General features: G+C 43.2%; 1 protein-coding gene across 1 annotated transcript; it reads left to right on the top strand.

Annotated features, from left to right (window-relative positions):
* The first annotated feature begins 58,538 nt into the window (after positions 1-58,538).
* On the top strand, positions 58,539-67,439 carry LOC143804986 (red-sensitive opsin). Its single transcript, XM_077283668.1, has 6 exons — positions 58,539-58,785; positions 61,560-61,856; positions 62,317-62,485; positions 62,746-62,911; positions 63,226-63,465; positions 64,209-67,439. Exons 1-6 carry the CDS (start codon positions 58,677-58,679, stop codon positions 64,323-64,325), a joined length of 1,098 nt encoding a protein of 365 aa, XP_077139783.1. The 5' UTR covers positions 58,539-58,676; the 3' UTR covers positions 64,326-67,439.
* The last annotated feature ends 4,650 nt before the right edge of the window (positions 67,440-72,089 follow it).

Genomic DNA, 72,089 nt, shown 5'->3' with positions numbered 1-72,089 from the left:
ATACACACTGCCAAAACATAGAAGAAACATAACAGACTTCGTAAAAAAAGTGTATTTTGCCTATTTTGGGGTTATGCTTGGGGACCAAGACAAGTTTTGGGCACCACACATAGTGTGCAAAGCATGTATCGAATTATTACGAAAATGGAGCAAAGGACAAAGAAAAAGCTTCAAATTTGGTGTTCCAATGGTGTGGAGAGAGCCAAAAAATCATCATGATGACTGTTATTTATGGTAAACACAGGTACAGGCACATCTTCACAATGAGGGACAGGCCTTCTTGCAGATTCCATGTTACTCCCATTTTCGTTTCTTATGCTTATTGAATCCTTGCACTTGCACTGCACAGAAATAACAGTCATCATGATGATTTTTTGGCTCTCTCCACACCATTGGAACACCAAATTTGAAGCTTTTTCTTTGTCCTTTGCTCCATTTTCGTAATAATTCAATACATGCTTTGCACACTATGTGTGGTGCCCAAAACTTGTCTTGGTCCCCAAGCATAACCCCAAAATAGGCAAAATACACTTTTTTTACGAAGTCTGTTATGTTTCTTCTATGTTTTGGCAGTGTGTATTCACCACAAATGTAACAGAATGAGTCTGGATCGTTAAGACAACTTCTTCTTGATGAGTTCATGCTTTTCACTGGAAAACAGACAACAACATAAAGTTAGTGCCAAAATCAAGCTATGAACAAACTTTTAGAACACTAATTAACACAAAACTATATTGAGAACTGCTCAGTTCAAGTACTAATCCAAAGAAATTAATGAGATGATGCGTCGCATTTACCAACAAGTGCTATAAATAAGATACCAAAAATGTCAAAAACTTGAGCCAATCTGGCAAAACTGATAGCATATTCAGAATCAGCACCCCAAAAATACCCCAAATTCATTAAAATATTTTGGACACCAGAAAAAAAAATTTTTTTTGTTGACCTGTGTAATAAGACGTTTCGGTCCTAGGCCAGGACCTTCATCAATAACGTATAGTGGGATATATAATGGTGAAGGACGGTTGTGTAAGCCGGTAATTCTAGCGAAAAATATAAGGGAGAAATTTCCAAAAGAAGTTGGGACATAGCCTGTGTCCCAAGTGCTGCCACGGCGTCCACAGGCTATGTCCCCCCCCCCCCCCGTGCACTTAATCTTTAGTGTCTTCTGCTCCACTGGAGCACTTACCACCAGTGTTCGCCTCTGCAGCGCGAGTGAACGACGTCAGCAGCGTGATCTGATCACGTTGCTCACGTCGCTCTGACCGGTAGTCAGATCCTCAATTGTACTCACTTCTGTAAGATGAGAGTACAATTGATCCCTGGGTAGGAGCGGACACTGACAGCTTGGGGCCCCTGTGCAAGAACTGCCCCCTCCTTTTATGGCAACAAAGCTACATTATATATATTGTAGGGGTTCACTCGCTCAGATGCGTAGGATGAAACAGGAGGCACATTCTCTTCAGTATTCATGTAGGTTTATTCGCTCCATAAACCATTTAAGTCAGCAAAATAAAGGTAAACAGTCTTACAAATAGCCTTTGGCTCAGGCATAGGGAACAAATGTCCGTTCCTTCAGGCTCAGTCCTGAAGCCTTAACACACTGTGGAGGCTTGCCCCTCCACACATACAGACTCCTGTCTGTAGTGTCCGCCCTGGACACATGGAAATCTGTCCACCATGACAGACTCCCACACTCACTCCCATGTGCCAAACACACCTCCCAGAACCCATCACATGATTAGATATGTGGTTGTGACATCACCACAGGTCCTGACACAAACATAGACAGGCATGGTTATGCCCCTTACCCAGGGGTGAGGTATATGGGTAGCCAGACCCTCCCATCTCTCATAGCTACCCATAACCCGGACCCAAATATACTAAACAATTCCTTATTGCTTTATGTGCATTACAGAAAACACTCCGGGTTACATCACAGCGACAAGCCTTCTCTGTGATACATACCTCCCATCGACTATCCAACCTTTAGCCATGCTACATACCTCCCCCTCTGCCTAAAGCCGTGGGGCTTGGCACTTGTCCTAAACCGACTAGAGACCCCTCTCAGTCGTCCCTGACAGTCAAACCGTCTGTCTAAGTCAGGGCCTGTTATTGAACCCTTTTGTCGGTATTCGTCATCCCTTTCCGTCACATCCATTGATAACGATGACCCCTTGTCATCTCGTCCGCTACAGGATCTCCCGCTTAGGTCACTGAGCTCTGAGCTAACTGAGGAGTCACTATTTTTAGCTCTTCCATCTGACCACCTTCGGTTCTCTCTCAGTCGTTGATCTCTCCTATTGTCTTTCTTCGGAGAGCAGCTCTTCTCTTTACGTCTATATCCTCTGTTAACTTCAGCTTGAGGACTTCCAGGCTTTAGAGCACCTCTTCGCCTCTCTGGCAGCTGTTTATTAACTTGTAGTCTCTCAAGTCTCAGCTGTTCTACCTCCCTTAGGTATGCCATGCGATATTCCAGGAGCATGCGGATATTCCTAAGACTCTCTCTGGATCCGACAACCAGGAACGGAACCATCCCATCTTCACCCATGGCCTGGACCTCTTCATCAGCCGGTATCCTCAGTCTCTTCAGACCGGATTTATCCACCATCTCCTGCATCACTCTCCCAAGTTTCCCAATGACTTTCGCCACCAGAACTTTGGGTACTTGGACTGTGTCTTCCAATAAGCCCAGCCGACTAAGAGCTTTCCTTTCACGCTCCAAACGTCGAACGGCTTCATCATTCTTCAAAATGATCCTCTGTTTTGTACGGAGGCAGTGTAGGTGCATATCCCTCAGGATAGCCACCCGCTTCACTGTGACTTCCATAGTCGACAGTATCACCAACTGTTTAGTCTCTGGTGCCCAGTGCACACTACATGCTTCCACTGCTTTTCTGAAGGCCTCATGCACACCTTCACCGGTACAGGCTTCTTGCACCTCTTCGGGTACATCAATCATGGTCTTGAAGAGTGGGGTCTCACTCTCTTCATAAACAGACGGCTCCCTTTTTGCCTCTGACCTTTCCACCAAGACGTCTGTCACAACCGGGTGACTGTCTTGTTCCGCTTTTAGCACAAACTCTTCCTCAGTCTTGTCTTCTGCTTTAGCCTTCGCCAAGATGGGGATTGGCAACTCCTCTGCCCAGCAGAGATGTTCCTCCTCTCTCTGGAGAAGCTCCTGCTGATGCTTTTCTTGAGCCATTCTGAGCACGCCCACATCTTTCAATATGGCCCTATTCACGGTTTGACACGCTGATAGGTGACCTCTGAGCTCAGAGACTTCCTTCTCCAGCTCATCCATTCTGTGCTCAATCGCCAGTCTCAGGACCCTTTCTTGCTTGACTGTCTCTTTAAGCAGCTCTATCTCATGGTCCTGCTCTCTTTTGGCCAGCACATGTCGCACCACCAGTTCTTTAATTAAACTTTCAGACGGCGTCTCTTGCCCACTCACACTCTGCCTCTTCAGAGTTCCACCTGTTTCTGCATCCACCTCTATGGTCTCTCCTGGGCTCTTGGTAACTTCAGAGTTCTCCATCTCTTCAGCATCAGGTACTCTGGAGCCTTCATACTGAGCCACTTCAGCCTTCCCGCCCATTGCAGATATGGGACTACCACAGGTCTGTTTTAATTCCAGCCCTACCTCTGTGCTGGGATTTGTCAGAGATAAAGTGACCTCCTTATCAAGTACAGTAACCTGATTTGTACCTGACCCTGTCTCTTCGTTATCATCTCTCTTCTCAGAGGGTGTAACCTGTCCCGCGTTTTTCCGTCCCCCGCGACGAGATGAAGATCTGTGATTTTTACTCGGCTCCTCCCTACTGCACTCTTTTCCCTTTGCGCTCGAGTCACAGTCTGAATAGGAGTCACCCCCTCTCACCCTGTCATATTGGAACAGCAAGTCTACCACTTAAACAAGTGTCAGACCCACACTTTCTTCCAGTCACCCGTAACTCTGGACTATTGACATTAGGTGGCGCTGCTTTCTCTTTACACATCCCATTAACAGGAATCCCCACAACCTGCTGCTGTAGTGGGGCTTCAATATGACCATTCCGTCTCTCCTCTGAACAACCCCACACTGCGTCAACTTCCCATATGTCTTCAAAGATCACAAAGTCCCGGTCCCTCTCAAATGGGTAGAACAAGTCTGGTGTTATACCGCCATCTTGGCACTTTACATTTTTGGACATATCAATAATCACTCTGTCCACAGTATAGTCAACAGTAACCCCATGAATGCAGCGAACATTGACCTTTTTCTCGGTTAGACAGAGAACGAGAGGAGTTCCCGTCAGAGTCACCTGACTCTTTGAGTCCAGCAGTCCAGATACTCCTTCACAGTGTAACATAACAGTACACACCTGTGGGCTGTCATCAAATGGGAAGTCTATGCTGCACTCGGAATACACAAAACACAAACATTGTTGTTCCCCTTTTGAAAGCTCCACCCCTTTTTAGGTCACCACCCCCTTGTAGGCTACCGCCCTTGTGGACCATTTTCTCCTTTAGGGCCACCACCCCTTTTAGGGACTCCACCCCCTTTTGGGCAACTACCCCCTTTTGAGACGCAGCCCCTTTTTTGCCAACCATAATTATTTGGGCACCGCTCCGTTTTTGGGACTCCACCCACTTTTAGGGGCACCACCCCACTCTGGGGTACACCCTGTGGACTTCCCACAGTACTCTCAGGCCCCAGTTCGCCCAGCACACCAATGTGACTCTGGCCCTTTAAGAGTCTGCACACTAAACCAGCAATGTCTTTTTTTTTTTTTTCTCTCCTTTTCTCTCTTTGCTGCAACCGTGCTGCACAGCTCAACCGCAGACTTCGTGGACCCGCCGATCCACAGCAAGCCGCTTGTCACCTTCGTGGACCCGCCGATCCACAGCAAGCTGCTTGTCACCTTCGTGACCCCACCGGGCCACAGCTAACTTCTTGACCTCACCGAGCCACAGCAAGCTGACTCTCAGGAAAAAAAAAACTCAGTCTCTCACTGACCCCGGTCAGAACACCACAGACTCCGGTCTGTTACGCACCCAGCTTTACACACAGCCCAAACATAGTTTTTCACTGACCCCGGTCAGTACAATACACGGTTTTCAGACCGTCACCCGTTGGCAACATCACGGGTTCCTGGACACCCCTCGGCCTCAGAGGTGCCCAGACATAACAGTTTTCTCACTGACCCCGGTCAGTATTTACACACGGTTTTCAAGACCGTTACCCGTCATTGCCGCACAGGTTCCTGGGACCCTCTTCTCCTCGAAGGTATCCCACCAATAACAATTCTCACTGACCCCGGTCAGTACTGTATTACTCACGGTTTTCAAGACCGTCCACTCTTCTTGGCTCAGCCCAGCCAGCGCTGCAACATGTGCTCCTGGATCTTTGCCCGCATTCCAAACACCAATTGTAGGGGTTCACTCGCTCAGATGCGTAGGATGAAACAGGAGGCAGGGCCGGCCTTTGCCCTGTGCGACCTGTGCGGCTGCACAGGGCGCCAAGCAGTGGCGTAGGAAGGGGGGCGCAATGCGGGGGGTGGGTCGCCGGCGGCGCAGAATTTACCTGTTCGCATGTCGGCTTCAGAAAAATGGCCGCCGCGATCTCCATCTGCGCATGCGCGGCATCCCGCGGCCATTTTCCTGAAGCCCCAGGCAGCAGAGCACTCCACCTCAGGAAGATGGCCGCCCCCACCGATAACCAGACAGAGCAGGATCGCGGTCAGGTAAGCAGAACTTGTTTTGTTTTTTTTTTATTGAGAGCGGCGATCGGGGGGGGGCCCAGGGCAGAAAGCTGGACACAGGGGGGCAGAAAGCTGGACACTGGGGGGCAGAAAGCTGGACACAGGGGGGCAGAAAGCTGGACACAGGGGGGCAGAAAGCTGGACACAGGGGGGCAGAAAGCTGGACACTGGGGGGCAGAAAGCTGGACACAGGGGGGCAGAAAGCTGGACACAGGGGGGCAGAAAGCTGGACACTGGGGCAGAACGCTGGACACAGGGGGGGGCAGAAAGCTGGACACTGGGGGGCAGAAAGCTGGACACAGGGGGGCAGAAAGGACATTGGGGCAGAACGCTGCACACGAGGGCAGAACGCTGGACACGGGGAGCAGAACGCTGGACACTGGGGCAGAACGCTGGACACGGGGGCAGAACGCTGGACACTGGGGCAGAACGCTGGACACTGGGGCAGAACGCTGGACACTGGGGCAGAACGCTGGACACTGGGGGGCAGAACGCTGGACACTGGGGGGCAGAAAGCTGGACACTGGGGGGCAGAAAGCTGGACACTGGGGGGCAGAAAGCTGGACACTGGGGGGCAGAAAGCTGGACACAGGGGGGCAGAAAGCTGGACACAGGGGGGGGCAGAAAGCTGGACACTGGGGGGCAGAAAGCTGGACACTGGGGGGCAGAAAGCTGGACACTGGGGGGCAGAAAGCTGGACACTGGGGCAGAACGCTGGACACAGGGGGGGGCAGAAAGCTGGACACTGGGGGGCAGAAAGCTGGACACTGGGGGGCAGAAAGCTGGACACTGGGGCAGAACGCTGGACACAGGGGGGGGGCAGAAAGCTGGACACGGGGGGGGCAGAAAGCTGGACACAGGGGGCAGAAAGGACATTGGGGCAGAACGCTGCACACGAGGGCAGAACGCTGGACACGGGGGGCAGAATGCTGGACACTGGGGCAGAACGCTGGACACGGGGGCAGAACGCTGGACACTGGGGCAGAACGCTGGACACTGGGGCAGAACGCTGGACACTGGGGCAGAACGCTGGACACTGATGCAGAACGCTGGACACTGGGGCAGAACGCTGGACACGGGGGCAGAACGCTGGACACAGGGGCAGAACGCTGGACACTGGGGCAGAACGCTGGACACTGGGGCAGAACGCTGGACACGGGGGCAGAACGCTGGACACGGGGGCAGAACGCTGGACACTGGGGCAGAAAGCTGGACACTGGGGCAGAAAGCTGGACACTGGGGCAGAAAGCTGGACACTGGGGCAGAAAGCTGGACACTGGGGCAGAAAGCTGGACACAGGGGGCAGAAAGCTGGACACAGGGGGCAGAAAGCTGGACACTGGTGCAGAATGCTGGACACTGGTGCAGAATGCTGGACACGGGCAGAATGCTTGACACAGGGGCAGAATGGAGACACGGGGCAGGATGACAGACATGGCGTCATGACTGGAGACACTGGAGGCAGGATTGGAGACAGATGGGGCAGGATGGATACGATGGAGACAGATGGGGCAGGATGGGAAGATCATATGGGGCAGGATAGATACTCATTAGGGCAGGATGGGAGAATATATGGCTGACGCCAGGAATGAGACACACGGGGGCCAGGATGGCGAATATTATTACCATAGGGGCTAATTAAGGGATATTATTACTGCAGTGATGTATTTATTTTATTTTTTGAGTATACTGTTTTAAATGGAGGGGCGGTCCTATTACTGTGTAGAGTGACACTATGTCGCCTTCTTCATGTGGTGTAATGTAGAAGTTGGGAAAATTAAGTAATGTGTTCTGCAAGTGGAACTCGAGATAACTGTTATTTCCTGCAGAGACGAGTCCTGGCTGGATGAAGTGATGGCGGTCTGTGCGGGATGAAAGATGAAGGACTTCACCTAGAGATGTCACTGGTGAGTCAGTGTGTTACCTATACACTGACACTATACACTGTATACTATATACTGAGGTCCTGTGTATGTCACTGGTGATCACTGTATTACCTATACACAGACGCTGCATACTAAGTACAGATCTCCTGTGTATAATGGCACTTATGGTGATAGTATTGTGGTTTTTTTTATTATTGATCAGTATTGTAGTATTCAGTCACTATGTGGTGGTAATATGTGGTCTGGTCATGATGTTGTGGTATTCGTTCCTTGTATTTGATATTATTCGATCACTGTGGTGGTAATATGTCATCTGGTCATGGTGTGGCGGTGTTTGGCCTTGCAGGCCGCCGCTCTGCACTCTGATTGGCTGTCAGCCCATATGGCTTTGGACCAAGCGTCATTTTTTCCTTTTGGTCCGCTTTAAAGCACTTTATAATTCCCGTTATTGCAATATTAGTGTTTCTTCAAGTGTTTTGCAGGGAAACACAAGTTTTCTAAGTAAACGTGTTGTTGTGAATATTAAAGAGTTATTGTTTTCTTTCAAAGTTTGGAGGGGGGGGGGGGGGCGCCGTCCTGCAGTCTCGCACAGGGCGCCTTTTGGGCTAAGTCCGGCCCTGACAGGAGGCACATTCTCTTCAGTATTCATGTAGGTTTATTCGCTCCATAAACCATTTAAGTCAGCAAAATAAAGGTAAACAGTCTTACAAATAGCCTTTGGCTCAGGCATAGGGAAACAAATTTCCGTTCCTTCAGGCTCAGTCCTGAAGCCTTAACACACTGTGGAGGCTTGCCCCTCCACACACACAGACTCCTGTCTGTAGTGTCCGCCCTGGACACATGGAAATCTGTCCACCATGACAGACTCCCACACTCACTCCCATGTGCCAAACACACCTCCATTAAGTAGCCTGAAACAGAGGTGTATCTAGGGTTTCTGGCACCCGGGGCAAGAATTCAGTTTGCCCCCCCTTCCCCCAGAACATATGCGATTTGCACACTTAGTCATGTACCAATGAGCTCCTCTCCCTCTCCCATGTACCAATGAGCTCCCAATGTTCAGTGAAAAACTGAGAGAAGCAGAAGAGAAGCTTGTTGTTACAGGACCAGGGAGTATGAAAGTCGCATATGAGTGAAGTGTCCATGTGACGACTACTGGAACCTGCAGAGCTGAATCCTGACATTGCAGCTTCTGAATTCTCACAACGCATGCACTGCACACTTTTAGGATTCTCCCTTGCCGGTGGACAGTCATGTCAGCACAAGCATGTGATTTATATACTTCTGACCACATTCCGACTAGACGTGCCTGGCCTCGCTCAGTTCATTATCATTGAGTGAGGCCACACATGTCTAGTCAGCACGTGACCGCATGTATGTAAATCGCCAGCACGAGAGAATCCTGACAGCGTGCAGTGCGCACTGTGAGAACTCAGAAGTCTGCAGTCACAAAGAATGACTGCAGACTCATCACAAACCTGGACATCCCCTTTAATGCTCCTAACATAAATAAAAACATGAGAGTTAGTCAGTATCACAAATAACATTTACATCCAGGTACCTTATAGATGACATCGTCTCTGGAGCTGTTCTCCTTCATTTCTTCATCTTGTCCAGATCCCCATGGTGAGTTTTCTCATCCACAGCCGTCTCTGCTGACTTCCATCTTCTTCGCTCTTTTGTAGAAAATCTCCACATGACGCCCTTAAAGATACAAGTGTCATTATAATGCTCCTGAATAAAAAAATTGCCCCTCACTATATTGTCTGCATAAAATATGACCCCCACACTGTCCCTCTTATGGTACACGCTCTTTACACGGACCTCCCCTTTCCATACTGGCCCCCTCTTCATACTGTCCTCTCACACTGTGTCCCTATAGGGCCCAGTATTTATACTGTACCCTCTCATCACACTCCCCCTCCTTTGTATACTATCCCCTCCTGTCTGTGCCCTTACACTGTCCCCCATGCTATGCATGCACACATCCCAACACCCTCCCTCCCCGTACTCTGTCCACATACGTTTTTCACATCGCTACTCATACTGTGTTCGCATACATTCCCCCGTTTGACCCCAAACTGTCTGCACCCATCCCCCATACTGTTTCCTCATATATGCCCCCCATCTCCCCCTTTGCTCTTCATTTTGTGTCCTTAGATCTCCCCCACACATTAAATCCCCCCATCCCCATGACAAATCTCCCCCCACACACATTCAATCCCCCATCTCCACTCACATTAAATCCCTTCCCCACAATAAATCCCCCCATCCCCACTCATATTAAATCTCCCCCCCCACAATAAATCCCCCCTCCCTACTCACATTAAATCCCCCCCCACAATAAATTCCCCCATCTCCACTCATATTAAATATCCCCCATCCAATAATATATCCCACCATCCCCACTCACATTAAATCCCCCCACAATATATCCCCCATCCCCACTCACATTAAATCCCCCCACAATATATCCCCCCATCCCCACTCACATTAAATCCCCCCCACAATATATGCCCCCCATTCCCACTCACAGTAAATCCCCCCCACAATATATGCCCCCATCCCCACTCACATTAAATCCCCCCACAATCCCCCCATTCCCACTCACAGTAAATCCCCCCACAATATATGCCCCCATCCCCACTCACAGTAAATCCCCCCACAATATATGCCCCCCATCCCCACTCACAGTAAATCCCCCCCACAATATATGCCCCCCATTCCCACTCACAGTAAATCCCCCCACAATATATCCCCCCCCCACTCACAGTAAATCCCCCCACAATATATGCCCCCATCCCCACTCACATTAAATCCCCCCCACAATCCCCCCATTCCCACTCACAGTAAATCCCCCCCACAATATATGCCCCCATCCCCACTCACAGTAAATCCCCCCACAATATATGCCCCCCATCCCCACTCACAGTAAATCCCCCCCACAATATATGCCCCCATCCCCACTAACAGTAAATCCCCCCCACCATATATGCCCCCCATCCCCACTCACAGTAAATCCCCTCCACAATATATGTCCCCATCCCCACTCACAGTAAATCCCCCCCACAATATATGCCCCCATCCCCACTCACAGTAAATCCCCCCCACAATATATGCCCCCATCCCCACTCACAGTAAATCCCCCCCACAATATATGCCCCCCATTCCCACTCACAGTAAATCCCCCCACGATATATGCCCCCATCCCCACTCACAGTAAATCCCCCCACAATATATGCCCCCCATTCCCACTCACAGTAAATCCCCCCCACAATATTATATGCCCCCCATCCCCACTCACAGTAAATCCCCCCACAATATATGCCCCCATCCCCACTCACAGTAAATCCCCCCCACAATATATGCCCCCCATCCCCACTCACAGTAAATCCCCCCCACAATATTATATGCCCCCCATCCCCACTCACAGTAAATCCCCCCCACAATATATGCCCCCATCCCCACTCACAGTAAATCCCCCCACAATATTATATGCCCCCCATCCCCACTCACAGTAAATCCCCCCCACAATATATGCCCCCATCCCCACTCACAGTAAATCCCCCCCTGCACCTTCGGTGTCTTCAGCTCCACTGGAGCACTTACCACCGCTCTGTGTCTCCTGGTCGATCTGCAGCTCCTGCTCTGCCGCGCAGGTGAGTGACGTCAGCAGGGTGATCACATGACCTGATCACGCTGCTGGCGTCGCTCTGACCCGGCGGTCAGAGCTTCAATTGTACTCGCATCACAGATACGAGTACAATTGAACACTGGGAGCCGGCGCGCCGCAGCTTCTCTGTGCCGGCTGTCAGCTTGACAGTCGGCACAGAGAACAGCTGACTCCCAGTGCGGGGGGCGGCAGAATGCAGCCGCCAGGGGAGACACTGCGGACCGCCGCTTTAGGCGGCCCGACTGCGCCCCCCTGCCGTCTGCGCCCGGGGCAAATGCCCCGGCTGCCCCCCCTAGATACGCCACTGGCCTGAAACCACACCCAGAACCCATCACATGATTAGATATGTGGTTGTGACATCACCACAGGTCCTGACACAAACATAGACAGGCATGGTTATGCCCCTTACCCAGGGGTGAGGTATATGGGTAGCCAGACCCTCCCATCTCTCATAGCTACCCGTAACCCGGACCCAAATAGACTAAACAATTCCTTATTGCTTTATGTGCATTACAGAAAACACTCCGGGTTACATCACAGCGACAAGCCTTCTCTGTGATACATACCTCCCATCGACTATCCAACCTTTAGCCATGCTACAATACATATATATATATATATATATATATATATATATATATATATATATATATATATACAGCCACACACATACATGTGTATATATTACATACCGTATATACTTGAGTATAAGCCGACACAAGTATAAGCCGAGGCACCTAATTTTGCCACGGAAACTGGGTAAGCTTATTGACTTGAGTATAAGCCGGGTATGTATTGCCCCCTCATTCCTATCCCGGTATGTGTGGTTCCCCCCGTCCTGTCCTGCTCTGTGTGGCTCCCCCTGTTGTATGCATGGCTCCCCTGTCCCATCTTGTATGCATGGCTCCCCCCTCCCATCCTGTATGCATGGCTCTGCTCCCCCTTCTCCCATCCTCATATGCATGGCTCTCCTCCCCCTCCTCCCATCCTCGGGCGGGCTTTTGACCCCAGCCTAAAAAACAAACAAACCTGTCTCAGGTGCCGCCCCCCGCATCCTGGCACCCTAGGCACGTGCCCTCACGTGCCTAGTAACATAGTAGCATAGTTATTAAGTTTGAAGGAAGACTTTAAGTCCATCTAGTTCAACCCATAGCCTAACCTAACATGCCCTAACATGTTGATCCAGGGGAAGGCAAAAAAAAAACCCATGTGGCAAAGAGTAAGCTCCACATTGGGGAAAAAAAATCCTTCCCGACTCCACATACAGCAATCATACTAGTTCCCTGGATCAACGCCCTATAAAACTGTCCCACTAGTTAACCCCTTCAGTAAACACTGTAAAAAAAAAAAAAATAGGCAAAAAACAATGCTTTATCATCATACTGCCGAACAAAAAGTGGAATAACACGCGATCAAAAAGATGAATATAAATAAACATGGTACCGCCGAAAACGTCATCTTGTCCCGCAAAAAACGAGCCACCATACATTGTCATCAGCAAAAAAATTAAAAAGTTATAGCCCTCAGAATAAAGCAATGCAAAATAAATATTTTTTCTACAAAATAGTTTTTATTGTATAAAAGCACCAAAACATAAAAAAATTATATAAATGAGGTATCTCTGTAATCGTACTGACCCGAAGAGTAAAACTGCTTTATCAATTTTACCAAAGGCGGAACGGTATAAATGCCCCAACCAAAATAAATTCACGAATTGCTGGTTTTTGTTCATTCTGCCTAACAAAAATTGGCATAAAAAGCGATAAAAAAATGTCATGTGCCTGAAAATGATACCAATAAAAACGTCAACTCGTCCCGCAAAAAGACCTCACATGACTCTGTGGACCAAAATATAGAAAAATTATAGCTCTCAGAATGTGGTAACGCAAAAAATTTTTTTTGCAATAAAAAGCGGACCGCCCCTGGGTGAGTATAATATAACCTGTTTTTCTTACCTTTCAGGTTACATCGGGAGCTTATCTACAGCATTACAGAATTACTAGTGGCCTTAGCTCATATACGATTTTTGGGGTGACAGATTCCCTTTAAATTCTTGTGACGCACCTGAAGCATGAGCAGTTTTTTAGGATGGTGTCACTTTTTGGTATCTTCTATCATATAAACCCATCAAAGTGACTTCAAATGTAATGTGGTCCATTAAAAAAATGGTTTTGTAAATTTTGTTGGAAAAAAGGAAAAATGCTCGTCAACTTTTAACCCTTAAATTCCTAACAAAAAAAATGTTGGTTCCAAAATTGTGCTGATGTAAAGTAGACATGTGGAAAATGCTATTTAATAATGATTTTTTGTGACATATCTCTGTGGTTTAAGGGCATGAAAATTAAAAGTTCTGTTTTTTTTTTTTTCACAAATAAGCGTAAGTCATACTGAACAAATTTTACAACTGTCAAAAAATACAATAAGTCACGGAAAAAACACAATCAGAATCACCGGGATCCGTTCAAGCGTTCTAGAGTTATTACCTCATAAATTGACAATGATCAGAATTGTAAAAAATTGGCCCAGTCATTAATGTGCAAACCACGTTTGGGTGTAAAGGGGTTAATAACATGTAAAGGCCAAAAAGACAGCTGTGAGCTGTTATTAATAGGATGGGAAGGTCCATAGGTATTGGCCCCTTCCCAGAATAAGAACAGCAACTCATAGCTGACTGCTTTCCCTTGGCTGATTATTAAAAATAAGGGGGACCCAACACCATTTTTTTTTTTCATTTATTTATTTTTTAGCTAAATACAAGTACAGAAAATTACACACGTAAGATTCTGATTATACAGTTGGGTGAAAAGGTGTTAGCCCCTTCCTGATTTCCTATTCTTTTGTGTGTTTGTCACACTTAAATATTTAAGATCACCAAACAAAGACACGAATGGCACAGAACCAGGCAGCGGTGATCGGGCTCCGGGAATCAGACAGCGGTCACCAGTCTCCGAACATCAGACACCATCTCCAGGCATCGGTCGTCAGGTTCCTAACTATGGCCGTCAGGCTCCGGGCATTGAACCTAGGAAGGAACACAACGGGATGGTGCAAGCAGGGCCGGACGGAGTTAGCACTTCATCAGGGGCGTAACAACATTCCTGCGGGCCCCGGTGCGAACTTTTGAATGGGCCCCCCCCCCCCCCAAAAAAAAAAAATGATATACAGACACACGCATACAATGTTAAACTAAGAAGTAAATAAAAGTAAATAGAAGTAAATAGTGCCAGCTTCACACATAGGCTCAGTAGATAAGTGTCATGCATAATGCTGGCTTCATACACAGGGTTCAGTAGATAAGTGCCATACACAATGCTGGCTTTATACACAGGGCTCAATAGATAAGTGCTATGCACACCACTGACTTCATACAAATGGCTCAGTAGATAAGCTTCATACACAGGTTTAATAAATAAGTGCACAATATACACAAGCTCAGTAGATAAGTGTCATGCATAATGTTGGCTTTATACACAGTGCTCAATGGATAAGTGCTATTCATAGTGCTGGCTTCATACACAATGCTCAATAGATAAGTGCTATTCATAGTGCTGGCTTCATACACATGGCTCAGTGGATAAGTGCCATACATAATGCTGACTTCATACACATAGCTCAATAGATTTTTTTTTTACTAGTTAACTATCTAGTGCAAAACCACAGCCAGAATGGGAAGGACTGAGGACAAGTGGCTCAGTGAGCATGACTGCCGAGCAGATTCCAGCTGTGACTGGGGCAGTGACCTGTATGGCTGCGCACCTGAGCCCTGCACAGATCTGCACACAAATGAGGCTCAGCTCCCTCCAGAAGCAATGTGCAGCCTCCATACTGTGCCCACATCCCACCCAGGGTGCCCACCTTCCCCTGTGCCAGCTCTTCCTACACTGCCCGGGGTCGCTCTCATTGCTCCTCACCCTCCTTGCTGTAGATGTGGTTGCCCCTTTTGATGTCCTCACTGGGTAAGATCAATGCTTATCTGCCCCCAGCATTGCAGCCCCCCACAATGCCGACCCTGCAGGTGGTAAAACTTACGTGCCAGATGATGAAGATGAGAGAAGCGCAGAGGACGAGGGTGAGCATGTAACAGAACGCAGCGAAGGTGAACGGCGTTCACACGTACCTTCACGTGTGCAGCACGTACCTTCACCGCTCGCTCGAAGTCCCCCAGGCAGCGCGCGAAAAGGAGGAGGAGGAGCCGAGGAACGTGACGCCGCACGGCCTGCCCCCACAGTGACCGGCCGCTCAGCCTGCAATTCATCCTGGCGGCGGCCCGGTAAGCTGCGCCCACGGCGGACTACCGAGGTCGCAGAGGTCGCGGCGGCACCGGGCCCTCTTTTGGGCCCGGGCCCTGGTGCAGCCGCGACCTCTGCGACCCCGGTAGTTCCGCCCCTGCACTTCATAGCAGGCTGAGCCCAGAATAGTAAATGCTCAGCAAAAACACCGGACTCCATCTTTAAAAGATGAACCCAGGTAGTTCACAGTCACTGGGCACAGTGTTCCAGACACAGAGGGACTTCAGGAACATAACACAGATGACACAGTTCAGACAGGGTCAGGTACAGGAACGGAAACAGGATCAAGGGTTCAGACCTGAGAATACAGCCCTCAGGGAGGCGGGAAACAAAATACAACAGAAACGGGCCTGGAGTTGCAGCCTCCAGAAAAGGCGGATCTGGGTACTCAGCCCCCAGAGTAGGCAGAAGAACAAGACACAAACAGAAACGGATCTGGCCCCCAGAGCAGGCGGGTTTCAGCTCTCCCAGAACTGAACGCAGGCAGAACAGGAGCTGAACACTCCACACACATGGCAAGACAGAAACTTAATCATGATGCTCTGGCAATGCCCAACAGGAATGAGGGAGTTTATATAGGAGCTGCCCCTCAGCAATAGGCTGGGGAAAGCAACTCAGGTGCACACACCAACCCTAATAAAAGCAGGGAAGGTGTGGCCGTGAGCACCCTAAGCACAAACAGAAACCATTACAGCACAGTCAGCACAGGAACTGAGGCTCAGGGCACCTGGCAGCGGCTGCAAGCCTGGACACACGTGGAGAGTCATGCACCAGCTGCAGAGGACCTTGTAACCCGTGAATAGCTTCCACAGTGGCAGCCAGGGACCGCACATGCGGATGTTCATGCAGTGGAGCAAAGACATCACAACATATATACAGAACTGAGCAGCATCTGTAGCGCCCCCACTGCCGCAGGGCCGAGGGGTACCCAGTACCGGGCCTCTGGGTCTCTGCTCTGGGGTTGTCACGGTGGCTAGACCCGGTCCGTGACCCTGCTGAGGGGCGCCCAATGAAAGGTGTGGATGGTGGTGGTAGTGCGGTGCTGTGCCGGTCGCAGTAAATAACGAGGACACCAGGTTGCAGTCTCTTTACCTCTTTACTGAAGGCTTCTGGATCCTCAGTCCGGAATACGGTTAGCCAGGCTGCGCAAGTCCGGCCGGTCCGATGGCATCTCCAGAGTTCCCTTTACAGGTGGAAATCTGTGCCTACCTTCTAGCGCTTGTGTGTTGCGGTCCTCCCCTGCTGTGCTTACGGGATAGTCCCAACTGTTGTGTCTGTTTCTCGTGTTCCCTCACAACTGGATTCTGATGTTCTTCTTCGTCCCCCGGATGATATGGCTAGGACGTACCCGTATGACGGGTAGGCTCGGAGCTCTTCCTGGACCCTAGTGTCGCCCTTCTCCTAGTGTGCCCCCCATGTCTTCATAGGTGATTGGTGTGAGACAGCCCGCCTATAGCTGACTGTCCTGCCGTAGGTTTGAAGTATTGCTTGGAGCCTGATACTTCCACGGCGTTCCGGCCACCGGCTACGCGCCTCAGTAGGATGTTGCCTCGATCTTACAGCACGACTCCCACTGGTATTACTCCTTGTTGCGTTGATCTCGTTTCTCACTCAGCACAATATACCTCGCTTCTTGTCCTTTCTTAGGGTACTGCCGCTATATCGTGCAGGCGCGGTCCCGTAACGTTCTCTCTGTTCGCTAGGCCTCTGTCAGGATCCCACCCCTGACAGGGACCCCTCTGAATCTTCCCCTACAACACCCTCTGCCACAAGGTGTTGCCTGGTTCCAACCCAGTCAGCTTTCTGATCTAACTTCCTATCCAACCCCCAGTTTTACCAGACTGTGAGGAGTGGCCTAATGCATAGTGTTGTTAGCTCCCCCTGGAGGCCAGACTGTGAAATGTATTGGTGTCTGTGATACCTGGTCAGATGAACTCCTTCAGTGCCATCAGACCACAGCCCCCCTTAGTGGCGGAGCAACAGTACTGCAACGACCAGGACTCTGGGGCGCTGCACATCCATACAGGTAACAGACAACAGTATCCCTGCTAGTTAGGGGGAGAGGAGCAAAGGGTTAAAGCAGAGACATGCAGAGTAACACCGGAGAAACAAGGTACAAACCCACCGGTGTTACACCTGATTCTTAATTTCTCCAATGTCTGTTGTAAGGCGAAAGTTTGGCACTCCCCTATACTTTAGATGGTCGGCTGTTGGAGATTAGTAATTATAGTAAATGTTTTCATTGTAACCTGGAAGTGCTGGTAAACATCAAGATGTTTTCATACTTTCACTTTTTGGCCCTTGTGAGGTTTAACATGGTTGTTAAATCGGTCAGAGGTTGTCAGCTCATAATTCCAACCTTGGACCTAGTTGGTGTTAGCAACTTCGTCAGGTTGATTCCAGAAGAGGCCTGACTTTCACCCTTTGACCCATATAGGGAGATCAGGAGTTACTATGGGGCTCCCTGGGTTGTGTCCACAGAGTGAGTGTTGGCCAGAGGCGTGAGTCTAAGGCAAGGAAGGTCAAATGAGATCGGGTCTGAATCAGTAGGAAATAAACTGACAAACACAAAACCATACTCAGTGGAACATCCAAGGTCAGAGAGCACAAAGTCAAACAAAAACAAGGTCAGACAGGCTGGGTTCAAAATCAGGAAGGATAACAGATAAGAAAAGGTTAAGATAAAGCCGCGTCACTTACAGTATATCACTAGAAATAGCACCAGAGATGTCTGAGGTTAACCTAGTGCAATATCTGCCAACTGCCATAAAAATGCTGGAAGTTTAAAGAGGGTGTGGTGCTGCTTCATTGTCTACAGCAGGGAGCTGAATACTACTGCTGAGTTGCAGGACAGTACACACCCATTCAGCATGGTTGCACAGAACCACAGTTTCCAGCTACATAGGTATATCTAGCAGGACAACATCTCCAGTTCATAAAGATGCTGGCTGTAATGTCTCCATCATTAGTGCTGCCCGAAGACTGAAAATGGCAGTGCTTTTCGACAGAAGCAGATATTGCTTGAGCAGGTCTCTGTGGTGATGTGACAATCACATAATTCAAATCACCAGAACAACAACTTGAAAGGAGGTTTCAGAAAACCCCGTCCCCATTTCTGCAATTTCCGGCATGTGCCACTCAGAGCTGCTGAACTAAGTGATTGACTGCAGCACTGACGACGTGACTTCAGTGCCTCAGACAATAACAGACATTGGGAGCAGCCGGGGTTACGCCTGTCCTGGGCATCCTGGGCTTCGCTTACTTCTGGGTCCGCTCCCCTTTTTCGTGCTCCACGTCAGGTTTCACAGGTTGCCCATTAACACACACATATCTGTGTCTTGGGATTGAGTTTCTAGACCTCAATGTTTTGTGTGTTCCACCTTGTGTGCATACTGTGCTGAGCTTGCTTCCATCCTTGTTGGGTTCCTCTTCATCCGTCCTGCAACTCTTCAGATTTCCGAGTGTGCCAAGTTCTCAGTCACTGCCAACGTGCATTTCAGCTTGCTGCATCAACACTCAGGATCCTTGTGCCCACCTGGACCTGGGGCTTAGAGGATCTACTTCACCTGATGAGCCTAACAGCAGGGAAGTGCTGGACCAGGGGAGGATGAGTAAACTGCAACGGGGAAATGGGGTTTCTGAAACCGTAAAGCCCCTTAAACCTCATGCTGAAAAATATTACACCTAAAGTTTATAAATAAATAATAAGTTTTAATTAAAAGTGCAGAAGTTTTCTTTGAAATATAGATATCTTGTATTCTATAAATAGTACTTAAATTACTTTATAACGTGTTGGAATTTCCTCCATAACTAATGATTTCTGCAATCTCAACTTTTGGGAAAACGTGCTTTCCAAAATTACTTTCCATAAATCGGTTCCTCTGCCAGTGCTTTTGCTGTCTTCAATAATTTCCCTCACTCTTGAGAACTTGGCACAACCATTTATTTATTGTTCAATCTCTTGATTTCAATTGCTGCTATGCAATACTACATTTTACCAAGAGTATTGTTTCCAGGCTCCAGCAGGCAACCTCTGGTGATGATACAAATGCTTGGATATGGCATTTGCTTCTCTTATAAATAAACCCCAAATATACATTTATATAACTGTGTAAAACCAGGCCAAAATAACATCTGTATTCTTTAGAAAAGTCATAAACCTCTCTTGGCCCTCATCCAGACTCCTCCATACAAATAGTGTCTACATTATTACGGTGCAGATTACAGCATCATGATATGGATTATTTATTTAGCAACGTTGCATTTTCAAGTGCGTTACATTAACAATCCGTACTTACTTAAATGTAGAATTTCTGACTGAGCAACTGGTTTGTTGCAGAATATTTTTTTTTCGTTTGGACAGCAGGCTGCTGCTTTTTTTATGTTAGCCTATACTACCACCTAGTGTAACTGTGAGTAATACTTCTGCAGAGGAAATGGTGGCCAGTGTTGGTTCAGCTTTTGCTAATCTTCCAAAATATATTGTGGTGCTCACTAAAATACCAATTCTGCATTATTTTGTCACCTTGTTATTTATTAGCCTCTTCGCCTTGCAGCCATTATCACTTATTTGCTTTTTTTTCCCCATCTACACCTTTTAAGAGCCACAACTCTTCTTATGTTAACATTTGTTTGGCAATATGAATTATATTTTTGTGAAGGCTAATTTATTATAGAATGTAATGAAGAATGGAAATGTAGGATGAAATAGAAAAAAGACAACATTTTCGCCGTTGCTTTATTTAACGTTCATTTCATTCAATAGGATGGCAGGATTTTATATAGATAGGCCATCAATATAAAAATCCTGAACAACCCCTTAATTCTGTCAACTTATTGAAAAAAATTTATATTGTCATGGTGGACTGTGTAGGATGAAGATGCAAAGAGAAGAGATGGAATCCAGACAAAGGGGTCACCTGTGAGTCAGGCCTTATAAATGTTTATTATACGTGTATAAAGCTTAACATTATTGCGCAACCTTAAAAAGAAAGTCAGATTTTTTCCAAAAATTGCATCTTCCAAAAGCCCTATTCACTTCAATAGTGCATCCATACATTTATTTGGCTTTTGCAGTGGGAAAGCTTCCAAGAAACGTGTCCATAAGCCTTCATCCATTGGAGTGCAAAATAGTGTCCTTTTAAATGCTGTTGGGTGGTATATATCTTTATAGCTATTTTTTTATGTACATAATAGCATAAGCCAGTAAAAAAAAGTATACTGTGCAATGTTCTTTTTTATTTACCATGAGAATCTATGGGCAATATGTACCACTATTTGACTATGAAATATCATACTCCAGAGGTAGTCTTCTCTACTTACGGTATATCGCTGTCATACACTGTGAATGCAAAAACACAGACACATACAGTAAGTAGGAAAGGAGCCATGTTTTTCTACTCCTGTAGAGCCCCTTTAATCCCTTCACCCCGAAGCCTGTTTTCCTGACCATGCCACATTTTTACAATTCTGGTCAGTGTCACTTTATATGGTAATAACTCTGGAACGCTTCAACAGATCTCACCGATTTTGAGAACGTTTTCTCGTGACATATTGTACTTTCTGATAGTGGTAAAAAAAATTTCAATGTGACTTGCTTTTTTGTGAAAATATCGGAGATTTGGCAAAAATTTGGAAAATGTTTGCAATTTTAAAATTTTAATTTTTATGGTCTTAAATCAGAGAGTTATGTCACATAAAATAGTTAATAAATAACATTTCCCACATGGCTACTTTACATCAGCAACATTTTTAAGGAACATTCTTTTGTTTGTTAAGAAGTTATAAGAGTAAAAGTTAACCAGCAATTTCTCATTTTTCCAACAAAATGTACAAAACCACTTTTTTAGGGACTTCATCACATCTGAAGTGAGTTTGAGGGGCCTATATGAAGAAAATACCAAAAAGTAACACCATTCTTAAAACCACATTCAATAAGTTTATTAACCCTTGAGGTGTTTCACAAGAATTAATGGAATGTTGAAGGGGAAAAATGAACATTTAACTTTTTTTCACACAAATTTTACTTTAGACCTAAACTTTTTTATTTTCTCAAAGGTAACAGGACAAAGTGACCCCCAAAATTTATTCTGCAATTTCTCCCGATTACGCTGATACCCCATTATTAAGGGAAAACTACGGTTTTGGCACATGGCAGAGCTCGGAAGGTAAGGAGCTCCATTTGACTTTTTCAATGTAAAATTTGCTGGAATAATTAGCGGACACGATGACGCATTTGGAGAGCCCCTATGTGCCTAAATAGTAGAAACTGCTCACAAGTGACAACATTTTGGAAACTAGACCGCTCAGGGAACTTATCTACATTTGTTGTGAGCACCATGAACCCCCAGGTGTTTTACCAAAGTTTATAACGTTAAGTAGTGAAAATAAAAAAAATACATTTTTCACACAATGTTTTTAACCCCCAATTTTGAATTTTCACAAGGGTAACAGGAGAAATTGCACCATACAATTTGTTGTTCAATTTCTCCTGAGTACTCCGATACCCCATATGTAGGGGAAACTACCGGCAGGGCTCGGAAGGGAACGAGCGCCATTTGACTTTTTGATTGCAAAATTTGCTGGAATCATTAGCAGATGCCATGTAGAGATTGGAGACCCCCTGATGTTCCTAAAGAGTGGAAACCACCCACAGGTGACCTTATTTTAGAAACTAGACCCTTCAAGGAACTTATCTAGATGTGTGGTGAGTACTTTGAACCCCAGGTGCCTCATAGAAGTTTATAATGTTGAGCGGTGAAAATAAAAAAAAAAATCACATTCTCCCCACAAAAATGTTTTTTATTCCCAATTTTTTATTTTCTCAAGAGTAACAGGAGAAAATGGACCCAAAAATGTGTTGTGCAATTTCTCTTAAGTATGCAGATATGCCGTACGTGAGGGAAAACTACTGCTTGAATGCACAACAGGGCTCAGAATGTATGGAGTGACATTTTGGAACGCAGATTTTGATGGAATGTTCATCATGGGTGTCATGTCACGTTTGGATAGCCCCTGATGTGCAGTGGAACCCCCCCCCCTCAAGTGAACTCATTTTGGAAACTAGACCCGTCAAGGAATTTATCTAGAAGTGTGGTGAGCACCTTGAACCCACATGCGCTTCACAGAAGTTTATAACAGAATCACATTTTTTTCCCCAAAAAATGTTCTTTTAGCCCCAAGTGTTTTATATTTCTCAGGGCTACAGGGAAAAATAGACCCCAAAATGTTGTGTACAATTTCTCCTGAGTGCACCAATACCCCATATGTGGTTAAAAACTACTTTTGAGACACAGCGCAATGCTCAGAAGGAAAGAAGCGCCATATTTGAGATTACATTTTGCTGGACTGGTTTGAGAGTGCCATGTCACATTGGTAGAGCCCTTGAGGTGCCAGAACAGCAGAACCCCCATAAGAGACCCCATTTTACAAACTACACCTCTCAATGAATTCATTTATGGGTGCAGTGATCATATTGACACCACAGGTGTGCCACAGAATTTTATACCATTGGGCAGTGAAGAAAAAAATAATTGCATTTTTACCACTAACATTTTGATTCATCCCCAGATTTTACATTTTCACACTGGGAAATAGGTAAACATGGCACCAACATTTGTTCCACAATATCTGCTGAATGTGGAAATACCCTATATGTGGCTGTACAGTACTGCTTAGCTATACGGTGAGACTCGGGAGGGACGGAGCTCTGTTTTCCTCCTGGAGCGCAGATTTTGCAAGAATAATTTGTGGACTCCATATAGAGGTAAAAATAGTAACAGAGTCCCTTAGTGCTAGAAGAGCAGAACCCCCCTCATGTGACCCCATTTTGGAAATTATACACCTTTGGGAATTTATCTACAGGTGTTGTGACGATTTTGACTCCAGAAGTGTATATTACTGAGTGGAAATTGCAAACTGCCATTGTAGTGACCAGTACATTGCAGTCACCAGTACGTTTTAGTGCCCAGTACATTGTGACAAGCTCATGCCTCTGGAGACATGCACCTGTAAATTAGGTGGACTGTCATCGCTACAGAAATGCCAAACATGTGGACGGCAAATTCGGATTAGGCACACTGTGGAGCTCAGAAGGGAGGGGGCATTTGGAGTTGAGAGTGCAGAATTTGCAGAATTTCTTTTGAAGGGAGAGGAGCTATTTCGCTTTTCCAGAGCCTTTGTACTACCAGTAAAGTGGAATTCTAATATATTTCCATTAACAGATGATGGACATGAGGGGGACTTACTTTTATTATGGATTGAGTTGAAGCTTTTGTTGGGAACATTTACATAATCTTTGGGATCACATTTATCCTGCGCTCTACGCTGAGCACTTACATCGGGTTTACATCTAAATCTCGTGATTTAGTGAGTGGCATGATTCAGATGAAACCCCTGCGGAATCCATTCACTTCAATGAGGCACCAGAGTTCAGCGATGTCCTTCCTTTCAGGAGTGCAGAAAACTGTGGCAGAGTGTGTTTTTATGCAAGCATAAAGAGATGGACACAGTCAGAACATAGGAGGCGAACAGTTTCCATAGTGCCTCCATCTGCCTTATTATAGGGAATCTTCCTCCTGGGGTTCCATTTGAATCACATACTGTATACCAGAGATTTAAATGGAAATCCTGGTGTAAGGGCTCAGGTAGAGTGCAGGATAAATGTGAGCCAAGACTTACTGTGATCTTTGCGAGGTAGAATGAAAAAAAAAACAACAACAGCGGATGACGAATTGGTTTTAATTTTTTACGCTGTTCCTCGTGCGGTATAAGTGGTTAGACAACCTTATTCTTCTGGTCGGTGCGATTACAGCGATGCCAGATTTATATCAGGTTTTTATTTATTTTTTTATTGCAAAAACTGCATCGCCATATTTTGATAACTATAATTCTCCATATTTCGGCTGACAGAGTCTTGTGAGGGCTTGTTTTTTGCAGGACGAGTTGACGTTTTTATTGGTGCCATTTTTGGGCACATGACATTTTTTGATCGCTTTCTATTACGATTTTTGGGAGCCAAAATAAACAAAAAACAGCAATTCAGGAATAGTTTTTTGAGTGTGTGCTGTTTCACGTGTTGTAAAATTGATAAACCAGCTTTATTCTTAAGGTCAGTTTGATTACAGTGATGCCACATTTATATATTTTTTTTATGTTTTGGCACTTTTACACAATAAAAACTATTTTATAGAAAAAAATAATTATTTTTGCATTACTTTATTCTGAGAGCTATAACTTTTTTATTTTTCCTCTGACGGAGCTGTATGGCCAGGGCCGGCGTTAGGGGCAGGTAGACCAGGCAGCTGCCTATTGCCCCCGCTCCCCCAGGTGCCCCCAGCTAGCGGCACTTCACGCAGCCGCTATGGGGCCCCTGTGAGGCAGGGGGGCCCGCCTGCCACTAGCACCGACTCCCCCACCACCGCATTGAACTATACCGGCGTCTGCCGGTACAGATCAAAACAATGATGGAGGAGAGAGCTTCAGCTAATTCTTCCTCTCCCATCATTCCCCGCTCTGCCTCTGACACTGAGGGTGGGCGATGACATCATTGCGCACTCACTGGGTGCTAGGCAGTGCAGCCGCGGAGACAGGAGCAGGGAGCAGTGCGGGCACGAGGAGAGGTGAGGATTGTGTGTGTTTTTTTTACTATAACAGTGAATACTGGACTGTGGGGCTATTCTCGGGGGGGAGGTGTGGGCTGTGCTATATACTATGCTGGCTGTGTAATATACTATGCGGGCTGTGCTATATACTATGTGGGCTGTGCTATATACTATGTGGGCTGTGCTATATACTATGCGGGCTGTGCTGTATACTATGCGGGCTGTGCTGTATACTATGCGGGCTGTGCTGTATACTATGCGGGCTGTGCTGTATACTATGCGGGCTGTGCTGTATACTATGCGGGCTGTGCTGTATACTATGCGGGCTGTGCTATATACTATGCGGGCTGTGCTATATACTATGCGGGCTGTGTTATATTCTATGTGGGCTGGGCTATATACTATGTATAACGTTCGGAAAGGAGGAACGAGAGTGGACCCTCTGGACCGTGGAAAGACCTACCCCTGGGCGAGCGAACCTAATGATGAACCAACCCCTATACAGGGACCGTCAGGGGCAAGCCCAGAGATCACTAAACCACGGTGAAGTACCAAGAGGGACGGCTCAGAAAAGGAGGAAGAGGATGAGAAGGAACGGAGGACAGTAAACGAAAAAACCTGATAAGTACCAAACGGGGAACCAGGAAGGTGGACGTCAGACAAGTGAGCAAGAGAGCCGGAACGGAGGAAGCTGCGGGAAAAAAGGAGGAGTTAAGAGAGAGCACGGAGGGAATATAAACAGAAGCTGGGAAAACGGAGAACGGAACTAAGGACTACTAGGACAAAAACGGATTAAGGCACAGACTCTGACAATACTTAGTAACAAGACACGGAGCTCAGGGAAAGCGTAATGGCCAGATGCACAAGTGAGGCTATATGACAATCAGGCACCAAGATGCAGGAAGGACTGCCTCTTATAGCAGAGTCCCTACCCGGATTGGTTGCTGGGAATCACTAGCCCCGGCGTCCACAGGAAGAAGAAATGGGGAAGGTGCACCTGCGCCCTCTGAAGAGCCCCGAGCGCCTGCGCAGACACCGTTCCCCCGGGAGAGCGAGACACCGGAAGTAGCTAGGAGGAAGACTGAGCTTGGACGCACCTGGACCCGGAAGCAGACATTGCGGCAGGAGGAGAGGAGTTGAGGGGCCCGGAACCGGGAGCAGAGCGGCGGGGACGCGCAGCAGGAGGAACAGACATCAGGGCGTGCTCGGACCCGGGAGCAGAGCGGCGGGAACGGTAACACTATGCGGGCTGTGTTATATACTATGCGGGCTGTGTTATATACTATGGGGGTATATTATATTCTATGGGGGAAGCTGTGTTATATACTATTGGGGTATATTATATTCTATGGGGAGGCTGTGTTATATACTATGTGGCTGTGTTATATACTATGGGGGGTACATTATAATCTATGGGGGAGGCTGTGTTATATACTATGGGGGCTGCATTATATTCTATGGGGGGCTACATTATATACTATGGGGAGGTGGGCTGTATTATATTCTATGGGGGGTTACATTGTATTCTATGGGGGGCTGTATTAGATTTTATGAGGGAGGATTGCATCATACTCTTTGATGGGGCTACATGATATTCAGTGGGGAGATGGGCTGTATTATATTCTATTCGGGGCTACATTATATTCTATGGGGGCTGTATTATATTTATATTCTATGAGGGGTGATTGCATCATACTCTATGAGGGGGCTACATTATACTATATGAGGGGGGCTGCATTATATTCTATGGGGGTTACATTATACACTGTGGGGTGGTTGCATTATACTCTGTGGGGTGGCTGCATTATGCTCTAAGGGGTGGCTGCATTATACTATATGTGGGCTGCATTATACTGTATTGAGGAATATGGGGAATACATTATACTATTTGAAGAACTATGGGGTGCATTATACTATTGGAAGTGAATTGTACTACATGGATGACTATGGGGGTGCATTATACTATATGGAGCACTATGAGGAGTGTATTATACTATGTGGAGGACTGAGCTGTGTAATTTAATATATAGAGGACTATGAGGAGTATATTATACTATATGGAGGACTATTGGAAGTGTATAATACTATATGGAGGACTGAGGAGTGTATTATACTATATGGAGGACTATGGGGTGTGCATTTTACAATATGGAGGACTGTGGTGCACATTATACTATGTGGAGGACTACGGGGTGTATTATACTAAACAAGAAAAATGCTGCATATTCATCGAGTGATTGGATTGTTTATGCCGGTACAAAAATCATTGTTCTCAGCAGCACATTGCCGGTGTAAACTGTAGCTATGCTGCTGATAGCATGATACTCAATGGTGATCTGTTAGTGATCTATTAGTGATCACTCTGTCCCCATCATTCTTTCTCAGACGGTGGAAAGAGGCCGGGAAACAAGCGTTGAACGCTCATTTAGCGGCCTGAACTCAGCGCATGTAAATACAACCGAAATGCTTCTGTGTGATGTGCAATATGTTAGCATTTGGGGCCCCATTTTAAACTTTGCCCACTTTGCCTAAAACTGGCCCTGTGTATGGCTGCTTGTTTTTTTTTTGAGGGAGAAGATGATGTTTTCAGAAATACCATTTTTATTTACATTGCTCTTTTTGATCGCGTTATATTCCACTTTTTGTTTGGCAGCATGATGTAAAACAGTGTTTTTTTTGCCTACTTTTTTATTAATTTTTTTAACGGTGTTTGCTGAAGGGGTTAACTAGTGGGACTGTTTTATAGGTCAGGTTATTCCGAATGCGTGATACCAAACATGGTGTCACGAAGTGGCAGTCCTGGCGTGACACGACCCAACGGGTGGTCGCTCACAAAACGGCGAAACACACACAAGGGTACACAGGGGACACTTTAACAACGGTGGGCCCTGTCGGTAGGGAACGGGGAATGGACACCTCCTGCACTCACCTAAGGATGTGCCCTGCTCTTACTACCGTCCCTATACGGGTTCTTTCAACCCATCACCGAACCAGGATACCTAGTCCCTCACTTGCCCTGCACCTATCCCTAAGTAGGGAACTGGCAGGTGAGAGCACTGGTCCCACCGCTGCACTAACAAAAACACAAAGGGAAAGTTTAGACAAACAAGGTAAGCAAACAACACTTAGCTTATTGCTAAAAAGCACAGCGCAGCGAGAAAGAAACACCAGATACACCACACTCAGCTGAAGAACTACTGCTCCCAGCCAGGTCTTTCTCCAACTTGGTTGATCTCCAGAAGGACCTGTATAACCAACAGTCAGCTGATGCATCAGGTGACCTTATGAAGGATGGTGGGAGCGGTCACCACCAACATCAGCTGACCCAGCAGCAATGCAATGCAATAACACCAGCGGCCACCGGGGGGGGGCTGCATTAACCCTCGATGACCAGAAAGGAAAAAAGGTTTTTATCAAAGGAAAACCAGATCTGCCACAGATCCAAACATGGATCGTGACAGTACCCCCTTTCAATGAGGGGCCTCTGGACACTTAACACCGGGCCTCACCAGATAACAACCTACGGTGAGGACGCCTCGATCCACCAGAATTCACCTCGGCAGTCACTTGACTCTCAGGTTTATGGCAAATGCGGCCTGATGAAAATGCCAACACCGTAGGCTACGGAGGTGCCACAAATCTCCAGAGCGCCGACCTGGGGAATGAGTTGTGTACATGCATAACTGGGGGTAACTTCAACTGAAAAGTCCCCGGGCTGAGAATGTCCGACACTCGATATGGCCCAATCACCCTGGAACTCCAGGTCCCAGTAGAACACTTCCACCTGATGTTTTTGGTGGACACCCATACGTACTCATTCACACACAGGTCCAGACCTAAACGTTTAATTTAACGCATACGTCTACCACGAGACGGTGAATTTTGAGGCATTGACAACAGAGGCATCCCCCTGTGTCACCACACTCACACCCCCACCAAGCTCAGAGGGAACCACCACCCTCCCCTGACCCCTCCTCCTACAACACTCAGGGTTAGCATGTGGTGAGGGTTGAGTCTTGCCCCTACTCCCTGGCAGCACCTCTGCTGCCCCCACTGGAGAAAAAGGGGTAGGTTGTAGAAGGAAGGCAGAGACAGTTGCCCCAAGGCAGCAGCCATCACAAGACTGATCCCAGCTGACCACTTCCCTTGACCACCAATCTATGACAGGGTTGTGTTTTTCCAACCAAGGGAGTCCTAAAACAATGGGTGTTGGCATTCCCCCCAAGACGTAGCACAACAGGGACTCCTCATGACGAGTCCCTATATGCAGGTGTATATTATCCACAACCTGGGTCACCCACCCCTGGCTGAGAGGTACAGAGTCAATGGCCTGGACGCTTAGGGGTTTAATGTCCTAGACCTCAGGCCATGGGTCTGGATAGAAAGAGCATCCACCAGATTGACAACTGCTCAACTGTCCACAAGCACCAGTATACACTCAGTTACCCCGCCCACCAACCACTGTCACGGGAGTACTGGGTAGACTAAGGCTGATTACCTGGGCCCCTGCGATTTCCCTTAGGCTAGGGAAACCCTGTCTGTTCCTTTCCCAGAAGTTACACTAAAGGTGTGCATGTCTGGGCCGCCAGGCCTGACCCTGTCTCCTGTTTCAGCCCTAAGCTGAAACCACCACCCGCCACCCAGTGAAGAGACCAAACACCAATCCCCACAGAAAGCACAGACAGGGAAAACTGAAAAACGCACCACGCCACAGACACACAGGAATAAACTATAATGTGAACAGGGCAAAACAAATACAAATATAGGAAGGAGTTATATGACAAAGGATAATACACCACCAGATACGATATTCCTCCAACAAGACCACCACTCCAGACCGGAATCACTAGGCACAAAGCACAAGCTATAATCGGCGATGCCCAAAGTCCAGCACGACTATTTAAAGGCCGTGGGCGTGACCCAGCCTCCAACCAAATTGCCAGCTAGATTAACCCCGAGCAAGCTGGATAAAGTCTAGCCGACGCCACTGAGTGTGTAGTGGACGTATGTGGAATTACCGTTGTCTGTCGGATGCCCTAGTGTGAACAGCGTCCGACATGACAGTACCCCGCCTTCTACGAGGGACCCCAGGGCCCTCACGACTTATAGGACCCGGCTTGTCCGCATGGCGGCGGTGAAACATACTGACCAGCCGGTCCGCATGTATGTCCGAGGCTGGTACCCAGGACCTCTCTTCCTGCCCATAACCACGCCAATGAACCAGGTACTGTAATGTGCGGAGCACTACTCGAGAGTCAACCACCTTGGAGACTTCAAACTCCAAATTGCCATCCACCAAGACTGGAGGTGGCATAGGTGACGTGTCCACAGAACCCACCACCTTTTTTAATAAAGATCTGTGGAACAGGTTGTGTATTTTATATACCGTAGGGAGCGCCAAACGGTAGGCTACCGGGTTAATGATGGCGGCAACCGTAAATGGACCTATAAACCTTGGACCCAATTTCAAGGATGGAATCTTGAGTTTTATGTTTTTTTGTGGACAACCACACCCAGTCACCCACACTCAGGTCCGGACCTGTCACACGTTTACTGTCAGCCACTCATTTGTACCTTGCACCTACGCTTAGCAAGCGCTGTTTCACTCTCCTCCACACGGATGCCAGTTGTGCTCCTAAGTGGTCCTCCTCCGGGACGCCAGAAGAAACCCCCTGACGTAGAGTACAAAACTGAGGATGGAGCCCGTAAACACAAAAAACGGGGACTCCCCAGACGATTCCTGACCGTGATTATTTATAGCAAACTCAGCCAAAGGAAGGAACGTCGACCACTCCTCCTGATTGTCAGAAACAAAACAGCGTAAGTACTGCTCCAAATTCTGGTTCATACACTCGGTCTGACCATTTGACTGAGGATGAAATGCAGAAGAATGCGACAACTTGATCCCCAGCCGTAAGCAAAAAGCTTTCCAAAATTTTGCCACAAACTGAGTACTCCTATCACACAATGTCAGACGGGACCCCGTGAGGTCTGACCACCTTCTGCACAAATACCTGAGCCAGAGTCTTAGCGTTAGGCAACGAAGGCAAAGACACAAAATGCAACATCTTTGAGAACCGATCAACAACCACCAGAATGACCGTGTTCCCAGCAGAGGAGGGCAAATCTGTGATAAAATCCATGGAAATCTCCGTCCATGGCCTACTGGGTACCCCGAGAGGATGTAGTGTGCCAGCAGGATGAGGGCGGGACGTCTTAGCCCTAGCGTACGTGGTACATGCTGATACCAAGGTACCCCTAACCCCTGGATGGCCAGCCAGGACAGCATCATGATGCTCACCCAACACCTTTAGGCGAAGATGGAGCGGTACAAATGATTTATTAAAGGGAAGCTCTGGTGGTACCTCCTCCTGAGCCTCGGCAATCTCAGCCTCAACTTCGGTCGTGAGAGCCGAGACCACTACACCCTTTTGGAGGATGGGTACCGGATCTTCCCCAGGTTCTCCCCCCGGAAAACACCTGGACAAAGCCTCCACCTTAGTGTTCTTAGACCCAGGTCGGTACGTAACAAAAAAGTTGAACCGCGTGAAAAACAATGCCCAGCGAGACTGCCTGGGGGACAGACGCTTGGCTGACTCCAAATACAGCAGATTTTTATGGTCGGTGATAACTGTAACCTGATGGACCGACCCCTCCAAAAAGTGTCGCCATTCCTCAAAAGCCAACTTGATAGCCAACAACTCCCTGTTGCCGATATCGTAATTACGTTCGGCAGACGACAGCTTCTTGGAAAAGAAGACGCAAGGACGCAACTCACCCAAGGATGAGCCTTGTGACAGCACCGCCCCCACTCCAACCTCAGACGCATCAACTTCCACGGTAAATGGTTTTGATACGTCCGGTTGCACCAGAATGGGGGCCGAAGCAAAACTGTTCTTCAGAAATTCAAAGGCGCGCACAGCAGCCTGAGGCCAGGCAGAGAAATTGGTACCCTTTTTCGTCATGTCAGTAAGCGGTTTAGCAATGGTAGAAAAATCATTTATAAACTTTCTATAATAGTTGGAAAACCCAAGGAACCGCTGGAGTGCTTTTAGGTTATCAGGCCGTTCCCAATGCAGCACCGCTTGCACCTTAGCGGCGTCCATTTTAAACCCTGAAGCAGACACAATATAACCCAAGAAAGGCAACTCCTGAACCGAAAATACACATTTCTCAAGTTTAGCATAGAGCTTATTTTCCCTGAGTAGCTGTAACACCTGCCTCACATGCTCTAAATGAGTATCACGGTCGCATGAATAAATGAGAATGTCATCTAGGTACACAATAACGAATTTCCCCAGAACATGCGAGAATACATCTTTTATGAAATGTTGAAAAACTGCAGGCGCGTTTGTCAACCCAAATGGCATCACCAAATTTTAAAAATGACCCTCAGGAGTATTAAAAGTCGTCTTCCACTCATCACTTTGACGGATTCTTATGAGGTTGTACGCCCCCCTGAGGTCAAGCTTGGAAAACCACTTAGCACCAGCCACCTGGTTGAACAAATCAGGTATCAGTGGCATAGGGTATGGATCACGAATCGTAATCTGGTTTAACTCCCTGAAATCCAGACACGGGCGTAGTCCGCCATCTTTCTTTTTAATGAAGAAGAACCCCGCTGCCACTGGCGAGGACGAAGGCCTGATGTGCCCTTTGCTCAGACTCTCAGCAATGTAGTCTTTTAACGCTTGCCTCTCAGGACCAGAGATGTTGAACATCCTAGCTTTCGGCAATTTGGCCCCTGGTTTAAACCTAATAGTACAGTCATAGGGGCGATGTGGTGGCAATTCTGAGCAACCCTTCTCTGAGAACACATCCGCAAAATCCAACAGTGACTCAGGAATGCTTGGAGTCACAGCGGACACACATGTGGCCAGGCAATTCTCCTGGCAAAATCCCCTACACTGAATTATGTCCTGAGTTTTCCAGTCAATAACCGGGTTGTGCATAGATAACCATGGAAAACCCAGAACCATTTGTGCAGGAAGATTACTGAGCACCCTACATGTAACCTGCTCAGAATGTAGGACCCCAATGTGGAGTTTCACCTCAGCCACAAACTCAGTAGTCTCCCCCTGTGGGAGAGGGGTAGAATTGATGGTGACCACCCGGATAGGATGAGGCAATTTTTCGACCGTGAACCCGGCCGTGCGCGCAAATTCCTCATCAATGAGATTAGTGGCAGAACCACTATCCACAAAAACAGTGATTGGCAGCTCTCTGCCAGCGACCGTAACTCTGGCAGGGAGCATACATTGAGAGACCACCATGGAGGATATGCATAAGCTCAGATTGGCCTCCTCCACACCCTCTGAGCTTAGTAGTTTTCCGCCGTTGCGCTTTTCTTAGAAAACACAGGACAAGCATTTACATAATGCCCCGTTTTACCACAGCAAAAACAGAGTCCCTGCTTCCTGAGCGAGGGGGCTTGCTGACGTGACACCCCTGCGATTTGCATAGGCTCCATGGGCTCACCTGCAGCAACCTCACGTGCACCTATGACCTCCCCCATAGGCGGCGTCTCTAGCGCCCCCTGATGCAAACGGTGATCAATGCGGACAACAAGACTCATGGCAGACTCTAGAGAAGCAGGAGTCTCGTACATCAGTAGGGCTTGTTTAACCCTTCTCAAAACCCCATATACAAACTGACTCCGCAGCACCGGGTCATTCCATTGTGTGTCCACCGCCCAACGGCGAAATTCAGAACAGTAATCCTCCGCCATTCGCTCCCCCTGGTGGAGAGCACGTATTTTAGATTCTGCTACAGCCAATCTGTCAGGATCATCATATATGAGTCCAAGAGCAGAAAAAAACCTCTCCACTGAGTTATATGCAGCTGAATCAGAAGGTAATGAAAACGCCCATGCATGGGGATCTCCGTTCAGTAATGACAAAACCAAGCCCACACGCTGAGCCTCATTACCTGAGGAAAGCGGGCGTATACGAAAATATAATTTGTAAGCTTCACGGAAAACAACAAATTTACTGCGTTCCCCAGCAAATCTCTCAGGTAAAGGATTTTTGGCTCTGCAACTCTACCTGCAGTTTCCACTTGCACATTAAACACCACAAGACCCTGTTGCTGAACTGCCCCCTTCAATTCAGTGACCTGTTGTTGTGAATTCTGTTGTGGGTTCTGCTCTTGGGCTCCCTCCGGTGGTTGTAAGTGGTGGTGCTGCTGTTTGTCCTTCACAATAGTCATCAGCTGCTTCCACTTTGGACGGGGCTATTTAGTCTGGCTCCTTCCTTTATTGAGTGCCAGTTGTCCATTGTTTTCTAGGGATCCACATCTCTGCTTGGTTTCTCCTTCTGGATTGTCCAAATCATCAAAGATAAGTCCTGGCTCTGTTTTTGCAGTCCACATGCGGTGGACTTAATAGTTCTGTGAATTGCTATGTTTTTTCTTGTCCAGCTTTGTCTGTGTTAACATTTACTCAGCCAAGTTGGAAGCTCTGGAGTCACAGAGTTACCCTCCATGCCTTTAGTTAGGTGTGGAGATTTTTGTATTCTCTGTGGTGGATTTTGTAGTATTTTTTATACTGACCGCACAGTACTCTTTCCTGTCTTTTCTTTCTAGGTAGCGTGGCCTCCTTTGCTAAATTCTGTTTTCAGTCTGCGTTTGTAATTTCCCTCTCCTCTCACAGTCAATATATCTGGGGGGCTGCCTTTCCTTTGGGAATTTTCTCTGAGGCAAGATAGTATTCCTGTTTCTTCCTTTAGGTGTAATTAGTGCTCCGGCCGTGACGAGGTGTCTAGGGAGTGACAGGAATATCCCACGGCTACTTCTAGTTGATGTGTTAAGTTCAGGATGTGCGGTCAGTATAGAGGCCACCTACTCCAGAGCTTGTCCATGCTGCTCCTAGGCCACCAGTTCATAACACCTGTAAGGACAGCGCCTCCAACTGGCGGGTTATAGAAGTCATGGAATCCATGACATAAAACCCCCTCTTTTTTTTCTTTTTTCTTTTTGGGCCGATTATAATGTCACGGGAGTACTGGGTAGACTAAGGCTGGTTACCCGGGCCCCTGCGATTTCCCTTAGGCTAGGGAAACCCTGTCTGTCCCTTTCCCAGAAGTTACACTAAAGGTGTGCATGTCTGGGCCGCTAGGCCTAACCCTGTCTCCTGTTTCAGCCCTAAGCTGAAACCACCACCCACCACCCAGTCAAGAGACCAAACACCAATCCCCACAGAATGCACAGACAGGGAAAACTGAAAAACGCACCACGCCGCAGACACACAGGAATACACTATAATGTGCACAGGGCAAAACAAATACAAATATAGGAAGGAGGAATATGACAAAGGATAATACACCACCAGATACGATATTCCTCCAACAAGACCACCACTCCAGACCGGAATCACTAGGCACAAAGCACAAGCTATAATCGGCGATGCCCAAAGTCCAGCATGACTATTTAAAGGCCGTGGGCGTGACCCAGCCTCCAACCAAATTACCAGCTAGATTAACCCCGAGCAAGCTGGATAAAGTCTAGCCGACGCCACTGAGCGTGTAGTGGACGTATGTGGAATTACCGCTGTCTGTCGGACGCCCTAGTGTGAACAGCGTCCGACATGACACCACTACTTCAGCTGACAGGGTACACTGAGGAGAAGAAATGGAGGAAATATACACTCCCTGGTTGCCTCCCTCTACACGACCAGGGGGACGCGGCTTCTTAGGTGGTAAAGGTATTTTGGCACGAGCTGGGCAGACACCGATAAAATGACCAGTCTGTCCACAGTAAAAACATGCCCCCACACCACGGCGAACCGCAGGCAACCCCGTTTGGGAAACAACTCCTCCCACCTTCATGGGTTTGTACGCCTGCTCAGGTGTGTCCCCCTCCCTAGGAAGGACTACCGGGGGGCATGTTTGGTGTATGTCTCTCCCTCATGCGCCTATCTACCCGGATGGCAAGGGACATGGCGGCCTCCAATGACCTGGGGGTGGCGTACGGCACCAGAGTATCTTGCAACCTTGGGGACAGACCCTGCATAAAATGGCTCCTAAGGGCAGGGTCATTCCACTGTGTATCTGTGGCCCACCTTCTGAACTCTGAACAATACTCCTCAGCCGGCCGGCCCCCGCTTGATCTTACGGAGTCAGGATTCCGCCAGAGTGACGCCATCAGGATCACCATACAGCAGCGCCAGAGCCGTGAAAGACTCGTCCACTGACCGTAGAGATGGAGAACCAGTTGGCAGGGAGAAGGCCCAGGATTGGGGGTCACCCTTAAGAAGGGAAACGATGATTCCCACCCGTTGTTCCTCACTCCCTGATGAACGAGGGCGGAGCCTGAAGTATAACTTGCAGGCCTCCTTAAAAAACAAAAATGTATCTCTCCCTCCAGAGAACCTGTCAGGGAGAGATATCTTGGGTTCTGGTTGAGCCGAGTCCCAGAACCCCAACAACTGCTGCAGCTAGTCCCTCACTTGCCCTGCACCTATCCCTAAGTTGGCAACTGGCAGGTGAGAGCACTGGTCCCACGGGCACTAATAAAACACAAAGGGAAAGTTTAGACAAACAAGGTAAGCAAACAACACTTAGCTTATTGCTGCAAAATACAGCACAGCGGGAAAGAAACACCAGATACACTGGACTCAGCTGAAGAACTACTGCTCCCAGCCAGGTCTTTCTCCAACTTGGTTGATCTCCAGAAGACCTGTATAACCAACAGTCAGCTGATGCATCAGGTGACCTTATAAAGGATGGTGGGAGCGGTCACCACAAACATCAGCTTACCCAGCAGCAATGCAATGCAATGCAATAACACCAGCGGCCATCGGGGGGGGGGGGGGGGGGGGGGGAAACTGCATTAACCCCCGATGACCAGAAAGGAAAAAATGTTTTAATCAAAGCAAAACCAGATCTGACACAGATCCAAACATGGATTGTTACACATGGAAACCATCGGCATAATGAGATTGCATTACGTTGTGCCGATGGGAGCACAGAGAGGAGCTCTCTCCCTCTGCAGTTCTGCAAATGTCACCCATGATCAGTGCTAGCATCGATCATGGGCATTGCTACAGGTTGTCAGCTCTCTGACACCCCCATTTGATCCCGTGAACCTGCGCTATCATGGTGCCTTATATATTCGGCGTATCTCGGGAAAGGGATTAAAGTTGCTCTGTCAGCAGGTTTTTGCAATTTAATCTGAGAGCATGAGAGCAGTATAAAATAGGGGCAGATAGCCTGATTCCAAGGATGTGTTACTTATTAGGATGTTTGTAGATTGTGAGCCTTCGCGGGCAGGGTCCTCACTCCTCCTGTACCAGTTATGACTTGTATTGTTTAAGATTATTGTACTTGTTTTTATTATGTATACCCCTCCTCACATGTAAAGCGCCATGGAATAAATGGCGCTATAACAATAAATAATAATAATAATGTGTGCTGTAGTTTCAGTGCAAGTGTTTTATGAACAGGAGATTATCACTAGAGGACTAGGTCTCACATGCCAGGGAGTCCACTAATGTGTGTAACCCCGCCCCCACCACTGATTAGCAGCTTGCTGACAGTGGACACAGGAATCTGCCAATCAGTGGTGTGGGCGGAGTTATATACAGCTCAGTATTCCGAGCTCTGCTACATCTGCAGCAGAGAAAACAGGGGTTGTATCAAAACTGCACCAACCACCCCGGTAAGTGACACATTGATGGAATCAGGGTCTCTCCCTACATCATGCTGCTGTCAGATTATATAGAAAATCCTGCTGGCAGATTCCCATTAAAATTGTCAAGCTTTATTATTAAACAGGTCAGAGTCAAATATTGGCATGTCATGTATGGGTTGCTGTATTTTGCTTTTTAATTTTTTAATTATATTTTAGTGCCATCTCCTAACAACTTTGTAAATCTTCTCAGTCAGCTCAGCCTGGATTATTTATGGAAATATATAGGCATAATTCATAATTATCGTTTTCTAGGATTTAATTAGTTTTTCTTTCCTCCTTATTTATTTATTTTAACCTTGGGAGGTTAATACACATTTTCTGGTTTGATAGGAATGGTTATTGTGTGGTCTTTGGCTGTTGTGGTCTTTGAGAGATTCCTAATGATGTGCAAGACTATGGGGAGCTACACATTCAACTGCTGATAACACAGGATCCACTGATCGCAGTTGGCGCTGTCACAGCTCACCCTGCTCCCTCCATAACGACTTTTGCAGACATTTCCACAACCAATCACAACTTATTTTTACTCTGAAATGTGCTTTTGTGATATATTCATTGCAGCCCCCTATTGATCCCCAGGACGCCCTCCGATCAGCACTTGTGCCTCTTTGTCCAGGTGAGCCTTGTATCTTGTCCTAGTTTTTGAGGCTGGAATTTGTCTTTAGTAAATCCTTTTGTTTCTAAATAGATGCAATTGAAAAAGAAAAAAAAAGATTTTTCAACTTATATAATTATTATTACTACGCCAAGTCTAATAAATCCAAACACTTAGCTGTTGTTCCGGGTACCCTCAATCTTTATCAGCAGGATCACTTCCACGTTTGAGTTTATTCTAAACTTTTTTTTTTGTTAAAATTGTACACAAGGACGTATAATTAATGGCCAATCGGTTAATTGTGACTTTACCCATAAGAAATAGACCTTAGTGGAAAGAGATTGGCTTCCAAAGTCAGCTCACTAATGGGTTTCGTTCTTCACAAGCTTTTGGGCTTATTATTTGTGTCAGAGTTTGTATTTCTTGGTGGATCCTTTGATACTTTAGTGGATCTGTCCTGTTCTATAGAGTCCATAATTCATAGGCATGTCATGTTACGCCTAATGCTTATACATACTTGTTTCAATATTCTTTCCCAGACATGTGCCTACCTTTTGTACCTTAGTCACACAGTTGCTTTTTTTGCCAGTTCTGTGGAAAGAATCCATTGAGTGGCGATGATGATAATCAACGTCCGAGTCTACCCAAGTGTCTTCCGTGCCCATCAGTCAGGTAGCTCTGGCATAACCCCAGCTTCATCCACCATCCATTCTGCCATGTCTACTGCCACAGGTTTGCTCCCTAAAAATTTTCCAGGCGGCATTGGTATTCTGCAAAAATCCACACCCAATAACCCCTCAGGCTCTATCGAAATAAATACTTCACTGGCTAAGTAGATGCTATATCTTCAGGTGCCAACTCATCACTTTCTCAACTGATGACAAACGTAGTCCATGGTTTATATGGTTATAGGCCACTCGAGAATATACTTACACCAATAACACAGCATGTACTGATGCATTCAATTTGAGGATCATAAAACGTCCACCCCCACCTTGTAGGGACAAATAAAGAAGTGGTTGCACATTGAATGAGTAATTAAAGTTTTATTTATTTATTTATTTATTTATTTATTTATTTATTATTAATGAGTCACTAAACTATTATTTATTTTTGTTTTAATCGATTTGTCCTGCATGGAAAGTTATGAAACTTTGCACACCACTTTATTAGGAAGTTTTCTTCATTCTTGTAAAAAAAATTCCATGTAACTGACTTCCAAACACTGGCTTTTCCCTACTCTATTTGCCAACTGTATTGATATGAGAACATATTCATTTGGAGTACAGATGATGGCAGTGAAAGGGTCAGCTAGGCCCCTGTATCTCACTAACGCTGGGGATAAGGTGCAGAAGGTTGTTTTGAAAAGACCACGTTCAGTATTTGTAATCCAATACCAGTAATGGGCGAAAAATACAGAAGTGGTGACATGTTTCTATTCCTCTGATTGTTCCACTCCTGATTTTGGCTTACAAATACTGGTGGAAAATATTGACCAAATACTGACCGTGTGAACGTGGCCTAAGCAGAACACTCAGAGGGGGAGACAGGCTTCCTCATCACTGCCATCATCCATACCACAGAGTATCTACTGTTATTAATGCAGCTGAAGGCAGGAAAATAGACTAGGAAAAAAAACGAGGTTTGAATGCCACTTATATGCAATTTTTTTTTACAGAAATATCGACAAAGCCCCTAATAAAGTAATTTACAAAAGTTTCAGAATTTTCCATTCTGGACCTAATTCTAAAAAAAGATATTTTAGTTACTTGTAGTGATGAGCGAACGTGCTAGGATAAGGTGTTATCTCAGCATGCTCGGGTGCTAGCCAAGTGCTCGAAAAAAATATCATCTCATACTATGTTCAAGTCCCCGAAGCTTCAAGTCTTGCGGCTGTTAGACAAATGCAACACATGCATGGATTGCCTGTTTGTTAGGTAATCCCTCTATGTGTTGCGACTGTCGAACACCTGCAAGACATGCAGCCGCGGGGACTCGGAACCTATTATTCGAGCACGCCAAAGACACTCGGTTAGCACTCAAGCATGCTCAGATAACACCTTATCCCAGCACGTTCGCTCATCACTAGTTTCTTGTTAAAACTATTCTTATTGAGTCCATAGCAGTTTTCAGGTCACTTAGAATGTTTTTACCCATGATTAATATTGGTTTAATTCCAATTAATTTGGTAAAACAAAAAGGTTTATGAGACTGAGTAGTAAAATTATGATCTATAAGTTTATCAACGGATCATGTCTAAGTATTACGTATATACTTAGATAAACTTTTCCTTATTACTTTGATGTTTTCGAGAAGGATTTTATGTAATTGAAAGCTTCACTTTGTAACTGAACCCTGTTGTGATAATGACGGGCAGAAAAATCAGGAAATTGAATGGTTGAGATCAATGTCTCTTTCTCACACATAATCTATAGCTCTGAATGGTCCCACTTTACCTTGCACTGATTGGAGTCATCATTATGACCTTTATGTCAGTACTTTCCAATGCTATGTATAACTACATGCCTGATGAGAATCTTTAAAAGTAAAGATAATTCTTTTAGTAAGAAAAGCTTTGATGGAGAAACTGATCGAAAAGTATTATTACAGGACTCCATCTGCGTTCCAGCTCAATGTGTTTGATACAGGAACATTTTATATATCTTTATATTGCTCGTTTAATGCCCCTGTAATTGTAGAGGAAGCCCAATGTAAAGCTCAGATGGACTGTGAATGTTTTGTCCTTTAGATATGACATTTCTCAGCTTACTTTGCATTTCATAAAGATCTAAGGCTATCTTTCTTATAATAAGGAGCAAAGGATAATTGAGGTTTCTGGTCCTTTGTCTGCGAAAGCTTCTAAACGGTAAAATGAAGAGTGAAGTGTCCTAGCGTTAAATCCTCACTCATGTTGACATATTTAATATCAGATTTTTTATATTTTTACCTTTTTAGAATCCCGCACCTGTGATATCTTTCAGCAATGTCCACAATGATGTGATCACGACTGCCCCATTGTCAATAACCCTTCTCATTTTGTATCACCTTCTTGCATATTCACAATACAGGAATCCATATTTTATCATATTAATCACGGTCCTTGAGGCTTCCAGGCTTATATCTTTATTAGGTTCTTTGTAGGGATTAATTTTTGCTTTGGGCGCACATGACTTCATTAATAAAGATATCCCATGGATCTCTGAAGCTGTATATTGCTAAATGTTTTACTTCCATATCATGTGGCAGAAGTTGGATTAGCACCAAAGAACAGTTATTGATCAGTATCGATCATTTGTGAGTCATAAGTCACTGCCTGCATATTGGCTCATCTTATCTGTCCAAGGCTGTTTTTAATGACAGCTTGATCCTACCTGCCCTTTAAAGGGGTTTTCCAGTTTTGGAAAAACACTTGTCCACTGGTTGCAGCTTGTTTCTTAAAAAACAAACAAACAGTGCTTTACCCACCTTACCCAGGTCCGGCGCTGAGTCTCCTCCTTGTCTATTATTGTCTGCAGGGCTGATGTTACATCGACAGCGCTGCATGCAATCAATGAGCTCAGTGTCTGGAGCCACTGAGCTTAGTTATTGACTGCAGCGCTGTTGATGTCACTGAGTGCTAGACCTAGTGCTAGAGAAAAACGTAATATGTTTTTTAATTAAAACAAGCTTTTCAAATTCCTGCTGGTCTTGACACACTAGATATTATTATACACATTATGTAGCTCCATCATATTTCAGTGCACTTTACAGACATTATCGTCACTGTCCCCATTGGGGCTCACAACCTAAATTCCCTATCAGTATGGTTTTTGTTCGTGGGAGGAACAGGGGGAACATGCAAAATCCTTGTACATGTTTTCCTTGTTGGAATTTGAACCCGGGACCCAAGCGCTACAAACTAACAGTGCTGACCACTGAGCCATTGTGCTACCCAACAACTGAGCAACAGTGGTATCCACTGAGGCACTATGCTGTCTACCTAGCCAATCCCTGGCTACAGCGGTGACCCATCTTCATCTGTGATCGACCGAGTAGTCACTTCCATCCATTTCCATTGGGACAAGGTGAGAACTGGAAAGCAGAGACCAGCGAAGACCCAAAAAGCATCAATGCAGAAGCCAAGACACGTACTTCTTTTATTATTGTTTTTAGCTTAATAATTATCTCCTGGACATCACCGTTACGTTTCCAGTGATACAAAAGGCACGTCACCCCATCCTTCATAAATCTGAATGTGTGAAATGATCACAGGAAAACCTACATGCTAATGAGGCAACAAATATTTTCCTTAACCCCATTCCTAATTTTTTATTTCCTCTCTGCTTACCCATGTATATACGGCTTTAAAAAAAAACAATAAAAATGATTGAAAACCAAATATTTTAGTTAGAAGGAGTTGTCCACTTCTTGGACAACCTCTTCTGAATCCCTATGTTTCCCTCCCGTGTAATGATATCACTCATACTCACCTCCGGTGCCCGTGTCCTTCCAGCGGTGGCTCTAATGTCTCTAAATATGTCATCAGAAATATTGTTCTAGTCACTAACAGATAAAGGAAGACGTGCCAAGGCTAACTAGAGTGAGCCATAATCTATCAATGTAGACATTTGGCTTGGCTAAACTTTAATATGGATGGTTGTAGGGACACCTCCAGCGCTGCTCATCCCTGGGGGAATAAAAGAGAGTCAGTCAATGAATCCCGAAAGGCAAAACAGGTTTTTGTTCCAAGAATGAATAGTATGGTTTTCCAAAACTTCTTTATCTTCATTCTCTTAAAATATCTCCATTAATGGAGCATAAAGACATTTTCTGTACAATTATGTAAAAAAAAAACCCAAATAATTAGTATTTTCCATGTTTAGTGTCACCTTCTCTTCTTTCAACACAGTATTGCGGTCACAAGGTTGGTAAATTATACAAGTTAATATCATTTTAAAACTCCTCTATAAAATATATCACCAGCAAGATATTTGACGTTTTTCTTCAAGTTGTTAAAAATGTTGTTACGGAGTTACGGATGTGTCTGCCCACCTTTACGTTTCTATGAATTTCATTAGGAAATCAAGTTTCAATATCAATAAATCATTGCACCATGCTAACAATCCACATATCAAAAATTGCGTATGTATATAAATAAAACTTGGCACTCAACTTAACGAGAGAATCCAAAGGAAATGTTTATTGCAGTCTGTCCAAGATTGACAAGAGACGTTTCAGTCCTGCAAAGACCTTCATCAGTCATACAAAAAAAGATTTACAACAAAGCGCAAAATTACAAAACAATAAAGTGTCATAAAAAACTAAGTAAACAAGAACAACTATGAGGACATCCTCATATCCTAGGGCCAAAAAAGCCATGCCAGGAGTGGAAATAAAGGGTAAAAGGGAGTAAGGAGAAAGGGTACCTACCCAACTGCATAAAGGAGGAGGTACCCTTTCTCCTTACTCCCTTTTACCCTTTATTTCCACTCCTGGCTTGGCTTTTTTGGCCCTAGGATATGAGGATGTCCTCATAGTTGTTCTTGTTTACTTGTTTTTTTATGACACTTTATTGTTTTGTAATTTTGCGCTTTATTGTAAATCTTTTTTTGTATGACTGATGAAGGTCCTTGCAGGCCTGAAACGTCTCTTGTCAATCTTGGACAGACTGCAATAAACATTTCCTTTGGATTCTCTCGTTAAGTTGAGTGCCAAGTTTTATTTATATATTCACTGGCCTGGGAACCTACTTGTGCACCACTTGCACAGCTGTGCTACGTTTCACACCGCACAATCATTGTGTATAGACACATGTAGCATAAAGTACCGCTAAACGTTTTCTTGTTTTGTTTTTTTTTTTTTTTTTTAAAGCTGGTCATCTCGTTCAACTCATCTCTGTATATGTCAAGTCAACAGAAAAGATAAAGAAGGACACCTCTGTAGAGCTCAGCCTTTTAAAGGGTTATTCCTAAAATAACAAATGATCCCATATACCCAGTAATAGGGGATTACTTTATAGTCCCTGGGGTCCAACTGCTGGTATCCCCAGTGATCCTGAGAACAGGGCTTCCAAGGTTCTGATCTTGGGATTGCTGAGGTTTCCAGCGGTCGGACCTCCCCCCCAACAATCAGGAAGTTAATTCCTATCCCTTGCGTAGGAGATTACTTGTATTTTGGGAATAACCCTTTAAGCCTATGTACTTAGCCTAGAAACCTAGATAGTATGTCTTCCCAGAAGCATAATAAATATTTTTGTTAAAGGTATTCCTATCTACTATGAGCCATCTATTGTTCTTCAGGTGGTAGGGCTGGTTACAATTGCTATCTATGCACCCCTTATGGCAGGGTTCAGCAACATTTGGCACTCCAGCTGCGGTAAAACTACCACTCCCAGCATTGCTTGATAGCCACAAACTGGGAGACGGCTGTCAGGAAACGCTAGTAGTTGTAGTTTCACAACACCTGAAGTGCCTCAAGTTTTTGATCCCTGCTGTATATCTATGTCCCTGAGTTTACCGTGATTCCCATTCTCACGCATTAATTACATTTTCCATGCAGGAGTGTGAACCCCTCTCATATATATAACATCTAAAATGGCAGTCATTAGTGTTCACCTTTTGGATATCCGCAATAGAACATAACAATATTTACAGTAAAGAAATAGCTGAACAGAAGATAACCAACGATGTGATCGAATGGGAAAAAAAAAATCTAAATTTCAATTACTTTGTGACTTATTTTTATTTACTGTAAATGTAAATTTTTCCATGAACTAAAATGGTTGTCTACGTGATAATTGATGGATTATACAACAGCTGCAGGCTTCTACTTAAGGGCCTACTTAGAGCAGACAGCAGATGGCGCTGTGTTGACTACTATGGATACGAAGTTCCTCTATATACTATATTGTGTGACCTCTCTGTCTTTTCTTATGTCAGTTTCTTCACTGTATCGTCCTTGTATTTAATGACGAAGATAATGTTTTAGATTTGATGATAATGGTTACTGTATGTCCCATGTAAACTATTCCTTATCACACAATAAGTGCTAATGATTCTGCTGAAAGCTGAAATCCGCAACAATAACTCAGGTCTTAGATTCTATGTATAATTCAGGCTTCCTAAAAGACACATGAAAAATAAATAATAATTCAAGAACATGTATTATAAGTAGCATCGCTGATTTTTTTTTGTTAGTTATATATTCCTTTCACTAAGGTGGTAAAAGACAACTAAACAACTGATACATTCCTGTGGCGACACCAGAACTTAAGCCGATGAAGGAGTTACATAGTAGCAGCCAGTTCAGCCAGGGCCTTGGATTAAAGACACAAGGACCTGGCGCTTGAACCTCCTGCTAAAGTCAGAAGATGGCCCAGATATTGCTAAGCGTTCATCTTACCTCACGCTGCCCCCTGGCTGCCAGTGTGGTACGTGACCGAGTTCTGCTAGTAGTGAACTTTTGTTTAGCAATATGGAATAGTTCAGAACTAGCGGAATTCCTATCAAGGACCCACAGAGAGAGGGCAAGGAGGTGAATGAGTACAGGCAACGACGATGCTAAATCAAAAGAAGGAAGAACGACATCTCTTATTTGGCTTGCAATAATATTGATATTACACATATGAAATCTTCTGCTACTTTCTTCAGCTTTTTTTTTTTTTTAAATCTGCTTGTGCTACTTGACAGCTGTGGCCACTGATTTCCTTCTCTCTTGCACATCAGAACATGTCAAACCTTGAGCAGACCGACAGTCACTTGATTGCACTTTCCCGTTCACATGAAAAACTAAACTGAATGTTGCAGAAGTTGCATGTAATCCTCGTGTGCCAGGCTTTAAGTCATTCTATAGCAAGGGCCTAAGTATAAAGGAAGCCGATTCTACTTTCAATTGTACATTTTTTAAAATATTGATATATATATTTTTTCCATTTAATAAATATTTAAAGCTTAAATAAAAGATTCTGGACTCCAGAGTTAAGGATGGATTAATAAGTGACAACATTTCTGCAGTCAATGATAATTTGGGTCCTAGTTAATAATTACTAGTGCTCATCAATGACCCACAGAGAGTCTTCAAGTAACCTTAAAATTCAGCCGTTTAAAGAAAATATAACTTATTCAAGTTATACAGTTTTCCTTTATACCTTCTGCCAAAATCCTTGCTTTTTTTAAGATCTTTCCTTGCTGTCATTCTGCAATAACCATTTATTATTTACGTACCAAGTTTAAAAAAAACCGCACAGGTCCGTGAAGTTCAATCTTTCTCAGCCAATTTACAATATACACTCACCGGCCACTTTATTAGGTACACCATGCTAGTAACGGGTTGGACCCCCTTTTGCCTTCAGAACTGCCTCAATTCTTCGTGGCATAGATTCAACAAGGTGCTGGAAGCATTCCTCAGAGATTTTGGTCCATATTGACATGATGGCATCACACAGTTGCCGCAGATTTGTCGGCTGCACATCCCAAAGATGCTCCATACAAGGCAGGATGGATCCATGCTTTCATGTTGTTTACGCCAAATTCTGACCCTACCATCCGAATGTCGCAGCAGAAATCGAGACTCATCAGACCAAGCAACGTTTTTCCAATCTTCTACTGTCCAATTTCGATGAGCTTGTACAAATTGTAGCCTCAGTTTCCTGTTCTTAGCTGAAAGGAGTGGTACCCGGTGTGGTCTTCTGCTGCTGTAGCCCATCTGCCTCAAAGTTCGACGCACTGTGCATTCAGAGATGCTCTTAGGCCTACCTTGGTTGTAACGGGTGGCGATTTGAGTCACTGTTGCCTTTCTATCAGCTTGAACCAGTCTGCCCATTCTCCTCTGACCTCTGGCATCAACAAGGCATTTCCGCCCACAGAACTGCCGCTCACTGGATTTTTTTTCTTTTTCGGACCATTCTCTGTAAACCCTAGAGATGGTTGTGCATGAAAATCCCAGTAGATCAGCAGTTTCTGAAATACTCAGACCAGCCCTTCTGGCACCAACAACCATGCCACGTTCAAAGGCACTCAAATCACCTTTCTTCCCCATACTGATGCTCGGTTTGAACTGCAGGAGATTGTCTTGACCATGTCTACATGCCTAAATGCACTGAGTTGCCGCCATGTGATTGGCTGATTAGAAATTAAGTGTTAACAAGAAGTTGGACAGGTGTACCTAATAAAGTGGCCGGTGAGTGTATATCTCAAGATTATTTATAATAACCCAAAACAAGTAAAGCATCAAACCCTTTTTTTAAATGCTGATAGTGTGTCTGCCACTACTACCTATTCCAGTAGGGCATCCCACAGTCTGACTGCTCTAACTGTAAAGAACCCTTTCCTAGTCTGACTTCTCTAACTGTAAAAAACCCTTTCCTAGTCTGACTTCTCTTATTGTAAAGAACCCTTTCCTAGTCTGATTTCTCTAACTGTAAAGAACCTTTTCCTAGTCTGACTGCACTAACTGTAAAGAACCCTATCCTAGTCTGACTTCTCTAACTGTAAAGAACCCTTTCCTAGTCTGACTGCTCTAACTGTAAAGAACCCTTTCCTAGTCTGACTGCTCTAACTGTAAAGAACCCTTTCCTAGTCTGACTGCTCTAACTGTAAAGAACCCTTTCCTAGTCTGACTGCTCTAACTGTAAAGAACCCTTTCCTAGTCTGACTGCTCTAACTGTAAAGAACCCTTTCCTACTTTGATTAAGGAATTGCCTTTCCTCCACACGCACTGAATATCACCTGATCCTTTCGTAGAAATAAATCATGCGCCAATCCTTTGCATTGGCCACACATGTGTTTATACATGAAAAAGAGATTGTGTCTTTACTCTAAGCTAAAAGTCATAAATTACTTTTGTAACCTCTCATATGAGTGGTCTCCATCCCATGTAATAATCTAGTTACCGCCTTTAAACTGACTCTAGCTTTTCAATATTCTTTTTAAAATGTAAAACTCAAAGCTGGATTCCATATTCAAGATCTGATTTATAGAGGGGTAACGATACATTTTTAGAGGAGTAATATTGTATGTATAGAGAAGTAATCTTATTTGTATAAATGAGTTATATTACCTTTTATAGAGGGGTAATATTACACTGGGATTACAACATTTTATCTCTCATTTTACTATAAAATCTTGTTTCCTTTTGCAGCTGCTGCCTGACATTGAGTACAGTTTACTTGTATCCAGAATACCCAAGTCCTTCTCCTGTTCTGTAATCCCAGGTATATTTCCATTTAATGTATATTAATGAATAGAATTTCTCTATATTACCCACCCATGCAGACTTCTTATCCAGATCATTCTGTAATATTATACTATCTCACTCAGTTTTTATTATCCCACAAAGTTTTGTGTTATCTACAAAGGTTGACAATTTACTCTCATCCCCTCCACTTTCAATTCCCCTCCAGGGAACAAAAATCTGTCTCGGTCATTCGTGATGGACGGACGGCTCCTCGATTTGTTACGAGACACAGCACTAATCGCTGTACTGTAACGAGCCGTGTTACAGTGTATCCATCACATATGACAAGAACAGACTTGTATCCATTGGGTGTAAACAGTAAAGGTTTCTGTTGAATGACAGCAGGCAGAAAGCTTGAAAAACTGTGGGGAATTGACAAAAAAAAAGTATAAAGGAAAATTGTTTAACTTTTCTGTTATAGAAATAATAACCTTCATTTGCGGAATCAAGAATACAACTTTAATCTTAATTAATTACGCGGTTGGATGAGTTCAGTGGCGGAGGAGATTACTATATATACCGTAAATAGGAATTGTTATCTGCTGTTTGGCCTCCAACTCACTCCCTAATGTCAGATTAGGATCAATATGAAAAAATAAAGGAAATCTCTACATCTAAGAACCCAACCATAATCGTACACAATCATCATAACAGTCAGATATTAGCAGGAGCACAATTCCCCAAAAGACTAACAATGGCATTGCTGATGAGTCCATGACAAGAGTAGGTTAGGTACAAGAATTTGTAAACTTAAAGGTGACCTTCCAGTTTTACAAAAAAGTGTAATATTTTTTGAAAAATGCCTAATAAAGTCACCCAGTGCCCTCTTTTTGTACGCTTATACTTTTTATCCCCCAATTCTTAGTCTTTTCTTGTTTTCCTCCAGATATTAGTGTAGCACTTCTCAGACTGCTCCATGAGCACTGTGCTGTGATAATCCGAGACACTCCCCCTGCTCTGATTGGCCAGTGCTGCTATGTTGAGACATGCTGGCCAATCTGAGAGCAGGGGGGTGTGTCTCAGACTCCCTCAGTACAGTGTACACTGTGTAGGATGAAAAGCGCTGCAGCCAGGTAGAGGAATGAAAGAAAAGTCAGGGAATAGGCAGATTGGTGCAAAAGCAGGACTCCAGAACTTTACTAAGCATTCCTCAAATAATAGCATATTTTTAGATCAAGCTGGACGGTGGCTTTAAGTTCCAGGACTGAGTAAAAACATAAAATGCATCATGGCAAAAGTGACCAATTTTGTTAATTTGTTGCAAGTAAAATAATTAGTAAATTGACCGCAAATGCCTGTATATAGGAAAAGAATCGCTCAAATCTCTATGTCCTATACAGTAAATGATTTTGCAAAGGCGCCATCACATAATGTACTTTGTCAAAACCTTTTTTGGCGTTATACACTATGTCATGGTGATATTGCACTTTTGGTGGCTCTTACCATCACCTCTGGGGTCAGTCTTGTCCTCCTAACACAAGCTACCCCTTGTCTGATGACTGTCATTTATGGCTACCAAGGTCAAAACCCATACGCCCATATAAATTGTTATTTGAAATACCAAATTAGATATTCACTCTGTATGTAATATTGCTATAGAAGATCTGTCACCAGAATTTACAATTCAAACTCCATTCATTAGTTCATAGATTCCTTAAACCTGATGTGGCCAGTAAACTTACGTTGAAAATTCTTGTTAGAATGGCTTTATAATTCTGATTTTAGTATGAGCATCGTATCTATTTTTTTTTCCATCTGGACTCAGAGAATACTCATTTCATTATTAAGCGGCACAAAATTGATTAAAAAAAAAAAGATTATAGGGTCATTGTGATGTGGATTGTCTCAGTAAGTAGTTCAGCCTCTTCAGGTCTAAGAGATCAATTCAATAATGGATGTAGTTTGTAAAGTAAAATCCAGGGATAGATCCAATTTTATACTGAGAGCTCAGTTAATTCCTCTACTTTGTAGCTTAGATACAGAACAAATGCTAAGATAGTAGAAATTGGGGCTGTAACAGAACCTCATGAATTGCACAGATCCTTTTTTGCACTTTGTTCACTTCATCTGGTATGTAATATGCTGTATTTTCTGCACTATGGGTTTGCCAGTATTTTTGACCCTGACACTCATTATTGTGTTTTTGTTTTTTTTGTGGGTCTTGTTTTTAGATTTCTGCTGTTCTGCGCTCTTATATGTTTTTAATGGTGCTTTTTTGTGTTCCAATCATTATTAGAATTGATCTCTCTAAGAAACTGTATTAATTCTTTTTCATTGTGCTTGACCCATTTTACCTTTTTTCTTTTTCCTGTGTTATTTCTCATTTAGACACTTGTTTAATAAAAAATACTACATTGTGCCCTTAAAAGGAAGCTTTTCAGAGGAATTTAGGACCCTGAAAGGACACCAATCTGTTATTTAGTAGGGGCACAATGATTGTCTCCTTTATTCTCAGAGATTCAGCATAGGGAGGAAAAATACTGCATAAAAAATGCGGTAAGCGGTCATAGGGGTGGAGCCTCTCTTTGATGAAGTCATGCAGGCTGGCCCCCACCTGAATTAACATCCCAAATAATCACAGGCTACCTCTAGCACTGTTTAGTACATGTGCATTAAGATTTGGCTGGCATATTGACTTTCCCTGCATTGGATGCCAATAGAAGTGACTTGTGATGGCATATCTAACCTGTTGGGAGTTCAGTTAAGACAGGAGGGGGTTAGCATGACCGTTCTGGAAAATGACTCCACCCCTGTGACTCTTTACCGCAGTTTCAATACAATTAATGGTTTTCTCCCTCATACCAACTTTCTTAGAAGATCATCACTGAGAACTTCTTATCATTAGGTGGGCACTAGTTTGGAGGTCTCACATGTTACCTTCAATATTACACCGAGGATAGAAAATAGGAAGTTCCTATTAATAATCCAATTATTATGAGGATTGCATATTATTGTTTAAAATAAAGTCCTTCGAATTCTACATGCAGCAATTTCGATATTTGAAGGCTTTTTTTTATTCTTAAAAAGACATTTTATAATCAGTAATCATTAAGTTTTTACTTACAGGGGTTGTCCAGTGAAAGCAAGGTATCACTTATCTACAGGAAAGGTGATAACATCTTGATTGGTTGGCGTCCAACTGCTGGGATCTGCACCGATTGGCAGAACGGAAGGGGGAATTGTTGTCCCTTTTAGAATGGAGTCGGAATGCGGATGTTTGACCGCCGCTCTATTCATCTGCTATGGAGCTGCCGTGCGCTGCGCTTGGCTTTTTCCAGCAGTCCCATTGAGAATGAATGGAGTGACCATTTTGTAATGTGGATTAATTAAAATGCCCTGTCAAGAATAAAAATTCCCTGTTTTGCCGATCGCTTCGGATCCCAGCAGTAAGATCCCCATTAATCACTAAGGTATAAACTATCACTTGTTTTCAATAGAAAACCCCTTTAAATAAAATGTTTTTTTTTTTTTTTACATGTTAGAATAAGTTGACTGATCAGAATAGTCATTAACAAAACATGATTATTAGTAAATGCTACACAAGTGAATAAGACTCTGTACACACTGGCATCAGTGGATGCCCTGATAGGATCCCAAATGTATGACGGACGGTACCAATAATAATAAATATATATAAATAATATATGTATATAATAACTCTGGAACGCTTCAACATATCCCAGTGATTTTGAGACTATTTTTTCGTGACACATTATACTTTATGATAATGGTAAATTTAGGTCGATATGTTTTGTGTTTATTATATATATATATATATATATATATATATATATATATATATATATATATATATATATATATATATATGTATATATATATCTCTTATTGTACTGTCAAATTTCAATTCTATTCTTTTTTTATTGAATAAAGCAGCACGTTGCACTATTAAAATGCAATGGAAACCTAATGGGAAAAGAACTAATGCAGTGTGAACAGAGCAGAGAGGGAGCACAATACTATGATGAAAAGGTGGCATATGGTTATATATCAAGTCTTCCATGGAAATAAAGTACCGTATATATATATATATATATATATATATATATATATATATATATACACATATATATATATATATATATATATATATATATATATATATATATATATATAAAATTGTGTGTGCATTATAATAAACTATGTATAGAAAACTCTATTAAATAAACTCAGGATTGAATAATTTATGATTAAAAGATTAAAAAAGCATAATAATCATTAATACTAATAATGATAATAATATGAATATACCAAACTAAAAGTAAACTTGTAGGACTTTAAAACAAATAAAAAATTCTATTCTGAATTTTGTGTAGAATAATTTAAATTATATATATATATATATATATATATATATATATATATATATATATATATATACAGTATATAATATAAATTATTCTATATATTATATTTATAGAACATATTTATTATATATGTACTGTATGTATAGAGACACTTAATTATTTTAATTATTCAGTTTTCTATAGATTGCATCATTCTCTCAGTTTCAAACAAGTTCCAGATTTTATCAATTAAAAATCAAATTGGCGCCATATAAAATGAGTTCACCCCGGGCATGAATAGACGTTATTCCAGTTAAATATATATATATATAGCTGGAATAACGACTATCCTTCCTTCGTATTATTTAATTTCAACAATATGGCACTATATAAAATTAGTTCACTCTGGTCATAAATAGATAGTCATTGTTCCAGTTGATAAATTTATCAACTGGATTAACGACTATCTATTTATGATCAGGGTGAATTCATTTTATAAAGCGCGATATTGTTGAAATTAAATAATTTAATAGAACAATATAATAAAAGTAATATTAAATTACATAATAAACTAAAACTATAATTAAATATGAAGGAAGGTGGTTCCAAAAGTTGACAGTATTTCTTGTTTTTTTTCAATAGTGGATAGGAATATATAAGCTTTACTCCTCAGGTTATAAGCAAAAAGAAGACCAACTTCTATTTTCTACTTGAAGTTGGTAGAAATATTTAAAAGTGTTTTGTATCATTTAGTGTTATTACTACGATTCCTTCTGAAAAATCTTTAGATGTTTAGAGAAATAAAAGTTTTATATGTCATTAAATATTATTAAATTTCTCTCTGAAAACTTTTCTGTGATTTAACGTTAAGCACAAATTTGCAGAAATGGATAAAACATCTAGAACTGCAATGACAACTCTTCTATAACTTAATATAAAATTATGCGATGTAATAATTCATTTTGCAGTATCCTGAATACTATAATTCAACCAATTCCCAAATTGTTTACTCAGTATTGGGGTTTGTTACTTACTTATTGTGATTTTGTTACCTTTCCTGTTATTGTCATTATTTCTGCAGCTTTGTGCCTCCTTTCCAGCTGAGATAGGGTAAGACTTGTCCGTTTTACTCATCGCTCCACTTCCTTCATTGACATTTGCTGTACGATTTTCCTCTGCTTTTTCTTCGCTCTCTTGACTTAGCCTAAATTTTAGAGCCCATGTCTCCCCAGCATGGCAGATTAAAAATTTCCTTAATCTTCCTTCCCTGGTCTGAACCAAGAATCCTAGGGGGATTAGTGACTCTCATGGACATTTGATGTCAGTCTCCATCAGTCACTTACAGAAAGTGTGACACGTTTATAAGATTTGGGGGTCTTTGCACTAACTAGTTCCTAGTACAGAGCAGAAAGCGGAGATAATCTCAGGTGCATCTGTCAAAAGACATCTGCTAAGACCTTGAATTAATTTACTCCATAAAAGGAGAGTTTCTAAGTCAAGGTGAAACCCTCAACCATTAGATGGTCTATTACCATTGCATAATATACTATTTCACAACAAATAGTAGACAAACATTAAGCGGTCTTCGGGGGTCAACAGAAATAGAACTGGACTAAGCAAACATTGAAAGTGCCCTCATTTCCTAAAATATCACCTGTTCCTATTCGGTCGCTGAGATTCAGAGAGGCAAATTGGTGCAGACAATCTTTTAGGAAACATCTCTTTGGATCATTTGGTGTAATTTTTCTTGTCCTTGAAAACCTCCTTAGTGGAATTTTTTTTATCTGTCCCAATTAGCTATGCAATATTTCAGCTACTGGGTCGACACTCTATTATTTGAACCTATGAATTGTATGTATTATTCAGGCCAGTCTTGAGTAGATCATTAAGTAGGTCAAGAAGTTTCTGACTTTATCCACATTTTTCTGAACAAAAATGAGACAAGAATAAACTTGATAATAGTTTATACAAAGCCAAACTGATGACTCATGCCGAATGTGCACCTTCAAGACATTTACATTTCATCTCCTGTAAATTGGAGTGGTGATATATCATGATTAATACTCTTAGTTTCAACTTAAGTGTAATATTTGAGCTCAAAGCCCCCTATATTTGACAATAAAGTCAAACAAGCTACACTTGCCTTCAAATTAGCCCTCACCTCTGCTAAACAGACCTATTTCACAAACCTTGTATCTTCATTATCCTACAATCCAAAACAACTGTTCAGCACATTCGACTCTCTCCTCCGCCCACCACTGCCACCTCCTACTCCCCTCATCTCTACCGAGGACTTTGCCACCTACTTCAAAAATAAGATCGACCAAACAAGGCAAACCTTTACTGTTCCACCACCCCAACCACTCCATATACCAGACCTCTGCCCTTCCCTATTAACCTCCCTCTCCAACATCACTGAAAGAGAGCTTACTCACCTCCTTTTCAAATCACACCTCACCACCTGTGCACTTGACCCCATCCCTTCCCACCTGCTCCCCAACCTCACTAACACGCTCATTCCAGCCCTAACCCATCTCTTCAACCTTTCGCTATCTTCTGGTACCTTCCCCCTGCCTTAAAAACATTACACCATCACACCCATCCCCCAAAAAACTAACCTTGACCCAAGTGCTATGCCCAGCTATCGCCCCATATCACTGCTCTCATTTGCTTTCAAACTCCTTGAGCAGCATGCCCATGCTCAACTTTCCTCCCACCTTTCATCTAACTCTTCTTGTCAACCACCAATATGGCTTCCGCCCCCACCTTCCCTGACCAAAATTACTATTGACTTACAGCCACAGCTAACAGACAGTTCTCCATCCACCTCCTTCTTGACCTGTCCCCTGCCTTCGACACAGTCGACCACTGCCTACTGCTACAGATTCTTTCTTCCCTTGGCATCAGAGACCTTGCCCTGACCTGGATTGCCTCATACCTTTCCGACCGCACATTTAGCATTTCCCACTCCCACACCACCTCTTCATCCCTCCCTCTCTCTGTTTGAGTCCCTCAAGTCCTGGGGCCCTATGTTTTTCCATCTACACCCTTGGTCTAGGACAACTCATTGCAGTACCACCTGTATGCGGACTACACTCAGATCTACCTCTCTGGCCCAGATGTCACCTCTCTGCTGTCCAGAATCCCAGAGTGTCTATCAGCCATATCCTCCTTCTTCACTTCTCGCTTCCTAAAACTCAATATAGACAAAACCAAACTCATCATCTTTCCTCCACCTCATGTATCTCCCCCTACCCGACCTATCTATTATGGTAAACAGCACCTGAAATCTGCTGCCTCGAAGTAACTCTCGACTTTTGCCGCCTCCTGTCGCCTCCAACTCAAAAATATTGCCAGAATCCATCTTTTCCTCAGCCCACAATCTACTAAAACTCTTGTGCATGCCCTCATCATCTCCCTCCTTGATTACTGCAACACTCTCCTCTGTGACCTCCCCACTAACTCTCTTGTACCACTCCAGTCTGTCCTCAACTCTGCTGCTGACTAATCCACCTCTCTCCTCGCTACTCCCCTGTTTCTCCCCTCTGCAAATACCTCCACTAGCTCCCAATTCCCCAATGAATCCAGTTCAAACTAATAACACTGACCTACAAAGCCATCCACAACATGTCCCCTCCCTATATCTCTGAACTAATCTCCCAATATTTTCCCCCACGTCATCTTCAGTCCTCCCAAGACCTCCTACTCTCCACCACACTTATTCATCCCTTACACAACCGCCTCCAAGATTTCTCCCAAATATCCCCCATCCTCTGGAATTCCATGCCTCAACACATCCGATTATCCACCACCCTCAGATTCTTCAGACGGAACCTGAAAACCCATCTCTTCAGGAAAGCTTACAGCCTGCAATAACCACTATGTTGCCTCACCACCACCCGAGCTGCCGGCTCACCACCACCAGAGCAGCCGCCTCACCACCACACGAGCTGCCGCCTCACCACCACCAGAGCTGCTGCACCCTGACGTTCTGTCTTCCCCATTATCCCGTAGAATATAAGTCCACAAGGACAGGGTCCTCTCCCCTGTACCAGTCTGTCATCGTAAATTTGTTTACTGTAAACGATATCTATAACTTCGTATAATTTGTTTTCTGCAAACGATATGTATAACTTTGCATGTAAACCCTTCTCTTGTACAGCACCATGGAATTGATGGTGCTATATAAATAATAATAATAATAATAATAATAATAATAAAGGTTAACTAAATGTTGAAAAAAAAGTTTAATATGCTAGAGCCACCATTCGCTAGCTTTGATTGGAGTTTGTATGTCCTCAATGGATCCATGCGAGTTCTCACAACAATTTAGAATCCCATACCCTGAATGATGTTGTTGGCACAGGGCAAAGGGTCCATCTCTTATTTATGACTTCTTATATAAAACCTGTTATTTTATTCAAGGACAATTAAAAAACATGGCATCTATTTGCATCCATATTTTCGGATGGGTCAATTTCTACTTTACAACTTAATAGTTAGAAAACAAGCAGTTTACTGTGGAACCTTACCAATATGAGAGGCATTAATCTTTCTTTAATGGTAATTTCTAAAAAAAAATCCAAATGAAAGTTGATAATTTTAAGGAAAAAATAAGTATACCAAAAATGTTGAAAAAAATAAACATTATTACCAAATAACTTTAGAGAAAAAAAAAAGAACTAAATCAGTTCCTTTCGTCACCAGAAAATAGTTAATTGATTTAGATTTAGACTGGGTTGTCCTATTTTCAGCATATGTAGGGCATCTAACTAGGCTTCACATTATATCTGCTCATTTTAAAGCCTTAATCCTCAGTCAAGAAAGTGGCACCACTGTCCCAGAAAAAGTAAATCCGAAGTCTGGACTTAATCTGAAGCGCCTCGCAATTGTGATAGTGTGCTTGATTTTCTTACAAAATTATCGATACAAAAACGTTCTTCTGCGATTGCCAGACAGTTTGGCCATACTTGGCTGACTTGTTATATCAGACATGTAAGTTTTGGGACAAAAGTCACGTGGCCTTCAAAACTTTCCCTGAATGTGTCTTGTAGTTTCACCTTCGATTAATTAGACAGTGATCAATTATGCAATGGTATGTGCTTTAAAAAAAAAAGTTTCAGAGATATAGGTTCATTAGGTCTTATGTCTTGATTTCTATTTTATGCTCAATTTTCACTTCCCCTAATTAGCACAGTGACCCCAATTTCACAAAGTGAAGGGTATTAGGAAATGGACAGACATGGAGAAGATGAGATAGGATTTGGTTGCTAAGAAAGCACAAGCCATTGCCCTTCCTTCTCTCTCTCTTTCATTTAAGCAAGCTCTTATCCTGTCACCCAAAGTGTCCAGAAAAGTCATCCTTAACCTGCTCAAGTGACGTAAGCCCACAAGACAGAGTTGTAAAGATTGAATGCGGGAAAGGAGGGGGAGTGAAGTTAAAACTCATATGCCAATTAAGAGATAAAAAGTTTAAGGGGGCTTGAGCTAGTCTGTGAGTGTCTTGGCTAATCCATCTCAGCTCGGTATATAACTGGAGAGAGGTCACCTAATCACCCAACTAAGTGACAGACTGTTTAATGAGCAAAGGAGGAAAGAACTTAAGGAAATAGAAGGTAAAGAGTAAAAGAACCAATACTAGATCAAAGATATAGGAGAATCTGGTGTGAGTAGGATACGTAAGGCATGGCGGTATCATGGAATGAAGCAGTATATGCTGCCCGGAGAAAGCATGATGAGGAAGACTCCACCAGAAGTAGTGTCTTTACGTACACAAACAGCAACAACACAAGGGGTGAGTAATCCATACCATCTATCGGTAATAGTTACAGTATCATTTTTTACTCTACTTTTTAATTATTGTGTACAGTGTACTTTGTAAAACATTAGTTGCTATCCAAAGCCATAAAAATGGAAATACAGTTATAATTAACGAAAATGTTGCCACCTATTGAGTGCTTAGCAGATTAGTGTTTACAGTGTAGAATTTCGGTAAGGTAATATTGAGGTGCATATGAGATTAGCCCCATTTATACATTTTATCTTGGAAGATAGACAAGATGTGGAGAAAACCCTCAAAATCGGTCAACACAGTTGGTTTTTCCAATGGTAAAATTAAATTGGATGTACAGTACGTGTTATGGAAAAAGCCTAGTAGATCCTTGGTGGATTTATCTTTAGTTATTGCTCTGAAGAATTGTTCTTCTACTGTCTATTTATAGACAAGACAATGAAAATTTCATGCTGCTATAATAAGCTGTAAGTAAGGACATCGATTGCCTAAGCCAAATCTAAGGTGAAATAATGAGGGGTTTTTGGTCAAGTTCAGCGTTGAATATTTATCTGGATGCCATTTGAGGATGTTGATTTGTTTTAATGGGGTTGTCCAATGATAGCTTATTGATCGAGGGGATCCAGCTACTGGTGCTCTCACCGAGTGGTACTTTATTCTCATTAAAATGGAGCAGCAGTGTTCATGCTTGACTGCCACGCAATTCATTCCCTATGGGGCGGTCCACAGCTGCACTTGGCTTTTCCCGGCAGTTCCATAGAGAATGAATGGAGTGGTGGTCTCATGTGCACAGTCCCGCTCCATTCTAAAGGGGATAAAAGTGCACTGTTCTGCCAATCGGTACAGTTTCCCAGCTGTCCGACTCCCACCGATTTAGAAATTATCCTGTATATAGGTGATGACTTTTCTATAGTGTACCAAGTGTAACCAAGTAAAATTCTTAACAGTGACCTCCAAGCAGATATCACAGTTCATAAATATCCATGATACTGAAATTGCAAAGGGATCACCACATTGTGGAGTTGAACTGAAAGCCTTGGTTGAAGATGACATTTTGAGCAAAAGTTCTAACTTCTCTGAAACCTGGTCTCACTGCAGTTTCATAATAAGAACATATGCAAAGCTGGACCTCGTATGGAACAGTTAGTGATTGCTGATTTCCTTTTCTTGAAGGAGTTGTCCCAACTTAGCAAGTCCTCAAAAGCAGGGCTCTGAAGTGCCCCGATTGAATGGTGAGATGGTCACTCCGTCCATTGTCTCTGGGACTGCTGGAGATCGCAGAGCTCTGTACTGAATGGTTTCATACTTGTCTTTAATTCAGTACATCTTGATTTGAAGCTTTGGGTTGAGATCAGTTTGTAAATCTTACAGTACATTGCTGATTTCAGAATGTTTTTTTATTTTTGGAAAATATATATCATTTTTGGTGTTGGTCCCATGCCATTTGGTTGCTGAATGTAATAATTAAGATGACCACCCAAAGTTGCATGGAAAAATAGCATTTTCTAGTTCAAGGGACACATTGTCAGACTTAAATGGTTTGTTTCTATCAGGGGACATTTTCTTTTACTTAATGCATGCATTTGGAGCTATAAATCATTTTTTCTATTAGGTTTCATTAAAAAATTTGCAGAGTCTAGCTTCTACAGTTCTTTTTATTCTTGTACTTTCAACTTTGATGTGGTCTGTGATCACAGATCAGCTGAGAAGAACTAAATGCAGTTAGAAACTTTACTATTGGACTTTCAGATTGGGTAAACTCATTTTGCTGCCAGAAAAAAAGGTAAATGGTGAAAATATGTTAATGATACCCAATTACAAAAATGTTTTAAGGCAAAAATACATGCAAATAAGTTAAGGAGAAAAAAAAACTATATCAATGACCACAACAAAGCGGTATTGCCATGTGAAATTTTTATGGTATATTGAAAGTATATGCCATAAATGCAAGATAGGTGGTAGTTCGACTTTAAGAATGCCCAGCTATTGGGAGAACGGGGGTTCACACTCTGTTTACACTGAAGAAAGGAAGAAACCATGCACACAGCATGAACAAAGCAACACAAATGTATGGTCAACTCTCTACCTTTATCTACTGTTTACTGAAGAGTCCTTCTTCCGATATATGGGGATCCAAGATCAAACGCTTCTCCCGCCTGCGCGCTGCCCTCTTCTTCCTCTTCTCCCCGACATGTAAAATATATCAGAGAAGCCACCAGATATAGACAAGTATGTTGGGCGCCATAGAAAAAAATGGTATTATGGGTGGCACGTGACCATGCTCCGTAGATTATGTGCCCCCATTCTAGAGGATTTGTTGTGTAAAAGAACATGACCAGGACAAAGTATAGAACTTTACTAAAAATTGTCACTGGAAATTTAGCCTAGATAAGAGGGTCATTTTCTTGAATTAGGTGGTCATTTGAAGAGGTTCTTAGTTGGTATCTTATTATGGGAGTGCAGTAATCTCCGGAAAAGGTGGAGATGTCCTTGAAGCTGTCAGCCAAGCGGATTACTTTCTGCTCTGTTCACAACTGTTGACACAAGAGTCATTAGATTAATAAGTGTCTTATGTCACCACTAATCCCAGTCCAGGAGCCTATGGATAAGTAGAAGTTATTGCTATTGTCTTCTTCACAAATGGTGAACTAACTGGATGAGATAAGTGAACCCGCCTCTGGCATGGAATACCAGGCTGGAAGATGAATGCAATTTAATAAATGAAATAAATTTACTGCAATAAACTGAATCTAATTTTTTTCTTTAACCATTTCTAGGTCCCTTTGAAGGTCCAAACTATCACATTGCACCTCGATGGATTTATAACATCACAACCCTCTGGATGATATTTGTAGTAGGAGCTTCTATTTTCACAAATGGTCTGGTCATAGTAGCTACAATGAAATTTAAAAAGCTTCGGCACCCCTTGAACTGGATCCTGGTGAACTTAGCTATTGCTGATATTGGCGAGACATTAATTGCTAGCACCATTAGTGTCTTCAACCAGATTTTTGGCTACTTCGTCCTTGGCCATCCACTATGCGTTATCGAAGGCTATACTGTTTCAGTTTGTGGTAAGTCATGATGACGGCACTAAATGGGCTGTATATTAGCATGTGGCAGAATATTTACTACATGATGCAGGTTGAAATTATGATCTGGCATCCAGAGACGTGGGGGTGATAGCATAGGATGGGGTAGTAAGTAAGTCTATATTATTATCTTTCTAGGAGAACCAAGGCTAAATTAAGACATATTTTTCGACAATACCTTCTCAACTACCCCCAACCAACAATCTTGGGAAAAAAAAGGATTCGGTATGTTGTACTTCAACATCCAATCTTTTTGGATGTTGAACCGCCACCAGAGGCTGAGAATCTAATTCCTTTTCTGTATGAGAAGCCTCTTTTTTTATTTCCACTTTTCAAATTCCATACAGCTTTCCTGATGGACCACGTTCTCTTTTGAACATTCTCTACATATATAGTCATTCTTTATTTACTCTCTTAATGGCAACATGAATATTGTCTACAGGCATTACCGCTCTCTGGTCCTTAACAGTAATTGCTTGGGAGCGATGGTTTGTGGTCTGCAAACCCTTCGGAAACATTAAGTTTGATGGAAAATTGGCTGCTGGTGGCATCATCTTCTCCTGGATTTGGGCAGCTGTCTGGTGTGCACCACCAATATTTGGCTGGAGCAGGTAAATAAACCAAAATTTCCCATTTTTGTTACATTTAAAGGAGTAATTTTGCAGATTGATAAACATTGATGTCGTCATAAGATCCTATCATAACCACCCATACTGATGAATGCTATACATTTGAATGACCAGGAGACAATAAGATATTTCAGCATGGAAACATTGTCTGCTGTCATAGATTACTTGTAATTATAGACTTACTTTTACCATGAAGGACTGGCTTTATAGACTCATCCGGTTATTCTACTGTCTACCTATAGGTACTGGCCTCATGGCTTGAAGACCTCTTGTGGTCCGGATGTGTTCAGTGGTAATAGTGACCCTGGAGTCCAGTCTTACATGCTGGTGCTCATGATAACCTGCTGTTTTCTTCCCCTGTCTCTCATCATTCTCTTTTACATAGCTGTATGGTGGGCCATTCGTAAGGTGAGTGATGATGTGTAAGGTAAAGCCTTTAGAAGACCCGTAGAATAGCTACAGCTTGCCTTTATCTTCCACAATACAACACAACTGATGTTGGTGCACATATCAGTCTAATATATATATGTACTGTAAGAAATATCCTAATTCTAATGTTCTGTAACTAGCCTTCCACTTTTGAGTGGTTGGTTCTTATATATCATCGTTCCTCCAGCCCTATAGGTGCGTGAACTTTCTTCGCTTTTTAAAGTTGATCAGGACAGAATTGCATTTTAATATATATTTTATAACCATTTATATAAATATTTTTAATGTTCAAGGTTGCACAGCAGCAGAAGGAGTCAGAATCCACTCAGAAAGCTGAACGTGAGGTTTCCAGGATGGTGGTTGTGATGATCATTGCTTATTGCTTTTGCTGGGGACCATATACAATTTTTGCTTGCTTTGCTGCTGCCAACCCAGGCTACAGTTTTCATCCACTGGCTGCCTCGTTGCCTGCATTTTTTGCTAAGAGTGCCACCATTTACAACCCAATTATCTATGTCTTCATGAACAGACAGGTTGGTTGAATGATTTGCTATTTTCGTAGTTAAACTTGTTTAGGAGAAATAAAATAGTCACTTTACCTGCTGAGCTTTTCACGCGAATAGGTCAAACATATTTAGATTGATATTTTTTGTATTATATTGGGTCAGAAGATAAAATCAGAAGACCATTCATCATATTGAGTTCTTACGCTTGCTTACATTGCGCCATCATACAGACATTATCATTGCTGTCCCCATAGGGGCTCGCAATCTAGATTCCCTATCAGTATGACTTTGGAGTGTGGAAGCAAATCAGAAAACCCAGATGAAACCCACGCAATTACGGGGAGAACATACAAACTCCTTGCAGATGTCACTCTTGGTGGATTTTGAACGCAGGACCCCAGCGCTGTTAAGAACCGTGCTAACCACTTAGCACCATGCTGCCCATTGATTAGCAGATGGAAAACATTGGGTTTTCAGTTTTTGGAAGATATATTCTTCCAAGATTAAATTTGCTATATCTCACAGATTAGAGGCAGTATTATTTAGGTGTCCAAGGAAAGTATTTTCAATCACTAGTGGTGAAAAAATGTTATTTAAAGTTGCAGTAAAAGTTGAACTAAGTGTTTGCCAGTAGCTACCATCCATGATAGGAAATATAGACACAATTATTAGGCTTCATGCATATGTAGTATTATGGATCTTTGCTGTATGGATCCATATTTCCTACAGTGTGTAAGAGTCTGCAATGAAAAGAATGTTTTGTTTTACAGTTCCGGAACTCTATCTACCAACTATTTGGCAAGAAGGTTGATGATGGCTCAGAAGTGTCCAGCACATCTCGAACAGAAGTCTCATCGGTCTCCAACTCTTCTGTGTCGCCTGCATAAACGTCGAGGAACATGTCTTCCGAGCTTCTTCCTATGGTCTGCACATATTGTAAATACTCATTTGCAGGAGCTGCTTTGACTTTTTGTCTCCAATTGACACATGCATTGCTTGCCCGTTTTCACTGTATATTGGCACACTAATACCATGAAATCTTGTAATTAGCCTGAAAGTTACCTATTAAAAAAAAATATGCAATGAAATACTTTGCAGACAGCGGGACTGTCCATATAACGCACATTCTTGGTTATTCAGTGGGGTCTCTTAGTTAGAGCTACTGTTTCACAAATGAACTCGGTTGTCTGTGAATGTGCAACTTATCTAAGGACATGGTGAATTCAGTGATGGGTGAGGTGGATACAGACGAGAAGGCAACGTATTTGACAGCAAGTTTGGCCGATAATGCAGCAGCTTGATCTTGGAATATTTTGTAGGCTTTATCAAAAGTTAAGGTAAATGAGGTTTTCTACCAGTGCTTCATAACTAAGTCCTGGTAATCGAAAACCTGCAGCAAGGTAGGATATGATGATTTTGGTCTCCTCTTGGAATAAGCATTTTGAAGGGGTTGTGCCGGTTATAGTGGTCTACAGTCGGCCAACTATCTAAGATAGTCAAAGCGGGAAACCTCCCCTGACTCATACATGTGAAATTTCTGCTAATAAAAGAGCTGGAAAAATATGACTGGGCATATTGACTTCTACCTGTCTGATCAAGGGGCGGACATATCATTGGTGCAACCTGTGCAGCCACACAGGTGCCCAAGGGCTAAAGGGGTCCACTGTCATCTCCAAAGCAGCAAGAAGCTCCTGTCATAGGCAAATCTATTGGACTAACAAGGGCCCCCATATACTGTTCTTGAATGGGGCCCTTTTCTGCCTGTGTCCGCCACCGGTCTGATCCATATTTACCATAATGGCAGACATTGGAGAAAGTCTGCTGTTGTCTATAGCCCTAACATTGTAGGGGATCCTACAGAAATCGGTGGAATTTGCTAACAAAAGTCTCCAGTCTAAATTGAGAAGAGTGAACAATGAATGAGGGTTTTCCTAATTCAAGGGTGCAAAACTTGCAGTCCGAGGGCTACATTGGGGGGGCCGGCAGTGCTGCCCTGATCACAGACATTGTTGTCCATGTCTGATGGCTACTCATGTATATATTCTATATCAGTGAGAATAGAAGCAAGTACGGGTATTTATTATTTTACTTGCTCATATAGCGCCAACATATAACGCAGCGCTTTGCAGACATTGTCATCACTGTCACCATTGGAGCTCATCATCTAAGCTCGCCATCAGTATATGTTTGGAGTAACTACTGAGGGTGCATCTCTATTATCAAAAGAAATGGGGTCTTTTGATCCCTGTGTGGAGAAAATTAGGTGGCGAAACGTCCATGTGCGTGTGTGGCCATATTCATTGGGATTAGTGAAATTTTTTCGGTTTAGCAACTCACAACTACAATGGAGAAGATAACATGCATGTATGGTCTCTGAACAGGGGAGAAGAAGACCCCTATTCACCCCAAAAGTTGGAGCCCTGGAAGTGGAATGAACACCTATCAGACAATTATAGCACATACTTTCTATATTCCAGAAATATTCTATACTGGTTCAAGCTGACAATGTGGCTTTTACTTTTTGCATCGATGTTCTAATCCAAGGACCACAAGAAGATAAGATCTGGGACTAAGAAACAGTAGATACACTGATTTTTTAAGTTGGGCACTTTGCAATGCAATATTTCAGTTTGATGGGTCAAGAATCAGACCTTATATGTGGAATTATCCCAAAATTCTGATGACATCATAGGCTAGATGTATTCATAAATGATGTAATAGATTCTCTAGAACATCATGTTGGGTCATGTGTTATGCATTTATAATCATTGTGGTTAATATTCAGAATGAATAATAAAATCAAGGTGAAGAGTATCTCCTATACTTCCTTGGTAGACACAATAGAAAAATAAATTGCGATTGTAAAGATTCAGTTATTAATTAGGGTTTTCTCCAATTAATCCTTTTCTTCAAGTAGCGTGACTTCTTTGCAGGTGCCTAATAACAGGCCCACCCTTGGGTAGGTGACTATGCTGGATCCCTACTTTCTGATGAAGACCCCCAGTGTGACTCCTATTTTGCATCCTTTATCATATCCTCCTACTATGGCTTTTTTAGAGGCTGAATTATAACCCAAAAGCAATGACATGGATGCTGCCATAAACTTTGCAATGGGAATTCTAAATAAAAGGTTGTTTGATTTTCCATTCAGAGCGCCACATCTGCCCAAAAGCTATTAATGGTATTGCAGCCTATCCACGTTCAAGTAAAAGGAGGCTACATTGCAATTCTGGGCACTGCCCTTTGACAAATGTGGCGCTATTTATTACAGCACAACAGACCCTACTTCCTAGTCTTGGACAAGCAAATGTCATTGCAACATCATTTTTGGTCCAATGAAATGTTGGTGTGCAGGACGCACCAGGAAACCACAAAATGTCCATTGATAAATTATACCTTTGATGTTGGAATTTATCCTGCAAATAGATCTGATATTCTTCAGCAATTTTGTTAGTGGATTGATTTATTCCAACGTGTCCCCTGGTTTTTTGTCCTGACCTCATGTTTTTTTTATTTTATGTTTTGCACATAAAAAAAATAAACCAATTTTTAATTTATCTTTAAAAAAAAATGAAATTTATATAAAATTAAATTTGCTGTAATTTTTTTTTAAATTAGAATAATTTTAACTGTGTGAGCATTTAATATTCTGCCAAAAATTTCCCTGGACAGGAACCCCCTGGCCTCTCCACAACTCCAGTATGAATACTCATACGCTCTACTCATTAGCTCTTTCCATATACTGATTGGTCAAGTCAATGATTGAGATGTCAATTTACTAACGGTTATCAATTTTCCCCTGTTTTACTGTAATTCTTTCCATTGTTTCTCATTACCTACTACCCAAAACTTTTATTAAAACACAAAAAAAATCCAAAAATCTACATTGTCATTTCAGATTTTAGTTTCCTTTTAACTAGTGTAAGCTTGGGTTTGTGTAAACTATGGATCAAGCCAGAACCCTGAAGATGTTACCAATCTTCTATTAATGGCACGGGTGCAGTAGTTTTCCACCCAACTTCATCATCCAAATGGTTGCCACATGTGGTGTGATTCTATTCGTAAAATTACTGAAAATGTACACAGTTTTAGTGATAAGCAAATCGAATTCATGTTGAACGTTATAAAACTTGATTTGCCAAAAAATTGACTGCCATTCACAATGCAGAAAATTACAGTCATAGAATGTTTACATGATAACAGGATGGTTTACACAGGTTTCCCCATATTGCATCTTATCCAGCCAACCAAGAGGGACTAACATAGCCTATACAAAAGTCAAGGCAGGGAATGCAGTAGCCATTTCAGGGTTATTTTGATAGTGAGGACATCAGAGCTCACAGCTCAGTAATAGAAATAGAGCGTGAAATCCCTAAAACATTATATCAATACTCCAGACAATAATATGTTGTACCCCTGCAGCAGTGATGAAAATGAGTGTAGTACAGAATGTAAATCATAGAATCAGATGATAGACGAGAGAGATAAGAGGGCTGCCAGCAGCAGTACCAGACTCAGTGTGATTATTCAATGATACAGTGCTTTTTATCATCTACCCTACCACATTTGAATTACACATTTTTAAAAAAATTCTTAATGTCTTAGAAAGCGAAAGCAAGACAGCGCAATATTTTTTCCAGGAAAAATAAAATATGAAATCAGTGTCTGTACTGAGGTTTTGCATTTCTTATGCAATCCTTCTCATGAAGACAGAATAATCACTTTTTTTTTTAAATACAAAAGAAAATTTCCCAAAATCCAGACATATAACTGTGACTGTGTACCTAACAAAGTATGAATGTCGCAAATATATATATATATTTTTTTACACATCTGTTTTACTAGTCAAATTTTACATCTGTACAAGCCATATCAATGCAGCACTGTATTGCAGTTCCTGGCTTTTTGTATGTGTTTCTACATTTATTGTTACACAATTTTTGGGAAGGTGGTTACATTTTGTTAATAAAAAAGAAAAAACTATTAAAAATATAGACAATTAACTATGCATATGCTTTGGCAAACATGTTTTGCTAGTTAAATTTGACAACTATACATGTCACACTTATACTGCAGTCTGTTGCCATATTTTAATTTCTGTGGGTTTACCTACCTACCTAGCATTTCTTGCTATGTCCCTTTTGAAAATTTTTTAATAATTAGGTTTAAAAACATTGTCAGAAGCAAGCAAAATATCCCAGCGCTGCTCATTCACTAACTTTGCCTTATGGTTAGTACTTTACAGCAAAATCCCTTCATTGTTGCTCTGCAAAAGTTAGACAGTCATTGAAAGTAGCTTCATACCCGAAGTAGGAAAACATAATGGACAACGTGAAATGCATGTGCGGTTTGTTTGCTCTCCCTATTCTATCTATGTGCCTTAAAGGGACACTGTCACCTGAATTTGGAGGGAACAATCTTTAGCCATAGGGGCGGGGTTTTCGGGTGTTTGATGCACCCTTTCCTTACCCGCCGGCTGCATGCTGGCTGCAATATTGGATTGAAGTTCATTCTCTGTCCTCCGTAGTACATGCCTGCGCAATCTTGCCTTGTGCAGGCATGTACTACGGAGGACAGAGAATGAACTTCAATCCAATATTGCAGCCAGCATGCAGCCGGCGGGTAAGGAAAGGGTGCATCAAACACCCGAAAACCCCGCCCCTATGGCTAAAGATTGTTCCCTCCAAATTCAGGTGACAGTGTCCCTTTAAGTAAAAGAAGATTTATACACCTACAGTACATTTGGTGAGTGCTACAATTGATTTGTCCTTGTTCTAACCTAAGTTATTGTCAAAAGTTAATTATAGTGTTGTACTAAATGTATGGTAAAAGAAAAAGTGACAATGGCAAGGAATGAGGTAGTGTAAAAGTAAAAAAAAACATACCATGGCTAAGAATGTGGGAGCTGCTTGCAGCAGAGGTACCAGTACCATCACAGGAACCAGCCATTCTGGCAGCACTACTAACAATTGGTGTGGAGGGCATTATGGAATAAATGGCATATCACTTTTCTTAATCACAGCAGGATAATGTTACCTCTGAAAGCGACACCATCAGTTTTAGTCAGTGATTTGTACAAAACAGTCTTCCTCATCATAAATGACCAAAATAGATCATTTTAGACCATTTTTTATATTAAAAAACATGACTAGTCAGTCAGTGCGCTATGTTATTAAATGGACTGACGGTTACTATTGAGTAGAGATCCATTTCTATAGTGAGGTCACTTTGACATTTCTAAGGCTGTGTTTGTGTCAAAGAGATTGAAAGGGTTTAGATACAGTCCTTGGATACCTCAGTGTTTTGCATTTGTCTTTTCAGCACAAATGGTGTTTTTTAAGTATTTTGATTCACGGCAAATCAATTTGTGGCAAATCAAAATTCATCAAATCTAATGAATTCGAATTTTAAAAGATTTGATCATCACTACAGAATTGAGGAAAATTATGAAAGGTAATTTTGTAACATGGAGCTATAATGTAGCTAGTTGTAGCCTGCAGGATTCTGCCGGATCAATGTGCCTCAGGAACACTATCGAGCTACTTACCCCAAAAACGCTAAACTTGTAGGTTGTAAGTAGGACCAGATTCAAAATTGCTTCTCTCTGTCTATGTATCTGGAGGGGGAACATAACTTCAGGAACAATCTAAGGCATATTTGCTTCTGGGAGACTAAGAAACGTTTAACCCTCAAAAAATAAGTCCCAGGCTTCTTCAAATGGAGACATAAAATCATAATCATTAATGACCACATGAAAAAGAAGCATGGCATGAGAAACCAGCCGAGACCTCTGAAAGGTTGCTTCTGTATAAGACATTGAAGAACAAGGTGTAGAGAAACAAGACCTGCTAAAGAGAAGCAACCAATCACTTATTCAAGTCATCCTTCCATGGTTGCTGTACATTTTCCTACTATTTGTATGGGTGGATTGTAATTCTATAATATTTACAATATGATTTTGAGTTAATTTACTCAAATATCAATTCAGGCATAAAAAAGTAACACATAGCAATTAGTTACATTTTTCACGATTGAACCTAATAAAAAAAATCACCAGTAAATGTATGGAAGTTGTCCAAGACAGAAAAAAACCCACCAAAGTTATCGGATTTATGGTATCCCACATTCTGCCCCCTGCTGGTGGGGAGGGTATGTCACAATGTAAGAGAATACAATGATTGGATGATATCACATCTGTCATGGCACAGTAGCAAGGTATCCCAGGGCTAGTGGCTCCTCATCACTAAAGTGAGGGGCACCCTAGCTATCCCTGCCCCCAGATTACTTCTGATGTTGAAGACATCAGGGTCACATGCCTTACTAAGCTCCTGAATCAGCCCTTATCTGTCCCCTCTACCACCGAAGAAAGTGGGGAGTTGTTGTGTACATTTATACACAAAACCAGACTAACAAGGGAAGACGTACAGGGATAAATGAAATTATCAATCATACAAATATGCACGCACAAACAACAGAGTTGAAAGCTGGGAAGTAAAGGGAGGAAAAACCAAATAGGAGAAGATGAGGGTATGCACACAGACAAATCACTACACAACAGTCTCCTGAAAAATACTCCAAAATGCCTTGACAAACAACCAACACCTTCACTTCCAATTCCAATCAGGCAGTATAGAGCTAACACTGGCAACCCCTGATTGCCAGAGGCGAGCAGAGGGGAATAGCAATCACTAAACAGCTGAGACCATCAAAGCAGGAAATCTGGAGGAGCTCTCAGCAGAGCAGATTAACCCCAGCACTGATAGCAGAAACCTGCACTGTTTAATATGAAGGTGAAGTTCTTCTAATCAGTGCAGGAGTATGTGAAATCAGACAGCACGATCTTCTGAAGCCTCTCTGTGGCGGTAAACCAACGTCACTGTGGGCAGCAGTGTGCATAGTGCCACTGAGTCTATACAAAAAAAATGTAATGAAGGGGAATATTAACAGTAAGTATGACTAGAGTTGAGTGACTTTTACTTTTTTCAGATCGAGTCGGGTTTCGGGAAACCCGACTTTGTCAAAAGTCGGGTCGGGTGAAATCGGCCGATTATTGCGAAAAGTCGGGGGCCGACTGAAACACGAAACCCGATGCAAGTCAATGGGGAATCAAAGTCGGCAGTGATTGGAGGACAGGAAAACACCTACAGTGCCCATTTTAATGCCCAAAACATCAATTCTTATTACTGAAGCTTGTCAATCTTAATTTACTTTATAATAATAGTTAGGTGTTGTGATTTTGCTTTTTGCTCCCTCTAGTGGTCATTAGTGATTTGACTCTGGAGCTTCTGTCTTTTCCTATATCCTCACCTGGGCCGTTAGTTCAGGGGCGTTGCTATATAAGCTCCCTGGACCTTCAGTTCAATGCCTGGCATCGTGGAAATCAGAGCTAATCTGTTGTGCTCTTGTCCTATGATCCTGGTTCCTGTATTTCAAGCTAAGTCTGCTTCCTTGCTTTTTGCTTTAGTTTAGTTTGGTATTTTTGTCCAGCTTGTTCCAATCTGTATCCTGACCTTTGCTGGAAGCTCTAGGGGGCTGGTGTTCTCCCCCCCGGACCGTTAGACGGTTCGGGGGTTCTTGAATCTCCAGCGTGGATTTTTATAGGGTTTTTGTTGACCAGATAAGTTATCTTGCTATATTCTGCTATTAGTAAG

Source organism: Ranitomeya variabilis, chromosome 2 (assembly GCF_051348905.1).
Source record: "Ranitomeya variabilis isolate aRanVar5 chromosome 2, aRanVar5.hap1, whole genome shotgun sequence".
Lineage (NCBI taxonomy): Eukaryota > Metazoa > Chordata > Amphibia > Anura > Dendrobatidae > Ranitomeya > Ranitomeya variabilis.
This window is presented reverse-complemented; position numbering and strand designations above follow the sequence as displayed.

Coding starts and splice junctions, on each gene's coding strand:
- LOC143804986 (XM_077283668.1), top strand. CDS start 58,677: ATGGCGGTATCATGGAATGAAGCAGTATATGCTGCCCGGAGAAAGCAT. Junction 58,786..61,559: donor AAACAGCAACAACACAAGGG/GTGAGTAATCCA, acceptor AACCATTTCTAG/GTCCCTTTGAAGGTCCAAAC. Junction 62,912..63,225: donor TATGGTGGGCCATTCGTAAG/GTGAGTGATGAT, acceptor TTAATGTTCAAG/GTTGCACAGCAGCAGAAGGA.